The sequence below is a fragment of the Uloborus diversus genome, chromosome 8 (genome assembly GCF_026930045.1).
Source record: "Uloborus diversus isolate 005 chromosome 8, Udiv.v.3.1, whole genome shotgun sequence".
Classification (NCBI taxonomy): Eukaryota; Metazoa; Arthropoda; class Arachnida; order Araneae; family Uloboridae; genus Uloborus; species Uloborus diversus.
The window spans coordinates 152265008-152337096 of record NC_072738.1 but is presented as its reverse complement, the minus strand read 5'-3'; the positions used below and the strand labels follow the sequence as shown (position 1 = coordinate 152337096).

Here is a 72089-nt window from a genome sequence, read left to right as displayed (position 1 = left end):
GATATTTCTAGGCAACCGGAAACAGCGATGGACGCCCAGCAGTGAATCTCCAACCAGAATGAAAGGAGCTCAAGTTTCAGCCAATCAGAAACAAGGACGAACGTTCATCAGCCAATCCTGGCCCAGGACGAAGGGAAAGCTAGCTCTTCCCACATAAATAGTGACAACACTTCGATATCTGCATCAGTTGCTAGGAAGTCGCTTCCGTGAAGCTTCGACCGCGCTAACACTGAAAATGGCCGCCTCAGATGCGGCCGATACGTTTGGAAGAACAACACTCAGACCAGGGTACAATATTCCGAAATCTTACAATATTATCTTACAACATTATTAAACAGATTACAAGTTTCAGCAATAACAAACCAGCGAAAATGATAGAATTACGGCTTTTAAAATATATCCAGCAATGAGAAACCAGGAGCACTCATAAATGAAAGCAACACAAATAAAACACAAACGTGCGAGAAAATCCCAAATAAGGTAAACACAACTTACAAAGTTAGGTGACAAATAAAATAACGAAAAACATTACGGTTTTGAATTAGAGACAAACTAGGTGGCCAACAACTCAACTGTATTAAGTCTTTCTTAAAAATTTTCCTTGAACTAGAGTAAATATTACAAAAGAATAAAATATGCTCAACATTTTCAACATCCTGACAACAAGAACACAAATCATCACTTACCAAATTAAAGTTAAACAAATAACTTTTAATATTTTCATGTCCTGTGAGAATTTGTGTTAGCTTAAAACCAGTTAAGAATTCTTTACACTTTAACCACCGAAAGATACATGGGAAGAACTACATGGAAAGGCACATGGGAAGAACTACATGGAAAGACACATGGGAAGAACTACATGGAAAGACACATGGGTAGACCAAAAAATCTACAAAAATTTTTGTGCTGCCAAAAACTCTGCATTCCAGCTTTGAGAAGTTCGAACCCTGGCTTCATGCTTAAAATGAGACAACGGGACCGCCATTGATGCAACAACAGGGTGTCCTGAAACAGACTGACTGTTTTAAAAAATTTATAACAGGAAAACAGTTAATGATTAAAAGTAAATTCTGGCAAAAAATTATGCGGTGGGCCGTAATTTTTTTCTCGCAGAGTTCCAAATTTTAGTTCAAAATATTTTCAATAGATGGCGCTTCAGATAGTAAACCTGTAAGTCAAACACGAAACATTGAAATTCACCGATTTTTGCTTTGATTGCGACATGTGATTGCAGTCGACGCACACTTTGAAAAATGGGGTGGTTTCCTTCAGTCAAAAGTACTAATTTTAGTCTTTGAAATGGATAGAATGAGCAAAAAAAAAAAAAAAATACATGGACCCAGAAAATACTTTCATTTGCCCAACAGTTCTTTTTTAATTAATTTTTTTAAATGTCCAATTTTTCAAACAAGGCGTGGCCTTTACGACGTCACAAATGATGCGATTTGGCGCATCTTTCTACTTCGTTCCCACGTTATGATAATCAAGCAGCGAATTAAAATTGCGCTCTACGCTTGCTATCAACCATATCGTTGCCAATAACACGTGAGTAAAGATGCGAATTAAATATTTTGAACCGTGAATGGCATTTCATCATTTGTGATGCCAACAAGACAAAAGCGTAAACAATAAAAGCACGCCGATTTAAGTATTTTTTTTAAAAATATTAAACTTAAATGAATTATTTAAAAAATGGTCAGATCCTATGTTTTTAAGCATGCTCTTTCAGAAAAAAAATACTTTTAAAATTTTGGAAACGACCCCATTGTTACGTAATTTTGATCATTAAAAACATTTTTCGAACTAAAATTTGCTACTTTGGAGGGAAAAAATTTACGGCCCGCAACATGAATATTCTGCAAGCATTATATTTTTATCATTAACAGCTTTTTTTGGGGGGATTTTTCTTTTTGTGGACACCCTGCAAGCACCATTGTACGTGCATTTTGTGCAACCGTATAGTAATATTTCTACTCTTAACTAATGACCGTCGATCGGATTTGTCTTCCACGTCGCTTGTGCGTAGGGGTAATTGCAGACTCTTCTGACAAAGTTCAGAAGCAAAGTAACGAGAATGTGTTGGAAACTTTGACATTATCAGCTGACATGTATCCTTTCAGTAAAAAAAAACAGTAAAAGTAAAGTTAAAAAGGAACCATATTCGGTATCTTCTATGTTTAAAAAAGATTTTCCAAAGGATATGTCGGGTCTGACTGGACAAAACGCGTTAAAAGTAGTATTGAAGAATTTTATTCGCATTCGTGGTAAATGGGTTTATCACATCGTCTAGAACTGGAACATATACAGTCGGACCTCCATATATCGAAGTAGCAAATTGCCAGAAAAAAAAATCAATATATAGAAATTTCGATACATAGAAACGATCTTATTTTATCCTACAAATCTTCTAAAATATTAAAATTAAAGCTAATTTTCGTGTATGAAACCCAATTTCTAATTTATACGAGCATCAGATTAAATGAAAGTTAATAATCAAAAAAATAACAAATTACATTTTTGTGCCTTCATACATCTTCATTCTTTGCCAGTTCAACTTGATCCGTAACATTAGAGGATTTTCGTTTTGACAATGTAATCGAGAGAAAAGTAAAAAAACAATCTACGTAACTTGAATGATTTGTACTGAAGCTAAAAAGACTAGGAATGATAATCAACAGATAAAAGGGATAACTTGAAACTGATTTTACAGTGTTACTGGTTACAACAAATATTTGAAATAAACTTGAGGGAATTACGGAACTCCAGAACGAAACAACGACCTATATACACACCCCTCAACCTCAGATTCCTAACGAGTTTCCTTTAATGAACATAATTTTCTTCCTTAACCTTCATTTTTCATGAGACAAACAGTCTGATGAGGAAAAATTCTACGAATGTCTCAAAAAAAATTTCGATACATAGAGATTTTTTCGATATATAGAAACAATTTTTCTATGAAATGAATATAGAAATTTCCTGCGATTTCTATGTATAGAAAATTTTGATACCTGGAAGTTCGATATATGAAGGTTCGACTGTATTTTACATGGAACTAATTTTAGCTTGTTGTAAAAACAATTTCTTTTAATCATGTTAGCTCACTAGAAATAACAGTTAAATTTTTAACGTCATAAATATGTGTCAAGAATAATATTCATGATCTGAACCATTCCGGTTTAAGCATTTCCATACAAAATAACTCAATACCATTACATAATTTTGATTTCTGTTTTATTTGCAGCTGCATCGCAGTTTGAGTCGGACATCTCTGATATCAGTAAACAGCAGAATATCCGGGCGTTGTAACTGGCCCTCACCTTTAGCTTATATCGTGTACCAGAACAACTGCTTTTGAAATCTCATATTAACACATTCATTGTATTCTACTCTGTATTTCAATCAATGAAAATAAAGTTCTCAAAGATACTGTTACTTCTCACTAAAACCTGCATCAGTACCTAATATTTAACTTTATACCTACAGTTTTGTGAATTTTCATGGTGTTTTTCAGCAAGAATTTTTAAGCTTTACAGAAGTTAATTCAGAACTAACCTAGCCTAGTTTCTCGTATGTGATTTTTTTTTCTATCAGCTGTCATATATCTCTTGCTGGATGTTCTTCGCCTCCGAATTAATTCCACTATACCTTTGATTTTTCATCATCATCATCATCATTCGCTCGACAACTCACTATGGATCCTAGTTTTTCCCATAAGTATTTTCCAGTTGGATCTATTTTTCGCTTGACTTCTCCAATTTTGGGATTTAATAGTTTTGAAGTCTCTTTCCAAGCAATCCAGCCATCGAATTTTTGGTCTTCCTCTCGGACGTTTGCCAGTTGCTCTTGCATTTTGGATCTTAAGTTTAATGAATTCAGGGGACATGCGGATACATGTCCTGCTCCTCTCATTCTTTATAATTTAATGTATTTTACGACGTCCGTACCTTTATAGCATTTGTAGTGCTTCTCCAATTTTGGGATTCAATAGTTTTGAAGTCTCTTTCCAAGCAATCCAGCCATCGAATTTTTGGTCTTCCTCACGGACGTTTGCCAGTTGCTCTTGCATTTTGGATCTTAAGTTTAATGAATTCAGGGGACATGCGGATATATGTCCTGCTCCTCTCATTCTTTATAATTTAATGTATTTTACGACGTCCGTACCTTTATAGCATTTGTAGTGCTTCTCCAATTTTGGGATTCAATAGTTTTGAAGTCTCTATCCAAGCAATCCAGCCATCGAATCCTCTCGGACGTTTGCCAGTTGCTCTTGCATTTTGGATCTTAAGTTTAATGAATTCAGGGGACATGCGGATACATGTCCTGCTCCTCTCATTCTTTATAATTTAATGTATTTTACGACGTCCGTACCTTTGTAGCATTTGTAGAGCTCGAAGTCATATTTTTTTCTCCATACTCCATTTACTTCCACTCCTCCAAAAATGCTGAGTGGAATTTTTCTTTCATAGACTGGCAAAAGAGACTTGTGCTTATGGTTCATTGCCCATGCCTCTGAACCATTAGGCAGAATTGGCCTAGTGAAGGTTTTATAAAGTATGATCTTTTTTTTAAACCTTTTATTTCAGTAAATAAAAAAATTCTTATTATGCAGGGTGAATCTGAAAATGTGGCCCTAACTTTAAGGGGTGATAGAGCACATCTAGACGGTTCGGAATCATATAGTATTGCACTGTCGCAGTCTTATTCCAAGGCATCAAGGTGTACTTTATCATTGTTTAAAGTATTGGTCACTTTCTCAGATTCATTTTATAAGATAAAACCACCAGGAGTTGGCACTTAAAGGATTTTTTTAAAATGTTTATTAGCATAGCTTGGAGTGAATTCGCCCATGGAGAAACTTTTAATAAATGATAGCTGCAATAACTAGTCCTCTATTATAATGCGACTAGAATTAGACTAATAAAATGAATGTGAAAATTTTATGTGTTTTTATATAAAGAGAGACCTTGAGTAAGTAGTTAACACCTGCGCGTAATGGTGTTATAATATGCTGAAATATCTTTTTTTTTTTTTTTTTTCACGCTTGAGGGTCCGCACAATGTTTTCGATTGGAAACAGTGGAAGTTAATTCCAAAGTGAAGAAAGAGGCAAATTGGTTAACAGAAGATTGCACTTATAATATTGCACCATTTCACAAGAGTTATTTTCAAGTCACACATTTCTGATCGGTGAGAAAATGGGATGAATGCAGTTGCAAGTCCCAGAAACGCATTTGACTTAAATCGTATGTAAAAATGCATTGGCATTATAAAAGAGGCACAGTCAGCTCCTAGCAATGCGAAATGCAAATAAACTTAGGGCAGTTGCTTCTGTTTGTTTTTTTTTTTTTTTTTTTTTTGAAAAAACTAAACAGATGACGTATAGATACAACACTGAAGAGACCTCTAGATTTTTTGCTGAGATAGTTACTAGAAGTCACCATCATTTACCACTGTTCATCACCACTATTCATCATCATTTACCACTACATGTCGCCACTACAAGTCACCACTACAGGTCACATTTATTTTATTAGTTCTGTTTTTTGAAAAAACTAAAGAGATGACCTAGATACGACACTGAAGAGACCTCTAGATTTCTTGCTGAGATAGTTGCTAGAAGTCACAGACCGTAGAGGCAGTGATGCAGATTAGGGGGATAAAACTTCCTCAAAAAGCATTGGTTTTAACATACTTGCCGATCCTAGTACAATAGTTTATATGCATATAAGGCCGTTTTAAACTCCCTCCAGAATATTTATCCTGGCTGTGCTAGAACGTGGGGGTAATTATACTTTCAAGTTCTAAGCAAAGTGCTAGAAGATTGAATTTTTTTTAAAAATCTGTAACCGCAACTTTGTTTTTCCAAGTTGGGTAAAAATAGATATATCTTTAACAAACCCCGACAATTATCAATTAGTCCTGAAAGTTAATGCATTATAGTGAGTAGCAGCAGTTAATTCCTCTGAAAAAATCAATTACAATTTAATAAACTCGATTGCATTAGTAAGTATACTTTGACCTTGAAAGTACCATTTTTGAATACGGTGGTGGTCCCTGAATCGTTTTTCGCTGATAACTTTGGATTTACTCTTCAGAGTGCAATGAAATAATGTACCCTAAATGATTTTTGTCCGAGGAACTCTTTTTGTCGTGTAAAACAGGGGTTCTTATTTAAAAATTCAGAGTTTGTGTTCATTTTAATTTACGTATGGTCCCTTATTACAATTTAATATACAGTAGAGAACCAATTATCCGGGAAGTTCGGGACCATAGCTATCAAGGATATCTGAATTTCCCGGTTTTCTGGATCGCTGAAAAGAGCTTTTGGCCGAGTGTTTATAAAACTTAAATTAAATTACTATAATAAATAGTAATACTATTAAAATAAGAAGAAAACAGTTCAGAAATGCTTATCAATATCGAAACATTAAAAACAACTAGTGAGAGAATAATTTAAACACCAAAAACCTTAAGTTATTTAATAAGACCTGAGACCCTCATATTCATTTTGAAAAGGAAAGAAAAACACCACTTTTCGCTGTTTTAAAATGAAAGAGCATGAAGGGAAAGGCAAGAAACATGTTCTAGAATGTAAATGTGCGATTCTTCTACTATAGTGTATGAGAGAATTTGTTTTCATTAACGCGTTCTCCCTCCCCCCCCCCACTTTTTATAAAGGTTTGTTGTTAGATAACTATTGCTTTTGCCATTAGGTTAATACCAATTGAAATTTAATTTATGAGTTCCTACAGCCTTATTACAGTCTTGCGTTTAACGATTTCTAGATTCCACCATAACTTCCGGAAAACTCGAGAATCGCGGTGTTTCACGCGCTTTTGTGACGTCGCTTCCGCTCTAAATGGTTTTAATTAAAGGCCATTCAATAAAATATTGCATTATAATGTGACAATATTTATTTCTTTAGTTTTCAGTTGGAATAAAACACAAAAATTTCAGACTTACGTGTGTACTTTTTAGTTCAAGAAAATATTCTGGAAATTTTTCCCTGGCGTTAAAGACAACCCTTTGAAGTTCATTTTTGTGAACATTTTCCCGAGTTATAAATGAGTAATATGGTATTTATTAAGAAACCGCTCATTTTCTTTTAGGTATTTCAAAAAAAAAAAAAAAAAAAAAGGCGGGAAAATCCAAAAGGTTGCCGGTTTTCTGAGTTCCCGGTTTTTTGGTTCCCGGATAAAAGGTTCTGCACTGTACGATGTTTTAAAGAGGACTTTAATCCATGCCGGGTGACACCTTTCTTCCTTTCCTCGCACGTATAGTAGCTGAAATACTCCTTAAAAAAATATATTGTTCCCTCACCTCTTCCACACCTTGCTCCAAGTCAATTCCTTCCTGTCATATTGCTTATAGCTGGTAAAAGAGCTTTGCTCTGGCGAATATTATTTATTTCTTTCTGTGCAAAGATTTGTGCCTCCATGTATTTGATTTCAGATGCAGCTTTTTCAGAATTTTTAAAATTTATTCCCCATTGACATCAATCGTTATACTTTGGTGAAATATGTAACAAAGAACCGCCTGCTGACTGAAACTTAAATTTGGCAAAAAGTGTAGATAGTTTTCCACTCGTTAAATTTTATTTACTTTGTATTTGCTGAAAAATTTCAACTAATGTTATCTACCAGTATTATTCGCACATCAATAGCAATAAATATTTAAAACCTTTGAACCTCACAGGTAATTTTAATATGACATTTTATTCATACTCATTACTTGAACGCAAGCTCTTAAACAGGAAGAGCAAGCGATTAATATTAAACTAGTTTTTCACAGAATGTGACTCTATGATCCCATGTGTAGTACAAGCAAAGATATTTCACACGCAAAAATGTCCCATTTCGGTAGAAACGTATGTAACCTTCCTTTCGACCCCTGACGGAATAGTGGTTCGACCAAAATGCCGACATCCAGGAACAGGTTGGCGAGACAAGTTTGGGAAAAAGCGTGCTTGAATGATCGAAAAGGCACTAAATCGCCAATGCTGATGTCGCTGCTTTTGCAATGCGAATCCGGAGGTGAAGATGTTTTCTCTATTCTCTCCCCTCTGCGAAAGCGCCGAAAGGGAGGTAATTAAGCCTCATTTGTCCGATGGTTCATTGCTAAAGGGTAGTAAAAAAGTCATTGTAGAATCGTCAAGCGTAAGTTATTACGTTAGCGACAAGTGATCTAAAAGAAATGGGGCGAAATTAGAATGGCGCAAAAGTATGAAACGAGTAAACATTTTGAATCCTTAAAACAAATTAATTTTGGATGAAAAAAGAAAACAAGCGTTGTTTTTCACTTCGAATTTTTCTTTTTTCTTTTGTCCTTTTTTAAATCACAATTTGCTTAACACTAGGGCCTGTCATCAGTCGGTGGACCCTGGTATCAGATATTATAAAGAAACCGCTTGTGACCCCCCCCTTTCACTTATTAATTTTTACGCGACATTTTTACCTCTTACATATCCCCCCCCCCCTCTCTTAATTCTAAAATGAGAGTACTAGTGGGTTGGTAAGATAACTTTATATAAAAAGTACTAAATAAACGATCAGCAAACTTCAACATATTAATTAATTAGCATACTAATTTACATCAGAACTAAACATCCGAAATGTAAATATTTTATTTTAGTTACTGGAAAAACCGAAGAAGACTTTTTCATTGTGTTCGTGCGTTTTTCACTGTGGATTTTTGCAGTCACCATGTTCTAGACTTTTGATAAACGCTAAACACGTCTGTTATTTGTTATCAAACGTGCTAAATACCCCTTATGTTGTTGTAAAACAATTGTTAGAAGATCTTCGAAAAAAAAAATCATCATTTATTGAATTACCTTCTCAAATCAATTTGGCCAGCCTGAAAAATTGAGACGGATGGACATTCTCCCTATCCAATTCTAAGTTCCGCAGTAATTCTAAAAGCACGTGAATCAATTATATCACTGATATAGTAGAGATAGGCAATTTGCAATTATTCAAGTACATATGCATTTTCTTAAAATCTGAGCTCCCGTTATGTGTGTGTGTGTGTGTGTATCTGTCTGTCGCACTCTAGCGTCAAAATGGATGGACAGCTTTATTAAAAAAAAAAAAAAAAAAATTCGAAAGGAGAGTTGATCGAGAGTGTTTTTAGCTAGGTTGCGTCTTTGGATGACATTAATTAACGAAGATATTAATTAAAAACCTCTAAAAAGGTTTTCCGATTTTTGCAGTGAGAACATAGTTAAAAACTTTAAAATTTAATACCAAAATAAAGAGAATTTTTTTCCGCGTCTGATAAAATGTGTTTGGAGCTTCTATCTTTCATAAAATTCGAATTATGACGTTTTTTAAAGCAGATTTTAATAACGGCTAAGCCTTTATTCACGCGATTGAAAACCGAATGGGGTTGCTTCCTTCAGTCAAAAGTAGTACTTTTGGTCACTAAAATTGATAGAATAAGCACAAAATAAATAAATAAATAAATAAATAACATAACCCAGAAAATTCTTTCATTTTCACAACAGTTATTTTTTAATTAATTTTTTAATATTTCCGATTTTTCAAACAAGGCGTGGTCTTGGTGACGTCCCAAATGATGCTCTTGACGCATCTTTGTACCGCGTTTCCACGTTATGATAATCAAGAAGCGAATTAAAATTGCGCTCTACGCTTGCTATTAACCCTATCGTTGCCAATACATGTGAGTAAAGATGCGAATTAAATATTTTGCTCTGTGAATGGCAACACAGAATGGCATTTCATCATTTGTGATGTCATAGGCAGGAAATGTAAACAATGATAGCGCGCAGATTTTAGCTTTTTTTTTTTTTTTTTAAATATTAAACTTAAACAAATTATTTAAAAAATGTTCAGATCCTGCGTTTTTAAGCATGCTCTTTCAGAAAAAAATACTTTTAAAATTTTGGAAACGATCCCGTTCATTGTTGGCCAACAAGGAAATTAAAAACAGTGATTTAAAGTTTTTATCTGTTGCCAGTTTCTATTTAATAGCCAAAAAAAAAAAAAAAAAAACTTGACTTTGATTTTTAATAATATAAGACTTTTAAAAGGATTTTCAATTTTCCCTCTTGATTCTGCAGTTGCGACTCAATCGGGGTTTTTTAAAATTTTTAATTTTATCGTTCCTTGTCAATATACGCATTTGCGTTTTATTCCGCAATTTTAACTTTAGGACAATAAAAGTCTTCAGGTTTCAAGCGATAAATATTCGCATTGTATCCTTATCAACTAGAAATCAGTCCACAGACCTTTTCCACGACACATATATAGTGACCTTTATAACTTTTTCCTAAAAATCACCTTTTCGGATAGCGTTTTTATATGAAGAAGGTTTTTCCAAAAAGTACAGAGATAAATACAGAACGTCATGTAACACTTTTCAGAGCTCTTTTTTTTTTTTTTTTTTGAACTACTAAAGCTTAACAAAGAGTAAATATTAGGTTTATTTTGCATTCAATATTATAATGCTTCTTGAGAACACAAAAAGCGTTTCCACAATAAGAAAAATACTAGTCGACCCGTGCGGAACTCCGCACTGTGCTTCAAATCGTTTCATAAGGCATTTCGCTCTTTAAGAATTTCAAAGGAAGAACATTATGACGAAGAACCGAAAAAAAAGTAAGCGCAGAAGAGAAGGCATGCAATTTAAAGACATCAGTAACAAAACCTCGTTAAATACAACGTTGTGATAATTTGATCATAGCTCCCCTTTTAATCGTACATATTTTCAATGCAAACATAAATGTCATTAAAAGTGTGGCTGAGTGGTGACTCGTGAAAAAGCAATAATTGTGCTTGTGAAAAAACAGGTTGTGGCAAATACAGTCCTGCACATGTCAGCATCTGACGGGAAAAAAAGAAACATTAAAGAGATATTTATTGGCACGTATTCGAATTGGCGCCATTCTGACTAACAGCCCGACACCCCAACAAACCTAGCAATTGCGCCTTCCTTTTCGAAAGCTATTCATTGAAGGAATGCGTAGTAAAAAACAGCAAAAAAGCTTTTTGCCAAATAATAATAATAATAATAAGATCATGCATCTGTGTTTTGTCATTAACCAGCATGATACGATTTAAAATTATTCGCAAAGCATGGAATTTGATTAAAGAATGACGAAGATCTCACGTAGCGATTGAAACAAACATTCTAGAGAAGTAATAAATTTGATTGAAAATAAGTGTTTTTATCTTTGAATTATTGAACTATTTCACATAGAAGGTTGCTTTAAGCGTTACGGCTTAAATGCCCTCACATGTTTCTCTTTTAATCGAACACTTAAAATTCAAAACCAAAACCAGTTGAACTGAGTCCGTTCTTAAGTGGAATTTTTCGAACGTAGACAAAATGTTTTTTTTTTCAGCAGAAAGCAGAGGAGTAGAAAATAATTTCTTGCTAATGAAGTTGATAATACATTTAATGCTTTATATCGTATTCGCGCGAATAAAAAATTAAAGGTTTACTGAGTGAAACTCGTAGTTTTAATTTGGCCGTAGTATTTTTTCATTTGTACAAAAAGTTGAACACTTTTATTAGAAACATCTACATTTCAGCATACAATGAAACTGTTTTTCTGCACAAAAAGAACTTCCTTTAGGTAAATCTAATATTTTTTTATGCTTACATTATGCTGAGTGGTCTGGATGTAGTCAAAGCTTAACAAAAAAGGAAGAACACCCTTCGATTAGCAGTCAACTTATCCGAATTATAACTGTAGCCCGCATAAAGGAGTCGAAACACCAAGTAGCATTCCCATTGCATTTATTTTATTACGTGTGTATGTTATGAGTACATGTAATGCGTAATACTAATTTACATTTGATATTATGTCGGGCAGCCCAAGCTTGCCCGAAGTTCAGATTGTTTATAGACGAAAGCTCTACCGAAAAAAACTTATCAATTTAACCAAACAACTAATTCCAGTGCTTTTAAGCTTTATTAAAATATGAACACACACACAAGCAGGCTTTTTTTTTTTTTTTGTCGAAAGCGATGTAAAAAATTGGAAAACTGAATTAGAACTTTGCTTTAAAAAAAATGCATAAGAACTACAGGCTGCATCAAGGTTTTGAAACAGCAAAGGGCGTTTTCGAAAACTTGATTTTTCGACAGTAAGTCTATTTTTCGTCCTTAGCCAGCCTGATAAGTTTTAAAATAAGAGGGGAATAATATATAAGATAAGATATTAAAAAGAAATGTTTTACTTTTTGAAAATTTTTAAAATTTGTTACCGCAGGCTGCTTGAACCGTTATGACTTAGATGGCAGCACGTGTTCATCATTTAACAGCACGGTTAAAATACAAAATAAATTGAACTATGCTCTTTTTTAAGCGTACCTTCGTAGTAAAAATGTGATAAGCTATTTGTTTTTTAGCAAAAAGAAGAAAAAATATATATTTTACCCGTCAAATTGAGGTAGTATTTTATTTATTTGTACAAAGAGTCAAAAACTCATTAGAAGAATATATATTTCAATATACGATTTATTTATTTTTTTTTCTGAACAAAAAACAATTCTATTGTAGTCTGAAATCTTAAACCTGTTACTTCTATTTTCGCTTACATTATGCTTTAATTTTCTTTCCAGAGCCAAAGCTTCAAAAAAAAAAAAAAAAAAAAAACACGTGCAATTTCGAAGTAATTTAGCACAAAATCACTGAATGTTTTCATATCAGCAAGAAGCATTTCCTTCTCATTTATTTTAGTCCCTCATAGTTGTTATTCATTTAATTCAGTGTTCATGTAATGCGCGATATTTCTCTACTTTTTTTTGTTGCAGATTGTCCGGACGTGGGCCCGAACACGTAATCTCCTGGTTACGAAGAGAACGCTCTGCCGATCAAGCTACTCAGCTCTGTCGGTCATAGCGGAAATTAAAGTTATAAATTTGACCGAAAACCTTATTCTGGTTCTTTAAAACAGATTTTTCGGCTAAAAGAAACAATTTTTAGACCTTGGGTCTATTTTTCGTCAGTAGCCAGCACCATAAGCTATAAAATTAGCCGTAAATCAAAGAAATCGATCAAGAATTGAGGGAAATTTGGCGTAGAAACCAAAAATAGGCTACAGAAATAATATATAAGGATGCATGTTTGAAGTCATGATTGAAAGCTAGATAATGATATGAAATTCTCTTCATGATTTGAGCGCCCTTTTCTTCGTTTGTGGTGTCATTTTCTTGGAATTTTCGAAAACTACAGGAATGCTTAAATTGTTCTTTCTGACCCAGAAAGGTTATTTTGTCCTTTTGAGTGCGTTATGAGAAGTGCTTAGTATTTTTTTTTTTTTTTAAATTCTGTTATTTAAGCACTTTTATTATACTTGGCCTGATTGTCTCGGAGAAATCTAAGGCCTGGTTATGCTTATATCTCTTCTATTAGACCACTTAGAGACTTCGGGATTTCACTAAACGATTTGCTTAATCTTAAGGTACAACTTAGCGCTGAAAAAATAAAATTCTAAAATAAAATAATTATTTCAGTTAAGATGGAAAACAGGAAGTTTCATGTAATTTCTCCATTAAATGTTTAAATATAAAACCCATTGTTACAAATTTTGTTGCCTTTCAACACTAATGTTAAAAGCAATCATAATGAAAATTTTGAATTAAGGCTCCTCTGCAGCAAGCATGAAATTAGCAAACATAAATCCTACAGAGGAACAAGGATTAAAGTTTAGTGTAAAGTTTTAGATGCGTACATAGGTTTTTTCCCTTTTAGTGGGGAGCATTTATATTAAAAACGTGAGGGTAAAATTATTCTATTTCTAAAATACATTTACACTAAAAAGAATAAAAGAACAGAATGTTTTTAAAAATACCAAGCACTTTTCATAATGCACTCAAAAGGACAAAATAACTTTTCCAGATAAAAAAAGGGCAATTTAAGAATTCTTATATTTTTCGAAAATTCTAAGAAAATGACACCACAAACGAAGAAAAGTGCGGTTCTAGTCATTTCAAATCAAACTTTCCCAATAAGAAAAATATGCATGTTTCAACACTCAAAGTTATGATTGAAAGCTAGATAATAATAAATCCGCTTCATGACGTGAGCTGCACTTTTCTTCGTTTGTGGTGTCATTTTCGAAAACTACAGGAATTCTTAAATTGTCCTTTGTGACCCAGAAAAATTATTTTGTACTTTTGAGTTCATTATGAAAAGTTCTTGGTATTTTTTAAAAAATTCTGTTATTTGTTTGTTTACAAAATAAGTCAATTTTTGTTCTGCGCACTTGGTTTGTAATGGAAACACAATGTTGTCAGCCCCGCTTAATCTTGTAACGGATAAACGAAAACCCCGCTTATACGAATAAAATCTCCAGGAACCGAATATTTCCCCAATGTTAGACATTTCGCAATGTTAGGGATCCCGCTCAATCGAACAATTTCCCCAGTTAATCGAATAACAGTGATTAGCTTTCGCATATGTTTTAACTGAGAAAATTTTTGAATACATTAAAAAATAATTAAGAGCAATTACTGACGCAAAAATTAAAAATTGTATTTTTCGGCAAACAACCGGGGGGGGGGGAAACATTCATAATCCAACAAAGCATATCCACTATTCTATTTATTTTCTTTTATCGTTGCCATTACCAACAGACAGTTGATAATTAAATTAAAAAACACAACGACATATAAACATTGCAGAACATAAGAAATTGATCGATATAATTGCGTAAAACACGGTAATTGAAGTTAGGAAGGTGTTCTCAAAATACCTTGAGCAAGGAATTCACTAATATGGACTGTCTCCAAAAAATATTAACTGAAAAAAGGTGTCGAAACAAAGATTCACTACCCACAGTTGTAAGTGACATATAATTTTCATACGTACTTTTATTTACTTAGCTTATTTAAAACGCTTTTTAATAAAAAAAAACATGTTTCTTCTATTACTTAGATATTGATTTATTATAAAGTTTTAAGACAAACGTTGTCAATCAGGAAAAATAAATGAAATTTCCCCGCTTAATCGAATAATATTTCTTGGAACTCATGGTATTCGTTTAAGCGGGACCGACTACCAGTTTTCCATTCAGTAGGGGAAATTCATCACAGACCGCCAACGATCAAGAAAAACCATCGTTCAGCTCACCTTAAACCTTATTATAGTATTGCACATTGATATCCTTAGACCTCATTAACAAAATCACTGATGATCTCCGGGGGTAGCTCACAGGAGTATTCATGAAAATTGTCAATAACAAAGTAGTAGAGCTTTAAATTTCCTTCAATTTGATATGCTGTTTTGTTATATTTTATTCAACTAATCAAAATTTACAGAATTTCAAACACGCACTTTCATGGCAAAAAAAAAATGGAACACTTGCCATTCACGAATTTCAAACTGACTCGAAAGGATCGCGCACTTCCTCTTTCCTCAATGAATTCAATAACCCTGATAGACAATAAAGAAGTATTTGTGGGTTACTACAACACAAATGATGTTTTTTTTTTGGGGGGGGGTATGAAATTTTGACTTTGAGACAAAGGGGAAGGAAAGAATAAGAATTGTGACATATCAAGCATTTTTTAATACAAATTAATTTATGAAAAGTAGCTTGTAAAACGAACTTCGTGACAAAGGGGGGGGGGGGGGGGGGGGGGGGGTAGGTTCTTAAAAATGTTGAAAAAAAGTGTGACATTGTTTATGTGGACAGTCCTTTACCAAGGAATCGGACGAAGATTTGCAAAATAACGTATTTGTAGTAGGAATTACAGAGTTACATGTAGTACAATTACATGAAGTAGGGTTAGTGGACTGAGGACGCACCGAAAGCCAGCACTATACATACTGTTTAATGAAATTAATGACGACATTGGTTTAATTTTATTTGAATTTGTCGTTACTGAAGATACCTAGTCTGTAAAACTATTAGGCAAAAAGAGGCGACCGTATAAACCATATGCACATCAATGTCAGTTAGAAAATTAACAAGAAGGTTTCTGTCCAACTTTCATAACATCAGTCAGCTGACAAATCCACGAATGATGAAGCTGTTGAAAAACGAGACAAATACGCTCCGAGCTTCAGGTGATGCTGATATTGCGAAGACGGCTATCATCAGATGGCAAAATTCTTCGGTAGCTATCATTGGAGAGGAAGCCCTCCTGACTGTTCTCTTGATAGCCAAATCCCCAACTGATCACCACATTCTACTATCAAAATGTATTAGAAATCTAAAATCATACAACATGTATCTTAGGTATTTATCAACAGTTCTTCTTCTCCTGAATCCATTGAGGCTGCTGGGGTCGTACTCATGGGGTGCTTTAGCAGAGTTGTAGTTTTGGCTGAACAAAACCTATTTTGGCCATCCCACTGGCAAAAACCGATCAAAACTGGATTTAATAACCATAGAGCTGACCAAAACTGTATTGTATAAAAGCACAATAATATGTACACACATACAGTTTGCATGCATAAAGTTGCCTATTTTAATGCATAATTAAAATAAATAGGATGTCAGTTTATCATGATTGAAATAATTTTTCAAACTAGTTTATTGATTTAAATGCAATTTTTCTTATCTGTCGCTGTTGGGCATTGTTCAAGCCTGACTGTTAAACACGCCTCCCTTGACATGACTTTTATTTCCATGGTAGACCGTGGAAAGCCGGGCGATGCAGCTAGTATTAACATTGAAAATTGCTCACAGCACAGAAACTCGTTTATTAAGAATACAAAAACAGCCTGCAATAAACTAATATCTATTCTTCACAAAACTTGCAACATATACTCAATGAATTAGAAAATAAGTAATATACTTTGATTTAATTTGAAACTCATTTTGTGCACTTAAAACTGTAAAAAATCTATATATTATGCTATTTACACTTTTCAAAATATATTTTTTAAAAATTATGACATATTTCCCCTATGATGTGACTAACCTTCTTAAACATGCCGCCATTTATGACTTGCCTAGGGTGTAAAATTGACTGTTTACTTAAATAATGAATAATCACTGATTAAAGGATTGATGTTTCATGTCTTTTAATTATGTACTCATTTATATTGATTTAAAATTCTAATATTTCCTACATCCCTATCCAATGGCCAAAACTGGACAAAACTGATTTTATCCATGCCGGTTTTAACCGGTTTTATCCGTGGTTAAAGCCACCACTGGTCGAAACTCTTACAAACCTGCACTGTAAAAAAAAATCCCAAACGTTACTGAGTGTTTCCGCGTTACGTTTCGGGATTTTAATGGTTTTTATTCACTTCCTGGAAAAATCAAGTTTCATTGTCAAAAAGTTTCCTGAATGGCTACAAGTTGCACGAATGCAGACTTTTTACTGGTATGAAAAATATTTTTAGCTCCCAGATTAAATATTAACTGAGTGTATTTATAAAATGAGTCGTCTTCAGGGCTATTACGGCCCGTCCACGCTAAATAAGTTCCCAAACGGAGCAGATAAGTATGGATCACGTAGCTGTGCATTGCTTGCAGGTGAGCTGCAATTCTGGCTTAGCTTTGGCTATGCATGCAGTAATGCTTTTGGAACTTCCCTGATAAATCGGGAAGATGCCAAGCTATTGTATCATACTTTCCTAAGTTTACTCTAATTTTCCAAAGACGCGATTGGCTACTAACAAGACGATTTCTGAATTTTTTAGGAAGATTCCAGGATAATATCAGGAAGGTTACTGAGTTTTAGCGGAAAACGTTCATGGACTTTGCAAGATATGTTACTGGCAGAAATTGGGCACATCTGCTGCCCATTATTTTCCAGGAACGTTTCTGAATCGTTTTTACAGTGAAAGCTCTAGCCACAGAAAAGTCCCTCGACGAGTTCCGTTACAGATCATTTATCAAAGTAGCTGCAAACGTCAAGACTGATCTCTAACTCTGCCGTAATGCCAAGTACGCCTGTGGCTAGTAAATTAATGGTGAAGTACCGGATTGGGGGATTAGGAAAGGAGGAATGACCAACTCGTGCCGAAACTCTCGGAATCGGATGCTGCTCCTGATGGAGTAAGGGCAGTTTGCTACAACGGAATCAAAACATTTATCCATGACGAAGGGGACGACGATGACATCAGTACATTACCAATTTCTTATAACAACTTCTCAACTGCTAGTGACATGACCCTTCCGCCTCAGAATAAAACCAAGATGATATTTTCATTTTTTTTATTTCTGTCAGTCCAAGCAACATTTACCTTATTACTATTATTAAAATTTTCAATTAAGATTATCAAAATTGAGTACATGCTAGAACTTTATAGTTATTGATTGCTTGTCAGCTGGGTGTCACGGTGATTGGGCATACGCTTCGTATTTCTTTGGTATCAGGATTGAATTTGCAGTTCAAGTGTTCAGTCGGTGGATTTTCAAGACAGTCGGGGTCCTTGTCTCATGATTGCTGCAAAAGATCCCTTGAGCGCCTGCTTGGCATAGACACTTTGAGACAGAAAGAGATAACTTTTTTTTCCTTTTTTTTTTCGAAATGTATTGATTTTCAAGAACGCATACCTAAAAACCCACTGGAAATGTGACGTTAAAAAATTTCACAATAAATTTAGTAAACATTCACTTTTATTCAGACCACATTTTTCCTGCCGTTTCCGACATAGAATGGATAACCACAAAATTTGGCTGCCCCTTCCCACTTTTAACTGCCTACCCCATAGGGTCGGTGACTCTCAGTATGTTTACTTATTACTTCTTTTTACCTATTACTTACTAATTACTTCTAACAAATTTCTTACTGAGGAAGTGCTGGCTTTCTGCACTTTCTCAGTTCACTTTCGTCAAACAATGCCATGGGTATGGAGCTTAATTAGTAATTCATACTGCATACACGTAGTTCTGCAAATCTCCGTCCGATTTCTTGGTAAGTGGTTGTCCATAAATGATGTTACACTCTTTTTCAACATTTTTCGCCCCCTCCTTATTTGTCACAAAGTACTTGTCATAAACTGAGTCTTATAAACATATTCGTATTAAAAAAGGCTTGTTGTTGTTAACTTCTTACTCTTTCCTTCCCCTTGTCAAGAAGACAAAATTTCACTCCCCCCCCCCCCCCAAAAAAAAAAGTCATTTGTGTTGTAGTAATCCACAAATACTTCTTTAGTGTCCCTCAGGATTAGCAAATTCATTGAGGAAAGAGGAAGTGCGCGATCCTTTTGAGTCAGTTTGAAATTTGTGAATGTCAAGTGTTCCGTTTTCTTGCCATGAAAGTGCGTGTTTGGAATTCTGTAACTTTTGATTGGTTGAATTAAATATAACAAAATAGCATATCAAATTGAAGGAAAAGAGAAAATTCTTCCGAAAATCGTCGATTTTTCATAACATATACCCGGGAAATTATTGGAAATTTGGCAAACTTGTGTAGAAACAGTTTCGTATTAAATTTATTTAGCTTGAATTTTTATTTTAAACGCATTTTCTTGAAATACCCAAAATTTTCTTCCCCTCTCTCCCACCTTCAGCTCATCCCTAGGGGGCTGGAACTTTTAGTATGTTTACTTGTGTCGTGTAGTTGCAAAACCGACCAACTCCTCAATTTTGAGAAACATGTTTTTTCAGTGTTTTGGGTGCTAAGATCCATGTTCCACCTATTGGATACCTAAAGTCACGGCAAAACCGACAAAATCCTCAATTAATATGCATTTGAAAATCCTGATGTGCTGCAAACCCGGCCTAATCCTGTCGTATGTGAGTTTCAAAACCGGCCATGTCCATATCCGCTAGATGGCGCTGCCGATCCAGATCTGGAATGTACCTTTTCAGCTTCTCTTTCTGTTTACCTTTCCCTGTGCTTCATAGTCGTCGTGTTTAATATTGGTCAGTGGTGCACGTTGCTTTGTCGATCATGGAAAAGTTTGTGGGTTACAGAATACCGATTTCAGTGGAGTCACTGTCCTCAAATGGGTAGCTGACGGCTGTGGTGGCCAAAACAAAAACATAACAATGATGTTCATGCTTCAATATTGGATGACTCGTTACGCCCCAACCCATCTGAAAAAAAGTGGAAGTCATTTTCCCCATTCCCCGTCATTCATTCATTCCTCCATATCGTGTTTTCGCCCAAATTGAGAAGTTGAAAAAAAATTGAGACCTTTGTTCAGCCTTCAGAATTTGACGACATTCTCTTGGAAAGTGGAACAGATACAAGCAAGGAAGAGACTACTACACTGATCTTGATTGGATGAGAACCATCAGTACCATCCTCAAAACCCACATCACAATGGCATTTCAAATTTGCACCAAGGAAGAGATTTTTTATAACCAAGCAGAATAAATAATAAGGTGTTGGTTCAAGGAGAGGTTTTCTATAGATCTGAGGTAGGAGCAAAAAAGTCTGTTGTGAAGACTAAGAGGGACATTGCAACCAGTAAGGTTACGAGTGTATTTCCAGGTTTACTGGTGAAGCCTCAGAAAGTGTGCGATGTCCAAAACTTACTGACCAAACATTTTGGGTCAAACTGGGAGAGGGATGTGCGCTTGATTTTTTACAAAAATATCTTGATGGCATCATCTGCTCAAGGTGATGGAATCATAGGCGAAGAGGAAGAAAACAGTAGTTATGAAGAACATCAGGAAGAAATGTGTGAGCCTACTGAAGACGATAATGCTGCAGTAGTATGAGATTCTAGTTCTTGAATGTTGATATTATTTTATTTTTCTATATTATTTTATTATGCTTAAAAATAATTCTGGTCAGCTGTTCTGATCTGTTTGATTTTTCAAATTATATCGTCTTATTCTTGAGAGTTATGTTTATCGTACCCTAAAATCCCAATATCTAAATTTAGTATAGCAATTTTTACGTTCAAATTAGTAGCAAAACCGACCAACTCCAAAATGAGTTGCAAAAGCGGCCAAATCCAAAATGAAAATATAAGTAAATACCCCCTCCACATACCACCACCATTTACATAAACGTTTTCCAACACCCTTCCCTAATATCACTAAAAACCAATGAGATTTAGTTTTGACCTCGATTATGCTTGATGTAACAGTAAAATGGCTTTCCCCAAAAATTTAGTTTTTTGGAGATGGCCAGTTTTGTAACTGCACGACACACTTACTAGCTAACCCTAAGAACATTCCATGCTCGCTGCACCTCTTTTTTGTGCACTTAGTGCCTGGACCCGTTTTAGCTTCACAGTTTTTTGAGATGGAATCGTCTGTGAAATCCTCAACTTCCTATGTATAATAAATAACGTGTTGAAAACAAGTGGTGGAAAAGATTTTTTTTTCTTTTCTTATTCTGTGAAACATTGACAAAAGGAGACACCGTTGGATAGCACTGTTAGTTAAGTTATACGTTTGATCTCATCGATCACTGAAAATTGCTTCCCATAGCAAGATATAGTTCAAAAACGTAGGCGGTATAAAAACTTTAGCTCTTATCTTCAGATAGAACGACTTTTCAAGAATGATTTTACCATAGTACATACTGGATTTTGTTTTCAGATTGCATTGAGGACCAGACGAATATTTAGAATTTCTGCCGACGCACAGTGGGGCCAAATCCCGAAAAGCTGGCCAAAACCTCAAAAATGAAAATTTGATTCGGGAAATTTTGACTTGGGGGATGGATGGGGGGATAACTGCTGCGTCAAATTTCAAAAGGAAAAGTGTCTATCCTCATACCTACGCTTGTGCCCTTCAGTTGAAAGTTAGCTTTCGTGCAGAGCGCACGCGTGTCGATAGAATTTAGATAGATGCCTAACCTAAAAATAACCAATAGAAACATTCAAACATTTGTTTTGACACCCAAAACTAAAATTTCTGTGTTTTACGTAATACGCTGCAAAGAATACATAAGCTACTAAATAAATAATTTTTTGTGGTATTTTTAAAAAAAATATTTTCACTGTACTATCCAAGGGTCTGGACCAGCTACGACAACACTTCCCTCTTCCTTCAACCGAGACTTCAAGAACAGGACCTTTTCTACCTACCCTTGCTTGCTATTGCCTCTCTTTCTCATATTATCTCTTGTATCGGTGCCTCCGTGGGGCAACTGTCGGATGAGAATGGGAATGTTTTTGACATTTAGTGCCACACGATCTCTTGGACTTGGTCTAGGGGTTTGGACCAAGGGGATCAGCTACGACAACACTTCCCTCTTCCTTCAACCGAGACTTCAAGAACAGGACCTTTTCTACCTGCCCTTGCTTGCTATTGCCTCTCTTTCTCATATTATCTCTTGTATCGGTGCCTCCGTGGGGCAACTGTCGGATGAGAGTTGGGAATGTTTTTGACATTTAGTGCCACACGATCTCTTGGACTTGGTCTAGGGGTTTGGACCAAGGGGATCAGCTACGACAACACTTCCCTCTTCCTTCAACCGAGACTTCAAGAACAGGACCTTTTCTACCTACCCTTGCATGCTATTGCCTCTCTTTCTCATATTATCTCTTGTATCGGTGCCTCCGTGGGGCAACTGTCGGATGAGAATGGGAATGTTTTTGACATTTAGTGCCACACGATCTCTTGGACTTGGTCTAGGGGTTTGGACCAAGGGGATCAGCTACGACAACACTTCCCTCTTCCTTCAACCGAGACTTCAAGAACAGGACCTTTTCTACCTGCCCTTGCTTGCTATTGCCTCTCTTTCTCATATTATCTCTTGTATCGGTGCCTCCGTGGGGCAACTGTCGGATGAGAATGGGAATGTTTTTGACATTTAGTGCCACACGATCTCTTGGACTTGGTCTAGGGGTTTGGACCAAGGGGATCAGCTACGACAACACTTCCCTCTTCCTTCAACCGAGACTTCAAGAACAGGACCTTTTCTACCTGCCCTTGCTTGCTATTGCCTCTCTTTCTCATATTATCTCTTGTATCGGTGCCTCCGTGGGGCAACTGTCGGATGAGAGTGGGAATGTTTTTGACATTTAGTGCCACACGATCTCTTGGTCTAGGGGTTTGGACCAAGGGGATCAGCTACGACAACACTTCCCTCTTCCTTCAACCGAGACTTCAAGAACAGGACCTTTTCTACCTGCCCTTGCTTGCTATTGCCTCTCTTTCTCATATTATCTCTTGTATCGGTGCCTCCGTGGGGCAACTGTCGGATGAGAATGGGAATGTTTTTGACATTTAGTGCCACACGATCTCTTGGACTTGGTCTAGGGGTTTGGACCAAGGGGATCAGCTACGACAACACTTCCCTCTTCCTTCAACCGAGACTTCAAGAACAGGACCTTTTCTACCTGCCCTTGCTTGCTATTGCCTCTCTTTCTCATATTATCTCTTGTATCGGTGCCTCCGTGGGGCAACTGTCGGATGAGAGTGGGAATGTTTTTGACATTTAGTGCCACACGATCTCTTGGTCTAGGGGTTTGGACCAAGGGGATCAGCTACGACAACACTTCCCTCTTCCTTCAACCGAGACTTCAAGAACAGGAATTTTTCTACCTGCCCTTGCTTGCTATTGCCTCTCTTTCTCATATTATCTCTTGTATCGGTGCCTCCGTGGGGCAACTGTCGGATGAGAGTTGGGAATGTTTTTGACATTTAGCGCGACACGATCTCTTGGACTTGGTCTAGGGGTTTGGACCAATGGGATCAGCAACGACAATACTTCTCTTTTCCTTCAACCGAGACTTCAAGAGCAGGACTGTGGAGTTAGTCGAGGGAAAATTACCGACTCCAAGTTCGACTCGACTCTTTTTTTTTTTAAATCCTTTTGGAAAGAAGGAAAAACTCTAGGCAGCAATTGTAATATTGATTCTTTTTGTAAAAGTTTCGACCGAATTTTGTTGTAAACAAAAGATACATTCGTTAGTTAAATTTAAAAATCAAATTTTCCAATAGTTGTATTCAACTCAACATATCCAAGTATTTCTTTTGTCACAGTCACTGTTTTCCCTGTTGACACTAACCACGAACAAATTGCTTGTAAACCCTCGAACAACATTTTCGAGATTAATAAAAGTTTAAGGTACTTGAATCACCCTGACTGTCATCTATCGGCCGCTTTTGGAGCTGCTGTCGAGTCCCGACTTACACGAGGGATGCGTTCCAAGACTCCTCGCGTAAGTTGAAATTTCGCGTTGTGGAAAAATATATGCATAGAAATTTTTTAAAGCATACCAAATACTTTTAGGCACTTATAAACACCCCTCAAACTGCTCTAAAGCATTCCTTAACCATTACAGTTTCTTCCAGGAAGAACTAAACTTTTACTGTGTTTAAAAAATAAAAAAATGTTATTCAACATGAAATACTTAAGATGCACAAAATGAATGACCAATGGGAATAAAATATATAAAATAAAACAACACGGTACGCACAGTATGCAGTAAAATTAAAATGATGCACAAAATAGTACTGTACAGTAAATATAGTAGCAATATTTACGAGTTAAAAAACAAAGATACTAGTGATGATTTATGCTCCAAGATCAGATCGTTATTCTTATCTAATACATTTTTAAATACGCTTCAACTTTTATTTAAAACGTTTCAATTTGTGGCTACATTTCCTCTACCTGATCTTTTTATTAACCCACAATGCAAGAGCGCGCGTAGCTTCCATTTTCCTAATTTTTACTTTGCTAGACTGCTCTGCAAGCTTCAATATTGAAACTTACTAGTTAGTTCTAAAATTTAACGGACATCTTTTTGTTTTGACTTTTAATTGTACTTATGGAAGATTCACTCATACTTATTGTCGCGCTATCTTTGACGTTTTGTAATTGTTCAAGCATATCGAGAATCTTAGACTTTTTAAATTTTTTTATCAGAAACTTTCTTTTTCTTCACATTTTCAAACTTTAGATGAAGGTGACACTAAGGTGCCATTATGGTTATTTGATGCACTAGACTAGTTTGGCGTGGGAACTTTGGCTGTGAGTGATGCTCAAAGGGATGTAATAACATTCACGAAATCAATATTTAGTAGCCAATAACGAAACTGATACTTCCTTCTAAAAAATTCATGTTGTGGGTGAAAAATTCGCGTTAGCTCTAGAATTCGTTCCTTGTAAAAAATTCGCTTTATAGCCATTTCGCGTAGGTCGGATCGCGTTGAAGCGGGAGTCGACTGTATTGAATCATCGTAGGCTACGTTTCATCCTATGACAAATTCCCATATAATCACGACTGCTATGGTGAAGTATCCGAATATGCAATAATTATTTCTTGAATTCTTTAACTATTTCTATTATTTTACTTATGTAATGGGGTCGTTTCCAAAATTTTGAAAGTATTTTTTCCGGAATGAGCATGTTTAAAAACATAGAATCTGACCATTTTTTAAATTATTTCTTTAAAGTTTAATATTTTTAAAAAATTACTTAAATCGGTGCTCTTTCATCGTTTAACGCTTCTGCCGATGACATCACAATAGTGAAATGCCATTCAGTGTTGCCATTCACGGTCCAAAATATTTAATTCGCATCTTTGCTCGCAAGTATTGGCAACGATATGGTTGATAGCAAGAATGGAGCGCAAGAGCGCAATTTTAATTCGCTGCTCGATTATTATAACGTGGAAATGTACAAGAAATATGCGGCAAAGTGCATCATCTGACGTCATAAAGACCACGCCTTGTTTGAAAAATCGGACACTTAAAAAAATTAATTTAGAAAAAACTGTTGGGAAAATGAAAATTTTTTTTGGGGTCTTGGTTTTTTTTTTTTTTGCTCATTCTATCCATTTCAATGACTAAAAGTGGTACTTATGACTGAAGGAAACCACCCCATTCTTTCGTCCCTTGTTTTGTTTTCATGAAATTGACACGGATTAAGAAGTTCAGTTTAAACATCAAATTTCTCAAAAGTTGTATCCAACTCAAAACACCCGTTCTTGCAAGTGTTTCGCTTGTCACAATCGCTATTTTCCCTGTTAACACAAATAAACTCTTCGTAAAACGCTCTGAACGTATTATTTTTCTTGCGAACAACTTCCCCGTAATTAACGAATTCTTTCAGTAAGCATTTCCCGTCTAGCGCCATCTACCGGTAGATTTTAGAAATTTCTTTCTTTCACAAACAAATTCCCACATCCTCACGACTGCTCTGGTGAAATATTACAGATAGAAAAAAAATTTTCCTTTTGTGAAAGTTTCATCCGCAGTTTATTGTAAACATAAAATGCATTTAGCCTTAGAGGTTCAATTTAAAAATCAAATTTTCCAATAACTGCATCCAACTCAAAATACCCATTTTTTAGAGTGTTTCTCATGTCACATTTCCTTTTTTCTGCTTTAACACGAACAAATTAATACAAAGCCCTTGGAATCCAATGAATATTTCTTGCAAACGAGGTCTCCGTGTTTAAAGAATTCTTTTAGTATGCATTTCACTTTTTCTCCACATAAGTTGCTTTGACTGCGCCACCTATCAGCGGATTCTGGAACTTTATTTCCTTCATAAATAAAATTCTCATAGCCTCACGACTGCTGAGCTGAAATCTCACAGAATGAAATATGAATACCTCTCCTGTAAGTTTTGTTTGTATTCCATTGTAAGCATAAAATGCACTTGAATTTGAAAATTACATTCTTCAGTAGTTGTATGCGGGGAAAGTTTCTCAAAGCGGATACGCTAAATTTGATAGTAAAAAAAAAAAGTTTTTGTTAACACTACGCACTTTTTTGGCATTCATAATTTTTTGGTTGCCATTGTTTGTATTTGAAAGAACAATTTCAAACTAATACGTTTCAATATAAAAATTATCAGTAAACCCTTCCAAAAACCCGCTTTGCCCACATGAGGTTAGCTCAAAGCGGGTAGTCAAATTAATTAAACAAATTAGTCAAGTTAAACTAACTTGGACGGTGACGTAGCTCACAGCTTTGTTGGCCAAGCTATTCAATTCAGCGAACCCATGCTCAATTGTAGGGAAGCTCAGTGTTCCTGCAGTTGCATCAGGATCAGTTACCATCTGCCCAAAGCGGGTAGGCTTTTACATTTGTGTCAGTTAGACTTGGCAATATGAAATCGAAACTTCACGGCACCAAAGGTGTTTTCTTTGGTATTTACAGACCACTTACGAAATAAGCTGAACTGATAAGTCTTCTGCTAATTTGCACGAATAAAGGTGTACCCGCTTTGCACAAGGGCATGAATTCATTTCATCCAACTATAACCTCAAATCCAAACACATTTTATCAGACGCAGAAAAAAATACTCTTTATTTTGTTACTAAATTTAAAATTTTTCAAACATGTTTTCACTGCTAAAGTCGTGAAAAACTTTCAGAGGTTTTTAATTAATGTCTTCTTTGATTAGGGTCATCCGAAGATGCAACTAGCTAAGAACACTCTCGAACAACTCTCCTTTCGAACAAAATTTTTCAAAATCGGTCCACCCGTTTAGGCGCTAGAGTGCCACAGACAGACACACACACACACACACAGACATGTCAAACTTAAAACCCCCTTCCTTTGTGTCTCGGGACTTGAAAATAATTCAAGAGACAAAAAATCATGTTTATTTGACTAGTTACTTGTGTTTCTAAGGATAAAAACCAATTGTGTGGTTTTTAGTTATTGCTTTAGGGTTTAGATAAAATTAAAACTTATCCTCTAAAGGTCATCTAAAAACCCTCAGATTTTCCCATGGTAATAGGACTTTCCCAATTTGCACCAAATGTCATACTGAAGAGGTCACTGCACAACATCTGATTTTTTGTGTGGGTTTGGTACGCGAGGATCTACTGAAGAGACCTGCTTCTGTCTTGAAGTTGATTAAGGCGAACAACCTCATGGATCTGATCTGATTCAGAACAGAGAGATGAACAAGAAGAAGGAGAATTAAAATTTTGAGAAGTCGCCAAATTCTTAGTCTAAAAGAGCAATGCCGAAAAGTTTGAGGAACTCTGCTCTAGAATTTCGGAAAGCTTCCGATCTTCCGAATAACGGAGAGGAGGGCACTGTTAACTACTCCTAATGCACACGATTATAGAACTTCCCGCCAATTCTAACTTTCATTTAGCAAACCCCCGAAAGGGTTCCCAAAAATTGCCTATGCCGACGATATTTCACGTCGCCATGGCGGGGTATTGGGGAAAGTTTTCAACTAGCAATAGTTACGCCTCGGTAGAACCTCATTGGCTATGACACTGCCTCTGCGCAAAGCTGACGAAAAATCGCGTTTCCTATTCTTATACAAGTTGCTTAGGAGAAAAAACTGGCAAGCTAATGAAATTTAGTTCAATTTGTTATTTCAATACATACGTTGAAAAATTTCTACGTCTTTCACCAATAATGTAATTGCTCTTAAGTAGAATTTTATAGAAGACCTGGTAAATTATGCGATTTGTAACTGGTAAATTATGCTAGCAATGTAAAATTTTATTCTTCTATTTCTTAGAATATAATCTATGTTCAATTTTACTACTTTTATTTTCTCAATTTGTTATGAACGAAAATGCTGTTTCATATAGAATGCAGTAAAGTTCAAATAATGTGCACAAAATACAATTCCTGTACTTAGAATATATTGCGTCGTATTTCTTGTTCTGCCCTAGAGAAAGGGTTGCAATTAAATGTTACAAAAGATCAAGACAAGAAATTTCAAAACATCAAAAATACCTATCTACAGAATGATAGAGTAATGCTATATCATTCAAAAATATTTCAGAAAACTGCAACTTATTTTTCTTTTTAAATGGGTTTCATCAAGATTGCAGAAAAAAAAAAATGAACGTCTTTCTTAAAGTAAGTTTGTTTAGTTCACAATTGTTTGATTTTTTTTTTTTTTTGTCACAAAGAAAAAAAAATTCTTCTTCTAATTATGACAATTTTTTTTCAGACCAAGAACGTGGGGTACTTTGGTCCACCTCTTTGCGGGGGTACGTTGGACTGAACCAACATACCTCAAGTAATTAAAAAGCTTTTTTTTTCTCTTAAATCTGAATATGACAATATTCTATCTTTCATTTTATGTTACACATGTTTGGAAATAATAATAACTTAGGGTAAAGAAAGCAAAAGTATGTTTTGTAATTGTTTAACATAATACTGAATTAATTTTACCAAAATATTTATTTCATGTCCGCATTTTCTTACTATTTATACAGTTCATTCTCCATTTAACAACTTTCAAGGGACCACGAAATATCGTCAATAAATAGAGTGGTTCTAAAACTACAGTGAAGTATCCAGGACCATGAAAAGTAGAGAAAGTCATTATATAGAGCGTCTTTAATACAAATTTTTCCTTCAAATTTTGAATACCTGATGCTTTTTTAAAAAGATCAATGTTCGTTAAATTTAAAAGTGCCATGCTCTATATAGAACATGTTTTAAATGTCAGAAAAATATGATTTTTAGAATGCGCATATGTGGTGAGTACGCGCATCTTTTTGAATTGTTAACAAGACATTGAAACAAACTGAAAATGATATGTGTGTTTTTAGGGAGACAGTAAGGAGAATTTTTTCTTTCTCAGAGAAGAGACAGAGGTAGAACAATAGCTTATGCGCGTGGGGACCGGTTCCCCGAAGATTTTCGGACGGCCGACGGCAACTTGCTAAGCAAGCGACAAGGCGCGGTATTGACTTAATCATGGATAATCCTGGGTCTCACTGGAAGTTTTTGGCAAGGGAGAAAACTATCGCAGACTGGAACACGGAGTATCTTGCCTCCTCAAATGCACGGTGGACAAGGAGGTTCTTCCCTACTGTTTTTCATCGTCAGCAGTGCAGCTATTTTTAAACAAATTTTAAACTGTCTCAATTTCTCACTGGCCATGGAAATTTTAAAAGTTACTTGTTTAGATTTGGCATTTTGCCAAATTTGCTTTTTGACTGTGGAGTTGGCGAGCAGAGCGCTGAACATGTTCTTCTGCACTGCAGTTTACAAGATGGCCCTAGGACTGTCTTCAGAAAAGGTTTGGTAAATTTTTCCTTATGCTGGCCGCCTGTTTTCTCGGATCTTGTTAAAAGATCCGAGACTTTTGTCATCTTTTCTGATTTTGTTAACAGTCTAAACTTTTAAAGTTTCAACTTTTTATGTTTTTTATACTTACTCTTGTAAGCCTCGTGGCATACTGTGTGGAACACGAGGAGTTTTTAAATTGTATTAAATAAAATAAAAAATATATGTCAGCGCTGCGCCTTTCACCGGGCTCCCGGAGGAGAGTGAGGGAAAAGATGGACGCCGAGCTTAACCTAAAGAACGAGGTGAATGACTACCAGACAAACTGGGCGAAAGAGACTGCGAATGAATCTGAGATGGATGAAGATGAAAATGTACCGACGGAGACGACCCAGCCGCTGGACTTGGACAAGTAGTACCAGATGGTAAGTGGTATTTCCATTACACTAAACCAGGTCCTAGCCAAAAACAAATATGATCACAATATCACCACTAAACTAATTAAGAAATGCAGGAAAATTAAAGACTTAGATGAACTGAACAAAGTAATTCTTAAATTAAGATTAGTTATTACCGCCATCCACGATCAAGTGGAAATAGATAAATTTGAATATGATAAAAGATACTTAGGCACGTTAATTAATACATTGTTTGATGCTGAAGAGCAAAAAGCTAAAATTTATGAGGGTAAATTAAAAACTCAGGAAACCCAGATAAATGAACTTGAAGTAGCAAATGAGGATTTGAATAAGGAATTAAGAGTTTATATGGAAAATCTCGATGACTTAAAATTTGAAATGGAATTATTGAAAAAATCTAATAATGACAGGCTAAATAAATTAGAGCAAGATCTGAATGATAGGAAATCGTCGAAGAAAAGAGGTATTTCGGATCAGGATTTGCCGAAGCTAGCCCTCGCGGTAACGGTAAGGGAACCAAAATTGCACAAACAAATGAGGAAAACGATAGTCATAAAAACATGATGGATAGCTCGGATAGCGAAGGTATAACTAACGTAAACAAAAGCTTTCAAATACAAACAAAAATAAGAAAAGTAAAAGAAATAACATACCGAAAATACATTTGGTTAAAATCACAGACCCTAAACCCATTTTAAAGAAAATACAAGAAAAAATCCAAGACAACGTTACATGCAAATTAACTGCTGGAGGCGAAATAGCTATCGAGCCAAAAACCTCAGAACAACATAAGAACATTAGAAATTTCACAGAGGAACACAATATCCAATCCTTCACTAACCAGCTAGATGAGGAAAGGTAACTCAGAATGGTTATTAGAGGCCTACCCATTGATTATGCAATTGACGATTTAGTTGATGATATAAAAGAACAAGGATACAATCCCATTAAGGTTATACGAATGACCAAAGGTAAAGAAAAAATCCCAATTCCCCTCATTTTTGTTAACTTCGAAAAAAATGACAAAAACAAAACATTCTACAACTTGGACAAAGTATCATATTTTAGAATTAGAATTGAAACTTTTAGAAGGAAAGGCCAAGTTACACAATGCTATAGATGCAAGAGATGGGGACATTCCCAGCATTTGTGTACCTTAGATCCCAGATGTTTAAAATGCGGCGATAAACACCACGGCAGAGACTAAAAAAGACGTAAACACCCCCCCCCCCCCCCCAAATGCTGCAATTGCGGCGACTCCCACCTTGCAAGCTCGTACGATTGCATCAAAAGACCCAAACCAAACTCCAAGGAAAACAACGTTAGGGAAAATGTCTGGAGAAGAACTGAGAGCAACGTCCAAAAACCAAAGCAAAGTATGAGTGTGCGACCAGACCTCACTTTCGCCGATTTGGCTAGTAAACATTCCACCTCAAATAATCAGGGTGCCATTGCTAACACTCTCAATAGTATAATTAATGCGATGCCTCGCCGAGCAAATAAATTGTTCCACTTCCCTGCATTAAGAAATTTTATACAAAAATCTATGGCCACCCAAACCCCACTATCAACTCCCAGGTAGGATACATAAACAGAAATGACAAATATCCTACCCATCGGAAACGCAACTACTTTGCTTTGACTCTCTGAGCACTACGCATAACCTCCTAACAAATTCGCAGCTTGACCCCGGGTAGGCAGCAAATTCGGGTGTTATTTTTTATTTTCTTCTAAATGTTGTGTTTGTCCTCTTATTGGTATTGTCTTGTCCAAAAAAAAAAATGTAAAAACTGAAAAAAGGCCGAAAAATAAAAAAAAAAAAAAAAAAAATTCGCAAAACTGAAACATACAAAAAAAAACGGAATTTTTTAAAAAAATTTACAAAAACATTTCTCTTCGTTGTCTTGTGTTCGTTTCATATCGCTATGACTCTGGTGTTATACTCAGCTCTCCTCGATAGATGGCGCTACATACTCAGAACTCTCCTTCATTCCACCGTGCCTCTGATTGATTCCTCTCCTATACTTTGCTCCGCCTACGGCGGAGACGATAGGCTAGCTCTTGCTCTTTTGATTTTATCGTGATGATCATTTTTTAATGGACCTTGGGTAAAATGGTATACCACAAACCGTGTAGGCAAATTTCAAATTAATGTCCAGTCTATGTGTATTTTTGAAGGGAAGCGCTCCTCCTGTAAGACACGCAACCAGTTTATTCTGAAATGAGAAGTAATATATAACTGTTTTCGCCGCTCCGTCGAGCATACTTACCTGGCACTGGGGATGCCTTGATCAACAAGGAGGCTCCCCCGAGCAGAGGCCCTTCATTGCACTTCGAAGGGTTGACGCTCGCCACATCCGCAAATTGCGGTTGCTTGGGGTGCGTAATTTTTGGTAGCTGGGACTGCGTTCGCGCTGTCCCTTGCAATTGAAGATTAAATCAAATTCGCGTTGGTAGGTGCAATATGGAGCAATCCCTCAATTACACTGCTAACTCGTTATAAAGAAGCCTGGGATAAAGATAAAGCAGAACAACACGATGTCGATAGCCGGGTAATACCATGCATTATTGTCCTTAATACGGTTTCAGACTGATTAGTTCAACGTCCTATCTGAACGTATTGATTGATATGTGGTTTGTTACAAGAAAGCCACAGTAGTTTAGTGGCGACATATGCAAGCCCGCTTTACATGGTTGTGGTGTCGAGGGCCGATTCCATATCATCATGTCAACCAAATGCAGTTGCTTTTGCGACGGTGTGCATATCGTCAGCCGAGCCAGAACACCCCCCCCCCCCCCTTGACGTGTTTAGTTAATTTCAGTGTCTTAATTTTTAGATAAGTTTATGAGTAAAAAAAACTTTTGTTAGTAGTAACTAGGTTACATTTCGGCTTGAAATTGGGAGTCGCAATTTTGAAACTGCGCTCTTATAATTTCAAAACAGGCGAACGACTGCCTACAGCTCGGTTGGCTTAATCTTTCCAAAATAACCCTTCTTTCGAAGGGTCCAAAAATTAGTTCAAGCTCATTTAAGTTGTTCCCCTCCACGGTAATCTTTAGTAAAAGGCGAAAGATTAGCACGAGGTTTGAAGGGAAACCAGAGCATAACCACGGAATGAGCCATTTAATATATATAACTCTTGACGTCTGAAAATAAAGTGGTTGTTAAAGAAAATTCTGAAAAGTTACGCTACAATCGTTTTATTTGTACTTTCAAGTGATTTAATTTATCTTTCAGTACTAAAAGTTTATTTTCTGTTTATTTCAAAAGGCGTCTGATTTTCATCATCCAATTTGAATTATTATATCTTAAAATTTTCATGCTCTTATTTCTTAGCATTTGAACTGACACATAAGTGCTGTTTCTCCCGAATTTAAGGTTTCCCGAGTTTAAATATTTTCTCGTTAAGCCCGAATTCAACGCTGTTACGTGGTTTTCTCTATCCATCCATGGCCCCATTAGATGGCGCTGGCGCTTACGTATTCAGGCATATATGCAGTATTCAGTGGCCATGCTCTAAGCTTTACGCCCTTCTAAATGATTAAATTTCACCAGTCACTGCGCATGCACCTTGGCGCGTGCTTGGCAAACTAAAGAGCGATAAACATACAAAAATGTCTCAGTAATTAAACGACGTTATAGATCGCAAAACTGCAAATCGGATATAGTAGGCTCTAATTCCTTAAATACTTTTAATAAAAAAAAATTTTATTTAAAAAAATAAAACGAAAATAATTTTGATATTAACCGCAGTTTTCTACAAATGTATGCCATTAACGTCATTTTATATTTATTTTACGAAGCATGGCTCGTTCCAACTATCTCTGTTGCTTCCCTGCAACCGTTAGTAATGGCGTTCACAGTTGTTTCTTTGTAGTTCAAAATTTTAAGATTAACTTTGATCTTAGCATTACGCATTAAATACATTCTGCCATTGTAGAATTTCGATTGAAAAAACCTTGATTCGAGTTATCCGAAAGGATGAATAAATTGTCTGGAATTCTACATAGGAACAATTTAGACAAATTACCAGATCCAAGCCGACTGAAAAGTTGATGTCCAAAACCAAGCTGAGAACGAAAAGTGCATTGAACTTTAATTTGTTCTATATCTTTATTTACTGATCAAAAGAAGTAAGTTTTCCTTTCACATTGTATTTTATACAGTGAGTTTTTAATCTATAGTAGATTGGCGAGATAGATCTTGGGATAATCCTACATAACGTGGAAATTGGTGGAGGAGGGAGGAGAGAATCAAATAGATGAAAATGTACTGTTAAAAATTACCTTAAGCAATACAGGAATTATTACACTTTATTAAATTAAGTTCGTGAAATTTACTTAAAAAAAGGGTTTTACATATCATTTGGAGGAATGTTTAAGAAATTCAATCATCTTTTTTCTCCTGAAGACTGGGAGTTTGAATATTTGTCGTGCACAACTGTGCCATTTTTATTATAGCATCATATTAAAGTAAGAAGTTAAGCCTGTTACTCCACGTTGTATAATCAGGTAGCTAATCAGTGCCGCATAGTATAATCTGTGTTTTTTTTTTGTTTTTTTTTAGAGGGGACCACTTGTCTTTCATCCGAAAGAAGGCATTATCGCTTATGATTGATTTGTGTGCGAATAAAAAGCAGAGTTGCCAATAGCGGTGTAAATTGCCAAAGTAAATTGTATCAAATCCTGCCAAAGCTTTCATTCTTATTTGAAATCAACTATAAGTGTCCTCAATTTGTTCATTGAAAAGCAAAATGCAGTAAACTCGGGTTTATCTGCAGAATTGGGTGGCACAAGTGCTGCGGATAGTAAAAATTCCGGGTCCTCAAAAAGACAAAAATGAAGGACTAATAAAATAAAAATTGTTCTTCCTGAAAAGAAAAAGGGCAGTATTTCTAACAGTGAAAATATATACTGTACAGTAAAAAGATTTTCAATTTTTGCACCACGCAATATAGCATTAATAAAGGACAACTGAAAGTATGATGAAGTAAGCACAATAAATGAATAAAACAGAAGTAACTGAATTTATTTACAACTTTTCAACGCAAAAAAAAACAAAAAAAACAGCCATCTTGGTCAATGCTTTTTGCTGCAAAAACACATGTTCCTTATTATCGATTAACTTGCGGATAATCCACCCTGCGGATGGTCTGCTTGCAGATCATCCGCAGAGGAGTTTACTGTGTAGTAAACTCCTGATTATCGACAGTCGTATTATCTGCAGGTCCTTTCACGAGTTTTTTTTTTTCCTTTTTTTTTTTTTTTAAAGTGATGATTATAGAAAAATGCACCCATTAACTTTGCTAGTTCAAAATCTAATTTTGGACATTCTTCTTTTTTTCTTCTCCTTCTTTCCAAAGTCACTGCACCTGCAATCTTTAAGCAAATTAGATCAATGGTTCAAATAAAATCCCCTTCTCAATTTTTGGCCCAACCTAATTTAGTCCAGGAATCTAAGTCCTAGAATTCTAGCCCTAATCCAGGAAAACAATTCGTAGCATTCTGCCTCGGATTGATGTCATATCGAATCCCTTATATCTGTTTAAAAAGTTTCTATGCGTCGCGATTTTCAAAGAGAAGTCCCGGCGTCAATCCGAAGTGCACTGCTATCGATTTTTGTCAGAGAAAGACGTCTTAATCGTTAATTTATGATTGCATTATTGTTTGTTTTTAGCTTATAACGTATAACAATATTTGCGACATTGTGTATATAAAAATCAACATTACGTAAGATCAGAAAGAAAAAATATGAAAATTGTTCTTTTAAAAAGGTTATGCTTAAAAATATAACTTTTACCTTTATTCGATAATTATTCATATTATGTTGGTTTTATAGTTTTTTTCTTGGATCTTCATTATATTTTATCTTAACCCGCATCACAACCACTTCTTGAAGTATTTCGTATCATAAAGGGTCTATATATACATGCATACTAATATGTTAATCAAGTCAAACATTTCAATCAATATTTCCCAGCAGAAAGCTATTTTAATTATTTAATTTAGTTACAAGATTTTGTTCTTATCTCTTTAATTAATCAAGAAATTAGGTATAATGTGACTATTGAATAACTGTTAATTACATGGAACCTTAATTACCTTCCGAAAATTAATTTTTTCTCGCAAATAGTATTTAAACCAAAAAGAACCCGGTTTAAACCAAAAAAACCTGGTTTAAACAAAAAAAAAATGTTTTTTTTGAAAAAAAAAAAAAAAACTGGTTTTTTTACCAACCCTGGTCAGCTGGTGATTCTTGTTCATTTGAATTCAATAAGGTTTCATATCGAAAAATAAAGAACTTTTATACATTTTGAAGAGAAAAGAGGAATTCTGTCCATTACTTATCCTTTCTTCATCCTAGCTGCTATTGGGTGTCATCAGAATTGTCGGTGTCTGTTACTAGGGGGCCGGACCTTTTATTGAAATGGAGCAAATAAAAATGGAACTAACTTATTCAGAGGATCCAGAAGCGGCCAAACGTTGGATGAGATGTAGTTGCATGAGAGAAAAATAGTTTTAAAAGTCTAAACACATTAAAACGCTCATAAAATTGAGTTAATCTGCGAGCAATGTCTAAAGTATATCTTACTGATGCTGTTACCCAATATATTAGAAAATAAGATTTAAATTTATCAAAAATTTTTTTTGTGGGATCGGGGTCAGGTGGACTTTGTGAAACTCTGCATATATAAGATTATCCCCTTCAAATGGGGATTCAATGGGGAACAATTTTCAGCATCTGCAAACATATGCAGTAGTCTTCCTACTTTACGACTTTCAAGGGACCACAAAAAGTCGTCCTTGAGTAGAATGCCTCCTTAAACAGATTGCTTTTAAAATTAGTGGAGCATAAGGGACCGTGAAAAGTCATCTTTAAGTAGAGAAAGTTGTTAAATAGAGCGTCACTAAACACACAGAGAACCAACTGTATTTTAATATGGTAGCCGCAGATAATCCAATGGGTAAAAAACTATACTAATGTATACAATCGCTAAAAGATATGAGTAACACTCACACATGCATTTAAATTATAGATAAAAATGATAACACCGAACATATATATAAAAAATAAAAGTAAAGCAAAATGTATAACAGTACATGATTGAACAGTCAAAAAATCGATTGCTGTTGTACTGACAAAGTTTTTAAAAAAAGTGCTGCTCTATATTCTACTCCGTTCTTATTTTGGAAAGACTTGGAAAAGATATCGACTATTGCTAAAACAAAGAACCAAATCAAAAATACAAAAATTTTTGTAACATGGCTTAAATTGCAGCTTATTTACTGGCATACATGTTGCATCCAGCATTGAAGTTTAAAAAATATTAAATGCAAACTCTTTAGAACAAATAAATGTGTAGCAAATTCTATTTCAAGAAATTTTTTTTGCCAAAAACGTTATATACGTGAAGTATAAACTTTTTTTTAAATTTGATTCAAAAAATATTATTTGTGTTCACCTGCAGAACAAACCTTAATTTTTAGGTGCAAACAATTAAGTTAGACTGTTGATTACCTTACAAGTCAAAGTTAAAGTTCCAGGAAAGTGCAAATAAATGGGCAAAAATGTCACACCACTGCAACAGGAATGAGCAATATAATGGATTGCATCTACAATAAAAGATTCAATCCTTAGTAAATCTTAACTAATCATGCAAATTAAGCATAATGATGGAAGTTGACTGAAATCTGCTTTATGGCACATATATGAAATAAAAGATATATTAATATTTTTTTTCGATTAAAGCTTGTAATTTTGAAGAAGCAACTTTGCAATTTTAATATATATCTCTGCAACTTAGCTAGGAACTTAGCATAAATGGAATTTTACATTTTTCAATATGTGTGGGGAAATCAATGTAAACCTGTAAAATATATTTTTATTTTTGGCTTTTTTTTTAAAAAAAACCATTTAAAAAAAAAAACGCATGGTTTAAAAAAAAAACCAATTGGTTTAAACCATGGTTTAAACCAACGTGGTTTAAACCAAACAACCCTGCAGCTGACCTCGTGATGGCTGTTTGTAACCTTCCACCACTGCCATGTATAAATACCAACTAGCTCATATAGCTCTGATAACACTAGATGGTTGCACCATATTCTTGGGTCGCGGCAACATCAGTTTTTACCCGCTTAACATTCTTATTATTTAAACCCAAACGTATTACTGGTGCCGTTACCCTATTATGTATTGTTCTTTACAATTCTTCATTTTTCTATAATATATTCTTTGGAACTACCTTCCAGTTTTTCTTACTCTGCATTATTTTCAGCTGTGGTAGTAAAAACTAATTCACAAACGAGTACATAGATGAAATTTTAACAAATTAGGAACGAGGTTATTCGAGTGGGTGAACAAAACAGTCTTAGCTTTACGTGAAATACACCACCAGCTCAGTCATTTCCAGCCGAGGACTGCAGTTTCGTGCTTATTAGCACTCTTGGCTTCCTTGTGAGGTTTTCCATCTCCAGCTCAGTCACTTTCCTATGCCGGGCTGATGAGTGCTAATAAGCACGAAACTGCAGTCCTCAGCTGGAAATGACTGAGCTGGCGGTGTATTTCACGCATTTCTGCTTTAGCCCTGGCTAATGGGCGGTAATTTACTGAATATAGTCTTAGCTTTGTTTAATCCTTTCTTCAAGCTTCAAGAACCAAACGTTTCCCTCACTCTCAATAACCAGGAACCTTGGTATAAACCATTTCGAAGGCATTGAGCCGGAAAAAAAACATTTTTCGCTGATGTCCCTTCTACTTAAATGGAATTTTTTCTGACACACCTCTTAAGAAATCCTGTTTTTACCGTGAAACAAAATGACTTGTTATTTTCCTAATCTTTTATGCTTACGTTTCACGTTGGATTGTCATTAATAATCTTTTTTTTTCTCTAGTCTTTTTTGATACTAAAGTTTTTGGTTGCACACGTTGATTTTACAGTGAATTCTTTGAGTATTTTATTTATTTATATCAGTGGCGCTTGACTTATGGCCCAAAGGTCGTATGTCACCCGAGTAGTTCATCCATGTAGCCCATTGTAATGGGCAATTTTATTCAAAAAATATTATTTACGTATTTCTCACTTCACTCTCATTAGCTCAACTTCAACTGCTTTAGCGTCTGACATTCGTAGATACGCTGAGAACACAAGCCACATGTTCAACCTAAAATATTATTGTCTATGTCACGAGAGATGTTTGTCCACCCCCTAAGGGCAAAGGCGGACCCCCCCCCTCAGTAGTTCGGAGACCCCCACCCAAAAAAAGCAAGAGCCTCCCCCCTAATGGTTTTAATAGCGCAGTCTGCGCCATACCCCCCCCCCCCCCCCGCCCCAGGTGGGCACCCCTGCAAGAGACACAAAGTTCCTCATTCGGTTTCAAGACTACATAGCACTATATTTTTGTAAGTTAACAAGAAACAAGCCGTAAAATTGCTTCCCACTTGCACCCCCACAATGAAACACATGTTTCATTGTAAAACAAAATCTGGTGTTGACACAATTGATCAAATGCTTTGAAAATATACAAGAAATGATAAACAATAGTTGTGGTACCCCCCTGAAATACTTATTGAGATTAATGTAATAGTATAAGCATACTTAATTTCATTTTTTGGTCTTAATTATATCTGTGAGTGAAACTTAAGTAACTAAAATATGAGAGGACGTTTATTTTTATGTCTACGATCTGCTGCGTGACACGTATGCAATGTGGTATGTTTTCAAGCATTAATTAATTAATTTATTTATTTTTAAGATTAAAAATGTTTTCTGACATGGGACATATAGAAGTGGGTCCATTTTTCTGGTTTTACGCCAGAAAATAAGTGAAAAATTATAAAAAAAATTCCTACAGAAAGATATCTTTGGTAATGTTTTTTTAGATATTTTATCTAAATAAACATCAACCAAAAAATACCGCCTTGAGTGTCCCAACTTGCTGTGAATGGTCTTGCTTGCTTTTGAGCTTTTTACATCAATAGCACCTCAGAATTATGTTAATGGTAAATACAGTGTGCTTCCCTTTCTCGTCCCATGTAACAGTAAAAAACTAAATATAAATTATGGGGTGGAACGGGGGGGGGGGGATGGTGATCATATTAGGATTTAGGGGGGTTATTTTGCATAAGAATCATCAAGAAGTGTATCAGGAGCATTTTTAAGTGGTTTTTTTACCACACGTTGAGCTGGTGTTAACCGGGTAACTGATGGTTATTGAATAATGGTATAAGAGTTTTTAATGCTAAAAAAAAGCCAAATTTTTTCTGAAAGTACAGTTACAACTTTATTTAGTTCAGATTCATGTTAATTATGAGGATTAAAAGCAAGTTTGCCAAGACTTCATTAGAAATTAAAAAAATTACAATAAAAAGTGAAAAAAATTACCTGGTCATTAGGTAGTACCCGAGCTTGACCCAAGATTTTTAAACTGAGAGGTGAAACATTTGTAGAGACGTAGGGGTAAAGAATATGCAGGGGGACCCGTAAAAGTCATTTATGACTTGCCCCATAATTTCGGTGCATGCCCCTGAGCCCCAAAGCAGAATATTACTAAAATTGTGACGTACGTCGCAGAACAGATGCCTGAGCTGCAGAACAATTCTGTTCAAATGTGAGAGTAAAACTCAAATTTTCTGCAGAAAATTAAGATTTTCTGCAAATATGTTCCATAACTCAAGATAACATTTTGACCAAATTTTGCAGTTAAATTAGAAAAAAATCTGAATTTCTCAGAAGTTACGATAATTTGGCGGAAAGTTTGCGAAAAATGTTGAATTTGATAAGTCATATGCAATGCAAGAACTGTAGATTATACTTTGAGCTGAAAAAAATCTGTAAAATTTGTGCAAAGTTCTATCTTGAGTTGGAAGATATTTGTCGAAAACTCCTTCATGCCATGTAAAATTAACAAAAAAAAAACGTGGTTTGAAACCTAGGTTTGGATTTTTATAAAATTTTGTATCTTTGCTCTTTCTATGCATTTTAGAAAGCATATGAAATTTTTTTTGGAGAATCTCAATCAGTTTAGGTTGCACAGAAATGAACAGTGAAGTTAAAAAAAACCTCCTGTATGAAACGATTTTGATTTAGGGATCCCGATTTGTGGAAAAGATCACGTTGGTTGCTTGTGTATACAATGCTTGAAGTACTACTTGCAGAACAATTTTGGTCAAGTGATTTTGCGTTGCAGAACATGGTCAAATATTCTGCTTTGGGGCCCTTGAGTATGATACTATACTTTTCATTCATTGCATATGCTTGTTTATCAAGTGAAAATTAAAATTTGAGTGATATTCAGTGCCCGAATTTTAAAGTACTTCACCAGACAGAATAGGTGCTGATGTCTCTCGTATCACACAGTTAATTCGTTCCGTGTAGAATCGAAACCGTGTTGTATGAGACTTTTTTAAAAAATAACATTTTTACTTATTTTTAATATTATGTTTGTGCATGAGAAAAATTAGGTACATATTTATGTATACACCATTATGTACATCATATATATCTATTAGGGCTCGACCGGTGGCATTTTTTGGCCGATGGGCCGATGCCGATTGTTGGCCGATTGTTCAAAGATGGCCGATGGCCGATTGTTTTCCTCAGTATGGCCGATTGCCGATGGCCGATGGCCGATGTTGTTGGCCGATGGCAAAAAAAAAAAAAAAAAAAATCTAACAGAAATAAATTGATAAGATTGTCAGGTTTAAAGAATCATTGATTCATTTCATTTTACTTTCTTTCGACGAATAAGGAATTGTAATCACAAAATATATATATCAGATTTCGACCTAAATTTATATTTTACGATCACCCAATTTAAACTTCACAAGTTTTTTCGGCACATCTGTACATGCATATGTACCTAAGAACATATAGATGACCGAAATTTCTATTTTGAACTCATCCTTTGTTAATTATGGCAAACTCACTTGTGATGTGATGTCTTCATCCGCGTAAACTTGCGTCACTCAAAAACGTTATGAAATAGTAAGTTGAAAACTCATACGTACGTAGTATGATCTAAAAGTTTGAGGCAAGCTGTATAAAACCTTATACTGAATAATTCACATTACCGAAGCACATTTATCTACAAAATTGTCACTTTGAACGACTATGCACTTCTGCCAACTTTCGTATAGCTTTTAGAAGCATTGGCAGCCTGTTTCGCAACTTCCTGTAAGGCTTTAACTTCATCGTGAGGAAGAAGGCGACTTTCATGCTGAGGACGCACGGTTTGTTTTGTCAATACTCTGATATGACAAACAAATAACATAACGTTTCGTCGGACTTAGCTCCGTATGACTTTTACCTGTTCCCTGCAAAAAAGATTTGCATGGACGCCGCTTTCTTCCGTCAGGAAAAGATAAAGCTTCATCACAGAAGGTAGCGAAAAATGGCTTCCATGAGTGTTTCCAAAAGTTATATGAACGCTGGAAGAAGTATCATAGTCCCTCATGGCGACCTTTTGAAGGTGGATGTGCTTTGGTTATGTGAATTATTCTGGGTAAGGTTTTATACAGCTTGTCCCCCGAACTTTTGGATCGTAGTACGTACAATCTGTATAGGGTGTAGTTATGTTTTTCCTTTTTTGACTGCTGTATGATGGAAGACAAAGAACAACCAAAAAAAAAAGAAAAGAAAAGAATAAAATAAAGAAAGAAAGAAAAAAAGGAAGAAAAACAAAGAGACTGTTTAATAACCAATTGATTTTTTAAATTGAACATATAACTAAGATTTCAGTAATATTGTCAAAATGTATGGATTTAGGTACATTAAACATAGTTAAAAAACATTAAATTATGTTTTATCATCAAAATGAAAATTAAGAATAAAACTATAATACCGTCAACAAATAACGCAATTAAAGTGGAAAAATTGCACGTAGACATTTTTTAGTCATCAAATTAAACAAAAAAGGTAACAGATAAATTTCAATATTAAATCATATTAGGAATATTTTTATATTTATTTAAAAGTTATGAATAGAAAAGTTTGCATTTTTCATAAAAGCTATAAGAGTGACATAAATTTTGCTGAAAAAAGAAATAGCCATGAAAAGAGCAAGGTTCTTAAAACGCAACTACAATAAACAAACTCAATATTTACACCAAGTTAATAACTGAATACATATACTACTTGATCTGATGTTTGCACACGTAATATTGAATAATTTGATTGTTTAATCTTTTATGAAGCACTACGAACAAGTTCAAATTAAATTTTTCAATGTAACAATAATTTTCTGAAATTTAAAAAATTGCATAATAGAAAATCCTTCAAACTTTTCTATAACATATTATTAAAAATATGATGAAAACGAAAATAACTTATTCATTGATTTTATATAAATACATAAAAATAGTTACTTATAACAGAAAAAAAAATCGATCGCTATTCATGATGCAAAAAAGATTTCGCATTACGAAATATAGGTGAAACAAATATAAGAAATACGCAAAATGACATTTCATGACCAAAATAAATAATCGTTAAATATGTAAGAAATGCTTGACACGACGAGGGTGGGTTAGGAGGGTCACCCTTTGATTTTGGGGTAACTCACAACATTAAACTTTTTGGCCTCATTTTTTTAGTACAGAACCGCTACCACCAACGCCTCGGAAGAGTTTCTGAATCTACTTCAGCACTTACGAAGAAAAAATTCAAAAGTCCCTTTGATTTCCGAATTATGTCACTATTCAAAACGTCTTTAATCAATTTTGTTAGATTAATTCTCTAAATTTTTCCTAAACAAAAAATAAAGCTTGAAAAAAAAAAAAAAAAAAAAAAAAAAACTCTAATTTTATGAATGGTGTTACTTTTAAACAACTCAAAAGTACAACTACAGTTTAATTTCAGAAATTGAGGGGGTGGGAGGAGGGGCACGCTAGTGTTCTCGGAAATACAAAAAATAGTCGTAAAAAATAGAGTTCAAAGTAATCATAAACATTGAGCAAAAAAACTTTTAAAACTTGCACCCGAGTTTGTTTTGACGCGCAGGCGCGATTTAAAATATAGCAAATATTGCAATTGCACGAGAGGCCCCATAACCGTAGGGGCCCGAGTTGCAAAAATGCTTATGATAGATGTTTTACATTTTCTATGATAGAGAAATAGGGCATCAAAATGTATTTAGACGGGCCCCAAACTTGTAGCTCCGCAGAAGCGATACAAAAAAGACTGCATTACTGTGATTCATATTACAAATATCGAAAAATTAAAAATTACCGTCGATTCAACGAGAATCTAACAAAATGAAACAAAACCGGTTTCGCCATCTCATATTTGTTTCCATGGTCTCCAATTCGGCAATATATCACCAAATGATCGTCAGTCTGAGGCGCTGTATTAGTTTTGCCTTGAAATAAGTAATTAATAGCCACAAAAAATGAGTAAATAGGCTTTTTAGAACATCCGATTGAAAACAAAAAGTGAAGTGCACAACTGGAACGTACGCACACCCCATACATGCGAAAATTTAGCCTTCTACAGTTTACCATTTTTGAGTTATGAATTATGAGAGATACATACGTACATCCAGCCGCAAGAAACAACGCAACAATTAACTTATTTGGTACCTGAATGCTGTATAAAAAACTCTTTCAGGGGTGACTAAAATAGAAATTCATACTGAAATTTAAGTAAACAATTTTATATGAAAACAATAACTCCCTTTACTTTGTATTAAAAAGTAAAACAACAAATGTCCTTTTTTTCCCAAAAACATCGGCCAATTCCATCGGCTTTTCGATGTTTTTTAAGGCCGATGGGCCGATGTTTCCTGCAAGTTAGCATCGGCCGCCGATGCCGATGCCGATGGCTAAATTGTTGAACCATCGGCGCCGAGGCATCGGCCAGGCCGATGCATCGGTCGAGTCCTAATATCTATACACAATACATAATTATGTATCGTGTTATATTGAAACCGTGTTCCGTGTTACATCGAAACCGTGTTATACGAGACTTGGAAATAATGTACACTGGTGTGCAAAAATTAAGGACGAGACGGTTTTTTCAATATAACTTTGTACAAAAGCTTTCCAAATCAACACATTTAATACCGTAAGATCCCCAATACGTAAGGACATGTGTAATGTAAGCAACACTTACTAAAAGAGAAATCAGAGGGATAAAAAGAAGCTTTATTGAAAAAGTAGCATAGAGCGCAATGCGACTGAAGGCCGAAACATCCCTGTGATGGGTGTCCAGCAAGAAACATCCGGTCTTTAGTAGGGGATATGATCTCTTCCGACTGCTAGGCAGGTTTCACAGCGTCTGCCCATGCTGAGAATGAGGGTGTCAATGAGTTGTTGAGGCATTGCTGCCCATTCGTCTTGCAGCGCCAATCGAAGCTCCCGAATCGTTACTGGTGGTAAGGTACAAGCTGCCAAGCGTCTGCCTAGAAAATCCCATACATGCTCGATGGGACTGAGATCCGGAGATCGTGCCGGCCAATCCATACGTTCAATATCCTCACTCTCCGAGAGCTACTGTGCGATGACTTGTTGCATTGTCGTCCATGAAAAGGAACTGCGGACCCATAGCGCCTCTAAAAAGACGCTCATATGGAAGAAGAATCTCGTTACAATAACGGGTCCCGTTGACTGAACCTGCGTCGAAGATGTGAAGGTGTGTACGACTACCAAGCATGATGCCTCCCCAAACGAGAACACCGCGACCTCCATACCTGTCCCTTTCAATGATGTTCGAGGGATGATTGCAGCTTCCCTGCTCTCTCCAGATGAGTATGCGATGAGAATCGCTACTCAGACTAAATCTGCTCTCATCTGTAATGAGTAGGGGAACCTGGGGAGCCTTGACCACGTTTTCAGATAAACATTTTTGTAAATTTTATTTTTAAAATTTAAATATCGTATGATAGCACATGTTGAAGGACATTCTATTAGCAACAGGAATATATTTGCGATAATGTAAATAATACATTTTTTCTTTTCTAAAATTAATATTTTTTAAAATTTTGGTTATTGGGTCAAGCCTTCCTTACTAAGGGAGGCTTGATCCATGGTATGGGAGGCTTGACCCGGGTAGTGATATATAATTGTAAAATTAGAAATAGAAAATATTTTTTATTAATTATGTAAATATTAAGTATACATGTTTTATCATGATAATTGATTGTTCAGAAATTATTTTTAAGATCATGTGTACATTAATATTTAGAATTGAATTTATGAATCATTGTTTTCTGGATAAATAAAACTAAATGATTGTTCACATAGTCGTAAGAAGGTGACTTCATACTCATCATTTAGTACCTATACTCGTGTAACTCGCCCAACAAAATAACACAAATCTCTTTTTTGTTGCAAATTTTACAACAGCAAAGTCTTCAAAATCGAATTTATTATTTTCTAACGATAAAATCTTCTATTTCTTCTTCAGTGCAGCTAAAAGGTGTGTCAATATTGTATTTCTCTGTGTTAGTAGTAATAATTTATTCATAAAAAATAAATGTTTATAAAAAAATAATTATAACAGAGAAACTTTTTGAAAAAAAAAAAAACTTAAATTTGCAAATTTTCCTCAAAAACCAGATTTTTTTTTTTTTTGGAATAAATCTAGAGAATTGCCATATACAGTAGGCAGCATTGAACAGGGCCGTATCCAGAGGGGGGGGGGCTGACGGGCCCGCCCCCCCCGAAAACCAAAATGTTTCGTACCGTAAAACAGAAGGTTTTTATTTTTATTTATTTATTTATTTTTTTTAATTCCTAATGTCAGAAAAGGAAAATAACAAAGTTTTTTTTATTCTTAATTTTGCTACTATTCAAAATTTATAATATTTTGAAGAAATACAGAAAAAGCAGTTCTAGTTCTCATTAAGCCGCAAGGCACACTTGAAATTTAGACCTTTAATTAGGACTTCCTGCTCTCTTTCCCAATTCAATTCAGGGCAGTTCAGGGTTAAGGCAGGCCCTTTGTCAGTTCGTTGTTTTTCAAGTCTACCAAACTGACTTCTGTGCACTTCCTCCTCCAGGGGCGTGCACAGAAATTTTGGGGCTGTCACAAATGTCTTTTTTTGGGCCCTCTCCATATTGTTTACCCATATTTTCAACCGTAGGTTTAAAAATATTGGGCCCAATTTAAGTTCGGGCCCAGGCCAACAGGTGTCCTTTCTCCCCTCTGTGTACGACCCTGTCCTCCTCCCCCTATAACTCTTATAAAACTTACACTGTACTGATTTCGAGCCGGGGACTCCCCAAAGGCTGGGCCCCTATTTTCCGATTAGGCAAGTATTTTGTTACCAAGATGTGCCAAATTCAGCTCCTTAATACATTCTGAGTAAAAAATGCAAAAATCACGATTCTCGCGTTTTTGTAGCATAATTTTCCAGATCATTTTTGTGACTGATATGTTTCATGTCTTGCATTTATTTAATGCCGAATTCAGTATCACGGAAGTTCTTTTGTTATTGCTTGTTTTTTTTTTTTTTCTTACTTCTACTGCATACTGTTAATACCTTAAGTATGAGAAAAAAAAATAACACTTACTCTACTCTCTTTCATTTTCTGCACTACTGGTGATTTAAAAAAAAAAGTTTATTTCGAGAAATATTTCGTTGCATTTATTTTTTTAACTTAAAACGGGTGTGTCTTACAAAGTTATAATCATTTTGCAAGACCGTACAATCAACTTCTGAAAAGTGTAAATAAAGAGCTTCAAATAGTTTCACCTGTTCGAGAGTCTTTGAAAATTATTTAAGTTTTTGAAATTTCTTGAAAAGTTCTTCAATTTTGTATCTTATCAAGAAAATAAAGTATGAATTGTCCAAATGGCCAGAATATTACTCTTCTGTTCTTATTTTCTGAATGTCACCATTTCTTTTAAACTATTTTGTAGAATCTTCATACTGTAGGGCATTAAATGAAAAAAAAAAAAAAAAAAAAGAGTAGGGTTAGTGATCAAACACAAACTTCACTAAAAGCCGATATGAGCAGATGACTGGGTGCTTCTCTTTTCTCCTCTCTCGTTTTTCCTCTCTGGCCATTAATTTCCATGATTTGTCGAGCAAGCAATTTTTATTTTGTTTCTCAGGGGAAAAACTCACGGACCCCATGAAATTATGGATGTTCTACATCCGACTTAAAGGGACACTCTCTTGTTATCCTTACCACTACAAGATGAATAAGAAAAATAATAAGAAATTAAAATAAAATAACAACAGCCCAAACAGTGGAATCATTAATCGAGACAAAAAATCTTCTGTGTTAATTTTTATGAGTTTGGTGTGTCTTTGTATACTATATGTGTGTGTGTGTTAGGGCAATGTGCTAATCCGGGCCCCTCCCGAAAAAAATTTCTGGATACGGCCTTGGCGCTTAATGTGATCACTTTGGGACAGATACAATATGATAACAATAACCGAAAAGAATCCAGGAGACACAAAATAATGATTTTTTTTTTCAATTAAGGTGCATTTATTTTGGCAACCTCAAATTAAAATCACAATGACTCAACTGAACGCAGTTTTAAATTATAAACAGAATGGAAATATCTGAATTATAAAAAGTTAAAGCTAAATTATGCAATTTTTAATCACATAGTAATAGGTGAAGTAAAATATGACCGTTTTCCCTGACATTCGTAAACCAGTTTCAAAGCGCATTCAGCTTTTCTATATTTTCCAGCATGGTTTTGCTTGTTGTTTAAATTTTAACTTAACTTCGCTTTGTTTTCAATCTCTACAGAATTCTTTAATAGTTTACAAAGTAATGGCAACAATGGAGGTCCTACATCAATGCCTAGAACATGTCCAGCGACTGAATTTTTTTAGGTGCAAAAGAAAGTTTTCTTAGTCTGTGGTCACTGGGGGCAAACTTTCTGTAGCTTCATTCCTAGAAAAAACTTGAACTGCTATTGAAAACCATAAAATGCTACACAGAAAGTTAGTGTCGTCAGGATTTGCCCATGTATTTCTGTTAATTGAGGAACAAAAACGGGGAAAAAAAATGAAAGTTTATGAAAAAGTGATAACAATAAACGAAGACGCTGATTATATTATCCGACTTTTTTAATGTGCTGTAACATACAAGTGTTCCGGGACTTCGTGATTCTGATAACATTAAGCGAATGATAACATTGAGCGGCGCCTACTACATGAATTAATCATAATTTAGTTTTTGTTAGGAATTATTGCTACAAAAATTCCATTGTAAACAATAACTGAAAAGTTAATATTTGTTAACTATCAATGTCTTGGTTTTATTATAAACATACAAAATATATAATAACCATGTATATTATCCCCATAAAGTAACTATTGTAATTATAAATTGTTTTTGATAAATAGTATTTCTAGAATTCGTAAAGTATTTAAGTAAGGGAGCCTTGACCCAGTGGGTCAAACATCCCTTACATAGAGTGGGTCAAGCCTCCTCACCTACCCATTTTGTACAGAATAGCACATGATGAGGTTAAGCCTAATTCAAGGAACAAACTTTATAATTATAATAAAAGCTTAATATTATAGTATTTAGAAAATCCCATTTGCAAAAGTATAAACTAATTACATTTGCTGAAAAGGTCTTACAAATTATGCTTAAAATTCTTATTTTTTAGGTTGAAAAACATTTTTTTCTAAATATCTCCACACATCTGATAGCTAGATGGATAAAACTAAGATGGGTGCTTGATCACATCACTAGCTTTGACTGCCATATAGTGAGAAACAGCTAAAATATTTTTAAATACAAAAATTGAAGGGTGGGTCAAGCCTCCCTTATGGTCAAGGCTCCCTAGTTACCCCTACTCGTCCCCATTCATTGTCTCTGCAATTCTGGTGTTCCCTGCACCACAGAGAACGCCTTCTCCGATGGGCAGGCGTTAGAGGTACACACCGTACAGGGCGTCGTACAAACAGACCACCAACGTGCAGTCTTCTGGTCACGGTAAAACGCGATATCGGTCGCCTGTGTCGTGTGTCTAGCGATTTCTCCCGCTGTCTGCCGCCTGTTTCTTCTCGCCTGTAAGACAATATACCGGTCATCTGCGGGTGTGGTTCCTCGTGGACGACCACTGCTGAACCCCCGGATAGCTGTTCCTGTAGTTTGAAATTGTCTCCAAAGTCGTGAAACGATGCTGTGAGCACATGAACTCTGCAGCCACACTTGTCACACTGCAGCCTTTCTCTAACTTCCCAATGATTCGACCTAGGGTAAAAGCATCCATATGTCGTGTTACAGATTGATTATTCGCCATTTCTCGCTGAGGCAGCAACTCGGTGTGATTTTAACTGCTATACGGCGTACAATCTCTTTGCCAGAAATACTGATCTTACACCGACAACATGCTTTATACTACTCAGACACTCCCCATTACGTCTGTCTGCATATCTGCGCATGTGCTACCGTACATCACCTTACTTAATCTCCTGATTGGTCTTTCTGTCCGCTCTGCCTCTTCGTTCAGCTGATATGCTAATTTTTCGACTTCGTCCTTAATTTTTGCACACCAGTGTAAATCGAGGGATGCATACCGTGTTATATTGAAAACAAGTTTCATAAAAACAAAGTGAAAACTTATTTGATTTATTACACATTAACAGAATTCCATCTTTTTTAAAGATTACGTTTGTGTTGTATCAAAACCACGAAGTATTAAATTCAAGTTTCGTACCGTGTTATAATAACCGTAAATTTGGTACCCTGTAATATCGAAACCATGTTGTAGAAGTGCCGTGTTATACAAGGGACGCTTGTACTTGGTTAGAGGCAGTCCATAAATGATGCTATGGTTTGAGGGGGGAAGGGGAGTAACAAGAGAACAAGGAAGGAGGGGGTGGTCAACATTTTTGAAAGAAAGTGTGACATCCTTTTTGGACAACCTCTTAGTGTATCAAATAGGCAGTATGCTGAATACTAACCGAATATTTATTGCTACCCTTGTAATTAACGTTAAAAGAGAGTATGTCTGATTGTATGTGTACCTAATGCAGTGACGTCAATACCGGGGGGGGGGGGGGTGTCACCCTAAGTGGAATTGCAAGTATTTGAAAAATAAGAAGAAAAATGCATTTTTAAGACTACAAATTTGAAATTTTTACCGAGGGCAACTCCCCCCCCCACTTTTATTTAGTTTCGGGGCTGGCAAGATTCTGCCGGGGCGGTTAAAACCACTGGTAGAAACCGGTTAAAACCGGCATGGCAGAAACCACTTTCTGCCACATTTTCGGCAGAAACTGGCAAAAACTCTCAAAATGAAAAAAAAAAAAAAAAAAAACTATTGACAGACAGTAGAAAATGCAGGGAAAAAAATAATTAATTGTTAATGAAAGCAGAGTTTAATTTACAATATTGTCACAATTCAGAATCAAATGTTACATTGTTTGGACCCTGCAGTTGCTTCTTGGAAAAGGTGGTTCCAAAAATCTGAATAGTTTCTCAATTTACTATGCACCAATGAGAAACTTTAGAATAGTATTCTTGCAACAGAAGAGCTAGCAGGCAATGCATCAAAGAACAAGCAATATTCATAAAACTTTCAAATTATATATATTTTTAAACTGGTCCATCATGTAGTAACTAGGGTAGTGGTAAAAATTCGACTAGAAAAACGAGTTTCGAGAAGTGGGGCCAATTTGTTTTGCAAAGTTGTGATATTAAGCACGAAATCTAGATTAATATTGGCAAGTAAAATTTGACACTTTCTTTTTGAAGCACATGATAATTTCAATCACAAGCAGTTTCAATGAAGCTTATTTGCCAGCAAATAACAAACAGTAATGCCAGTTTAACTCTGTATGTCACTCCTCTATCCTAAGAACCCATATGATTTTCGTCCTTTTTTAGATTAATCCAAATATTATGAGCATCAGCAATTGAAAAGTTTCCTTTCTGAACGAAATCAAGGGTACTAGCATAACATTTTATTTTTTACAATGATGAAATGAAGTTTAATTTTTTTTAGTTTACCTAAACAAATATCATTTAATAATTACTTTAATTTTTTAAGACGATTTTAAGTTTTTGCCAGTATCTGCCGGTTTCAACCGGTTAAAACCAGTTTCTGCCGGCAGAAAGCCAACCGTGTTCAGTTTTTGTATAACAGTCCACTTAGAATTTTGTTATAACACAGATGTAGTTTGCATGAATTTCATGTTTACATATTTTTTTCTGTTCTTTTGCGTCTGCAGGGGTTGGGGAAGAGGGTGACACCACAAATAACACTGAGCAAAGGTCTGGGACAAAACGAGATTCTTTCAGATAATATTATTGTCATGAATAACTTTAATTGGTGGCAAAACTTGTTTTACCTAAGGGCCGAAATCAAATGCTGTAAATAAAACACATACTGTAAGCATAGCTAGATAATGTAGACCAGGGATGTTTGTGATCCGAAATTTCAGAAAATTTTGGGTTGACAACACATTTTAAAACTGAAAATTAAAAAAAGAAAAAACGTTCAGAATGTTTTTTTTTTTTTTTTTGAATGATGTCAATGAGTTTTGTATGCATGTTTGGAGAGTTTTTACGGGGGGGGGGGGGGAGTCAAGCTTCTTCAGTATTTCCGAAAACTTCACAGTTTCTCATCGTCTAGGTGTACTCTATCTCAGGGATGAAAATCTTCCGCGGATTTGCGATTTTCCGCTTTTTTTTTTTTCATTTCCTGGTTGAGAGATTTCAAGCAATCGATCGCGATCTTCCCGTCAAAATTTTTGCTGACTCACGTGTTCGTTCTAAGGTAGAAAGAATAGAGTAACATCTTTCCGTGAGTGGGAAGTGGGAAAGACTCGAGAGTGAGGTAGCAAGCGTCGGCGTTTACCATAGTCGGATTTAGGACTGAGTTCCTAGGGGGGCAGGATTTTATTATTTTTTTTTTGAACAAGATTTTTAATTGCCCTCCCCCTCCGATGTTTTTGCCTGTTTTCTGTGATGCGTAAGGCCATTCTTTACTTTTTTATGTGTCGTTTTCATTACTGTGTGTAATCATGCTGTCCTTTTTAAATTGACCTTAAAAGAGAGGGGGCTGGTATTAAGAGAGTGACGCAGTGCTCCCTTTTAAGTGGGATATAGAATATCTCCAGTTTTAGGGGGGCCCGGGGGTTACTCCCCCGGAGGAAATTGTCTAAAATGGATATAAAATTCTGCATTTTGAAGTCTTATAAGGGTTAATTGGAAATAATAGGCAAATATTTTTTTTTTTAAGTATTACGCTTTAAAAGTGCTTCGTGATGCAAGTTAATACTTTAAAGAAATGGTGCACAATTAAGAGAATAGGTATCAAGAGAGTAACATACTACCCATTTGAACAATTCTTAATTTATACACTTGATAAGAAATAAAATTGAAGCACTCTTTGCTTAGGAGTTTCAAAGACTTGTCTAATAATTTTCAAGGTTTGGTTGGTTAGATTGGGGTTTTGGCTCAAGAGCCCTTGTAGGCTTTACTGCGCCAATTCTTTTCAGGGATTTTAGAACCTATCAATAATTTGCACTTTCCAGTCTCTGAAAATTTCCTATTCAAAAAAGAAAAAAAATCATGATATTTTTTTGTTATAAGATTTTGGAAGATAAGTTGTTACTATATAAACTCCTCGCGAAATTGGGGGGCATTGTCCCCTTTGTCCCCCCCCCCTATAAATCCACCCATGCTCTTCTGAACTATTCAAAAACGAAAAAATAATGATTTTTTTTTAAAATTTTTGGAAGATGTGTTGTTGCTACATAAAGTCCACCCAAAACTGGGGGGGCATTGCCCCCCTCTGACCCCCCATAAATCCGCCCATGGCGTTTACGCATTTTCAAAATCCGATTGCATCCACTTACATAACACTCGCTCATTTCTGTCTACTATGTCATCCTACCACTTAGACCTTTATAACTTTTTGTAGACTATTATTTTCAACCCTTCTTCTTCTTCTTCTTTTTTTTTGTTGAAGACTTGTACGCTCTTTTTTTGCTACGCCCATGCCCATTTCACAGTCACTTTCAAGCGGTGATTGTGCCAATTCCACCTCACCTCCCTTCTGCCCCGATCTTCCCATCGGGATTTTTGCTGAGGCAAACGTTCTTTCTTGGGTAGAAAAAAGGAAGTAACTTGCTGTTAGTGGGGAGGGAAAATACAGCAGAGTGACGGGCAATCGTTAGATATAGCTTTTGAAATCCGATTGCATCCGCTTCTTTAACACGCTCTCATTTTTGTCTGCTATGCCATTCTACTGCTTAGACACTAACACCTTTTTTAGACTTATTTTCAACCCTTCTGACATACATATTTTTTTCCCTGAAGACTGCCACGCCCATTCAAGCGAACACCATTCATCAAATTTAGTTTTCATGCTTACCAAGCTTATCAGAGACATAGCTCTTGGAGATTTTAATGAATTCTAATTTATTTTAATTATATTGTGCTATTTTATTATGTATGTATAGGAATGTAAGTATAGGAAATTAAAGATGCTTATATAATCTCCAAGCATGACAATGTTCAAAGCTATTTTATTGATTTTAAAATCAGTTTTATGCTAGTGCTTAAAATAACCATCAAAGCTCAGAAACTTTTAGATTGGTTTTAGTTTTTTTTAATTGATTTTTGTACAATATACCCAGTTACTCCACAAAATTTCAAAATGCTTCTCAAAATCACCACAGATGCTCCTCAAATTGTTTCCCTAAAGTTGGCAGCACTGATATCATTTTATAACTATGGTTGTCTAATGATTCAGCGGAGTGTTTAATTATACGGAAGTTTTATAGCATTAGACGTCACATTTCAAAATTTTAATTTCCTCTAATTTGTGGGCTGTGGGAAATTGAAAGTAGTAAATAGAATTGTAATATCTGTTAAAATCTTAAATAAAAGCAAGCTTATTTTATTTATTAATACGCTAGCATTTCTACTAGTAAAAAAGAATAAAACAAATTTTTTCTATTAATATCTAAAAGACAGCATAGAATCTATATATATATATATATATATATATATATATATATATATATATATATATATATATATATATATATATTTATATATATATATATATATACATTATTTCGCGTAATATTAAAAAAAAAAGAAAATGCACGTTTTAAGCCACGCAATTTTTCCTTCTTTTTGACTTGAGGCTATTTTCATCCCTGACTTATCTGCCCTGAAAGTCTAAACGCTATACTGATACACCCTGTTTTATGATTTATGCGTCCCATACAGTGACAAAAAACTTTTTGTACGAATCAAACATTTTTTTAATTGTTTCATCAAATTAGAGCAATTATACATGAACATGACGTGAAACAAAATTTAAATGAAATATGTTTTTAAACTGCGGGCGTGAAAGTGCATAGCCGTGCCGAATTGGCAAATGCAAGCATTTAATTACTTGTGGTTAGCATAGGAATTTAATTTAATAAATAATTGGTAAATTATGATAGTAAAATAGCACTCTACAATAAGATTCGAATAGCTAAGCTATCAATAATTAATTTACAAAAGTGAATGTCTTGTTGTTACATAATTTTATTACAATAGCATATAACGCTTATTTAGTACGCTTTTAACGGGCCGTTTGACATTTTTAACGGGCCGGTTTTTAACTGTGCAAATAAACCACGGTCAAAATCGGATACAGCTGTCACATGTCAAACAACTAACAGCCCCGCTTCTATACTTTTTATCTTTAATGCACTCTTGGATAACGGCACCAGTAACCGGCATGCTTAAGACATCGCTTTCTGGTTAACTCAATTTTCTAAGAATTTAAAGTATTTAAGCTTTTAAAACTATTTTTATATGTCGCGCAACTACATCTTATCTAACGTTTGGCTGCTTCTGAATCCTCTGAATCAGATAATTCCATTTTTATTCGCTCAGTTTCGAAGAAAGGTCCAACGCTCGGTAACAGACACCGAAAAATATGATGAAACCCAGTAACAGATAGGATAAGGAAAGGATAAGTAATGGACAAAATTCCTTTTTTCTCTTTAAAATGTGCAAAAGTTCAAATTCAAACAAACATGAAACATCAGCTGACCACGCGGCGGCTGTTCATTACCTTCCACCACTGCCTTGTTAATACCAACTGTTTGAAACAATTCACTCTGATAACACTAGATGATTGCGCCTTATTTATGGGCCACAGCAACATCAATTTCACCCGTCTAAAAGCCTTATTGTCTGTTTCTACACCCTTGTCTGATACTGGTGCCGTTGCTCTAATTCTTTCAATTTCTTTTCAGGATTGCATGTCGTTGGAATTCAAGTATGAGACCGGACTTTGACACGAGTGAAACCAATACTCACCTTTGTTTCTGCTTTCGTCGAAGAAATCTTTTCAAAATGATCGTTTGGGAAAACGCAACGATGGCAAAATTTCTCTAAATTTTGGATCCAAGACTTTGAAAGAGTTGTATACATTCCTTAACCTAATTGAGGCAACAGCAAACAAAAGACCAATGTACATATCGTATGCAGTGCAGGCTGCTTCATGTCTGGATTCACTTTTCGTGACTTTGCCAGTAAATGTCTCAAATTCTGCTCATTCAGGCAGTAGTACTTCTTGCTTAGGTAAAGAGCTATTTATCCTAATATCATCATTGAATAAGAACTATTCAGTATGAGCTTATCAGTTATGAAAGAAATTTAGTGTTACTTCCAAAATCTTTTCACAACTGTCAGTTACTTTTGTGGCATTTCATTTTGTGTTTCACTGATCGCCCAACTTATATTATACGGAAGAAATTAGTTCCAAAGTACTCTTTTAACTCTGAAACTAACAAAAGATCGTTTAAATGAACAAAGGTTTTGCTATTCATCTGTGAACTATAATTAAAGAGCTTAAAATAAAGAGAAGGCAACTTTGCTGTTTGACGAAATGCTTCTCACTTAATCTCTGTAACATATTTGACCGTGTTTTGTGTCATCATCAGTACCACGAGTCGAATACTTGTGTATCATTGTCTGTATTTATTTTCACTTTATTTGAGCGATCGTCTGAAAAGTTAAATGTACTGAAAGCTGACGCACGCAAGTTGGGCTTTATTGAACTTTTAAAAAGTATTCAGTTGCCAGTTTTGCAACTGGAAATAATTTCAGTAGAAAGGAAAACTATTCTAGACATCATATTGGTCCCTTCGATTTTAGAAACAAAAAAAAAAAAAAACACTGTGAAAAACGATACAAAAGCACTTGTGTATAGAGGAGATTTTATTCAGAACCAACTATACACACGTTTACCTATTAAATCTCTTTAAAAAAGTAACAGTGTCATTTTTGTAACAAAATCTTTTTACAGTTTAAATATCAAATCAAAGTATGATGAACGGCGCTCCGGGAAACTGAAACAAAAAGAGAGAGAGTGAAAGAGAAAAGCTGACTCTCATTTGAAAAAACTATGACAAATATCCAATAAGAACTAGTGTAAAAAGCTTGTTTTGTTTTATATTCTTCAACCTTCGATGCCTATTTTGACCATCTCTTTGATTTGCCTGAATAGACTCGAGTTAGTCTATAGACTCTAACATAGAGTAGGTGTGATCCTGCCACCAAGAGGGTTAAAGTTTAATTTACGAATAAAAGTTACAAGAACAAGGCCTATTCTTTCGGTTACAGTTTCTTCACCAACAAATATCAAAGCTCCTTTTTAAAAAGAGCAACCCTTGTAATTTCGGACAATTGTAAACGTGTTATGACTGAAAGAGCTCTTCAGAACCCATCATTGTACACAAATCCATCATCTTCCGAATTTTAATGAAAGAAAACTTCCACATTCTTCGCAATGGCACATCATTCTGAGAACTATCAGCGCTCTAAAAAACATTATTTGTGCGAACAATGTTCAAAGGCGTTTTCCGATGCATCAAATTTCAAGAAACATCTGAGAATCCATTCGGGTGAAAAACCATATTGCTGTGCAATTTGCTCCAGGGAATTTTCCCAACTATCAAACATGAAAACGCACTTGAAAACTCACACTGGAGAAAAGCCACATTCCTGTGAAGTGTGTTCTAAGAAATTTTCGCAACTTTGGCACATGAAAGCACACTTGAAAATCCATTCTGGCGAAAAGAGCTTTTCCTGTGAAAGTTGTTCGAAGAAATTTGCTCGACTATCACACCTGAAAGATCACCTGGGAACACATACGAATGAAAAGCCATTTCCTTGTGAAGTGTGTTCTAAATCATTTTCCTATCTGGGAGGCCTGAAAGTGCACTTGAGAACACACACCGGAGAAAAGCCATTTCCCTGTGAAGTGTGTTCAAAGAAATTTTCTCTGCGAAGAAACCTGAAAGACCACCAGAAAACCCATACTGGCGAAAAGCCATATTCCTGTGAAGTTTGTTCTGCGAAATTTTCTCACCTGTCAGTTCTGAAAGACCATCTAAGAACCCATACTGGAGAAAAGCCATTTAACTGTGAAGTGTGTTCAAAGAAATTTTCTGTGCGAAGAAACCTGAAAGAACACCGGAGAACCCATACTGGCGAAAAGCCATATTCCTGTGAAATTTGTTCTGCAAAATTTTGTTACCTATCAGTCCTGAAAAGTCACCAGAGAACCCATACTGGAGAAAAGCCATTTCCCTGTGAAGTGTGTTCAAGGAAATTTTCTTTGCGAAGAAACCTGAAAGACCACCTGAGAACCCATACTGGCGAAAAGCCATATTCCTGTGAAATTTGTTCTGCGAAATTTTCTTACCTGTCAATCCTGAAAAGTCACCAGAGAACCCATACTGGAGAAAAGCCATTTTCCTCTGAAGCGTGTTCTAAGTAGGGATTGCAATAATGAATACCGGTATTTTGAGCTGTTTTAAAATTTCATTAAACCGGTATTTGCTGAGGTAAATTAAGGGAGAGTGTTGTACCTTGGGACATTGCTAATTTCTAAAAATCTAATTTTAGCAGCCATGTTTTTGAAACCTCTAATAGTGATCTTCACCGTTTAATGGTGCCATACTAAAAATCAGCATCAAATGAGTAAAATTGACAGTTTTGTGAGAGAAAGAAAATTTTATGACTCCAAAGTAAATCCTTTTTTCATTTTAATTTCATTTTCAGTCTTTGTATTGGTAAAACTAACCAACTGAATTTTATTTTGTTATGAATGAGACGTGTTTTGAATATTTTGGTTATGAGAAAATAATGATTGTACATCGAAATTGACCACCATTTTGGTTTTTCTTAAACGGAGGGATAGTACCTTGAGACAGTCAAACATATTATACCTTAGGTCACATTCCAATGCACAACATGTGCATTGTTCTTAATTATTAAGGTACGTTTCGGACCATGGAAAAATTTTCTTCTCTTATGTAGTCTTTTAAACACATTTAATGATACATTATTATTCATGATTTAAATCATTACAATGATTTTTTTTTCTTCTTGGTGCAACATTGGTTTAAGTATATGGCAGTTTCCTGAATCATGAAGGCTTTCCCGTAGTACAACAGGATGTGTCCCAGGGTATAATTGGATGTTGTACCTTGGGACGGCTTGGAACTCTTACTTTAAATGGCTGGCAATATTTTATTTTCAAATTGCCTGAATTTAAAAAAAAAATCTTTTGGTTTCTAATGTGCCATGTGGATTTTGAATTTGATTTAAAAAATTGACGTTAAAAATTAAAATATGAAAAGTATCCCGAGGTACAACACTCTCCCCTACCGGTATTTTAGGTATTAGCTGAAAATAGTTTAACCATTAAAAATCTTGATTTAACTTATTGGACATCTACTTTTATTTTAAACGTGCAGTTCTTTTTCCAGGATACAGCAGCAAACGCAATCAATTCATGTGAAAATTTGACTTCAACTGTACAAACTCATGCGGGGCTCTCCAACCAACGGCCCTCGGGCCGGATCCGGCCCGCAAACAGATTTTGTCCGGCCCGTGGGAAGCTTACAAACTTTTTTTTCCGGTAGACACTCTCGTTGGAAATATAATAAATATAATTGAGATATAATTTTTAATCACAAATAACTACTTAAAATCTTTTTACCGTTAATTTAAATCGTTTTTTAATCAATTTTTACCGTTAACTACATTTGCAGCACCCATCTCTCCTTTTCGCTCTTTCCGAGAACAAATTTAATTTGTTATCGGAAAGAACAAATTATCTGTTGCATAACAAATTAATTTGAAGGAAAATTTATAAACTTAAATTAACTCAATGTATGCAAAGTATAAACTATAGGTAATAGCTTTTGAGTCAGAGGAAATCTTGTATGTTTATTAATGAGGTCAGTAATGATCATTTATTATTCACCATTTTGTTTGTTTCATTTCCTCTCATTCTGTGTAGTTTTAAAAATATGTTTTCGAATAAATAATTCTTAATATTCAGATGAAAAATTGATGTTTATTTCCTCATTTTGTGACTTTTTTCTTACAGTTTACATATTTAATAAGTAATGAAGTTTTTTATTTCATTACTTTTAACAATTTTATTACATTTTTAAGACATTGTATTTTGAACTTAGTTTTAAATGAACCTGGAGTTTTATTAAAAATAACCTAGAAAAGTCGGGGAATTTTTTTTTGATCACAAGTGTATGAACCCTGCAAATAACTTTTCTCCGCGCCACGTTCTCCCGCTAGTGCCCTGATATTGGGTTTTTCCCTTGGCCCCATGGAAAACATGAGCTCTATTTTTGCAGTTCTCTACAAGAAAAACACTTTCTAAAAAATTCATGCTAGAGCTATGTTTTCTCTATTTGCATCCACTTACAAGTGTGAACAGACATTTTCAAAATTATGTTGAATCTAAGTATAGATTTTCTTTATCAGACGAACATTTAAAATCACTCTTAATAATCGGAACTACGAAGTTTGTCCCTGAATGGACTAAATTTTTAGCGGTAAACAAATGCAATCTTCTTATTATTTTTTTACCTTTTTAATTTTTTTAAAAAGCTTTACACGCGTTGTGTTTTTAATTTTTTTTCCAAATTTTTAATCTTCTTTAATTCAAGAAAATAAATTTGTAGTAGATTGCAATCATTTTGTCTTGTATCACTATCTAGAAAGAAACACAGGACACAATACTTGGAAAGATCCGGACCTTTAATATTCTTGTCAAGTTTGTGCAACGATTTTGGGTCTTTCAATCGAATGTACAAAGACAAAAGATAATCCGTACACTTCTTGTATGGTGACAAGAGCCTTACCCAGACAAGGACAAGGGGAATTCAGCTCAAATAGCTACCCCTTATCAAACTTTCAGCACTTACATAAATAGTAAGACTTGGAGAGAGGGCCCCTTCCCACAAGGCCCGCGCTGGGCATTCTCTCTCTTTTTAAAATAGCTTACCTAACCTAATACCACCCCCCTTTCACTAGTCAACCCCAAGAGCTGAGTACTCCTGAGGGGGCAAATTGGGGGTGTCGTGACGAAATGGACACATAGGATCATGAGGGTGAGTCCCTCACCTCGAGACGGTATGCAACTCTGGGGGTTAAAAAAAAAAATGCAAAATACAAAATTAACCAAAAATATAAATGTTGTAATGTATTGTCTTTGTTAAATGTTGTAATGTGATGTCCTGCTAAATGTTATAATATATTGTTCAATGTAAAAAATAAAAACCCCAGAGCATTGCAAGGTACAACAAGCTTCCAGACGATGAAGGAGTCTCGAGATCATGAAGGAAGCTACGTTCCACCCCCACTGACCCCCCCTCGAATACCCCACCTAATTATTCTAATTTCCATTTGCAGATATCATGTGATTACTCATTTTAAGCCGAGACATGCAAATGATCGGTGAGTATCGCAACTACGGCAGCAGATAACATTATTTCCTTACAGCAACTAATCTCTATTTCTATTCACAGAGAGGACACCCAAGAAATCGAAACAGATTTATATCTGCTTTCAACATGGACGGGGTGTCCTAGTTTATGTTTATGCCGTAGTACATAAAATGCACTAGTTTATACACATGCAGTAGTTTATGTTTATGCCTAACCCCATTCCCTTTCAGGGGGTCATGGCACACTAACGAGGTACGGGGAGATATACCGTACCTCACGGTGAGCAAGACCCACACATTAAGGGGTAAACACCCAGCTGAGCGGAAGCTCAGTATGGTGACCTTCCCCGGCGCAATAAGCACCAAGCCCGTCCGTAGCACAGACGACTATCGAGCGCCGCACTCAGTCCCGCGGGGGACTGAGTGCGGACCCCCCGTGAGATGGAACTTAAGGCCTACGGCTAAGAGGTGGGGTGTGTGCGGAGAAAAGTACACTTCTTGTAACTTTTCTTCGAAAGTAGTTCCGTACTTTAAAACTGGCAAAAGATGAATAATGACATCCAGATAGAGAGAGTTAGATACATCTGTGATGTTCGAAAAATTCTTGTGCTTCAAATCTAAGACAACCGTTAAGTATTGGGATTCTTTTTCTGCCGTATATGTTATAGCGAACCGGTAATGCTCAACACCGGTTTTAGGAAATTTAATTTGTCTCAAATTAAAACGAGATCTTCAACACAGACTATCAAAGAAAAAACTACTTATGTAAATTCAAATAAAATGTATTTCATACTTAAAAAAATTTGGCTTTCGTGATAAAATTTAAGAACAATTGCTTGTGTGAAGAATTTGTAGTGTTTAATATTCTGAAAATTTTGTTTTACAGTGTACTGTGCAAACAAATGTATTAGCTTTTAGGGAAAAAATTCTACTATGATTTTTTTCCCACTCTAAATTAAATCTTCTTTAATCCCGAGATGAATGGGAGAACTTTTAAGAATAAATTTTTGTGTAAACCCATTCACCTTGTGAGTTTTCTAAAAAAACCTTTTTGTATTGCTCCGCAATGGAATTTAGGTCTGAGATAAAACGTGGATCTAAAAACGTATATGAGTACTGGACGATGCTTGTCCGTTCAATTTAGGTAACGTTTAAACTGATACAGAGAACATCTAATTTAAAATAATTCTTTTTTTATTTACATTATGTACAAATGCCGCTTCTTGGCTAGTAAACAACTGAAGAGAATATAATTGAAGCTTTGATTGCATTAAATTAAGATTGTTAATACAAAATCATAGTCCTTGGACGTTATAGAGAGTAAATGAAAAAGTTACTTTCCGGTGGTTCCAGTCCATGGTATGAAGAATACTGTTGAGGTTGACTTTTTCCGAATTAAAATAGAAGGGCCGGTTCTCATCCAGCGACCTTTGGATTATGCGCAAAAAGCGGCTTATAGGAAGTACCTCGAAACAGTCCACTCGACTACTGCCTGGTCTATGAACGAACTGAAGACGACCACACATAGCGCAACTCGCGCTTTTATCTAGTTCACGGCGTATGACGTTGAACCAAATCATTTGCATTTCGGGGCGGGGACTCTCCACCACCCTTTAACCAACCACCCAACCCCGTACACCCAACCATCCATCCACCCACCCAGCCTACCAAAACCTAGGCAGTCATCCTGCTATCCAACCCACCCACACACCAACAAACCAACCAAATAAGCAAACAATCCATCCAACCAACCAAACCCTACCACCCAGCTAGCCAGACAGCCAATCAGCCAGAGAGAGAGAGCCAACCAACTGACCAGCCAACCAACCAAAACCCAGCCAGCCAGTTAACGAAACAGTCAACCAACCCACCCGCCCATCCACCCACCCATACACCAATCTACCAACCTAACTACCCACCCATTTACCAGCCACCCAACCAACCAAACCTTACACCCAACCACCCACTCACACAGCCAACCACCACCCAGTCAGTCAGACAGCTATCCAACCCACACATCTACCCACCCACCCACCCAAAAGCACAACTTGCGCTTTTATCTAGTTCACAGCGTATGACGTTTAACCTCCTCATTTGCATTTCGGGGCGGAGACTCTCCATGCTCCCCCGCGTTGGATGACAATCCAAAATTAAATTCTTCATATGGCAAGGCCACTATTTTTGTAGGTGATCGTTTGTAGACCGCAGATGAGGTTTTTACTTCGACGACTCTCACTAAACCATCATCTCCAGGGTAGACTTTAGTTATCCGGGCGAGGCACCAATGCAGAGGCGGCCGGTTGTCCTCCCTCAGCAGCACCAGTTGACCCACTTTGACGTTTGAAGTCGCCTTACTCCACTTCCCTCCCTCTTGCATCTCTGTTAGGAACTCTTGAGACCATCTGTTTCAGAACCTGTTATGGATACATTGCACTACTTTCCATCCACAAGAAAAAGCAGTTTTAGTTTCGGCAGAATATTGTGTAGGAAAAGACAGAAGGGATGCACAACCTATTAAAAAGTGTCCTGGTGTAAGAGGCTGCAAGTCCATCGGGTCAGCAGACAAAGGGGTTAAAGGCCTGCTATTTAAACATGCTTCTATTTGAATCAATAAAGTTGAAAGTTCTTTGAAATTAAGAATAGCAGAATTGGACGCCTTGATTAAATGCTTTTTCATAGTCTTTATATTAGACTCCCATAATCCCCCAAAGTGAGGAGTAATAGGAGGGATGAAATGCCAGTTTATGTTTTCTTCTGTGGCATAGTTTTGTACTTTTTCTGAACAACAAATAAGAGATTGAGCATGTAAATAATTTCTTGCGCCTTTGAAATTTGTCGCGTTGTCACTCAAAATATCAGAAGGCTTTCCTCTTCTGCCAATGAATCTGCGAAGGCAAGCCAAAAAGGCTCCCGTGTTTAAATCCGATACAACTTCTAGATGTATTGCTTTAGTTGTAAAGCACACGAATAATGCGTTATAGCTTTTCAAAGATACTTTTGACCGCTTAAGATTAGGTTTTGTAATTACTGGACCAGCGAAATCTAATCCACATTTTGAGAAAGCTCGAGCAGGAATTACCCTTTCGTTGGGTAAGTTTCCCATTAGCTGCTTTGAATTTGAAGAATTAGCTTTTAAGCATACGATACACTTTCGAATAATATTTCGAACAGCATTCCGACCTGATATAATCCAAAAATTTTCTCGAATCAAGAATCGAGTTGTTTGAACACCAGCATGCATAGCTTTTTGATGAAAGTACTCGATTAAAAATTTTGAAAAATGATGATTTCTTGGAAGCAAAATTTGATGTTTTTGATCTTCACGCAAATTTGAATGTTTCAGTCTGCCCCCAACTCTTAGAATTAAATTTTCATCAAGAAAAGGACTGAGTGGTAAAAGTTTGTGTGTTGAAGGTAGTGATTGGTTGTTTTTCAATTTACGTATTTTTAGTTTGAATTAATTTTAATCACCCCAGAAATAGCTTCCGATTTTTCTTCAGATGTTAAAAACCCAAACTTGTGCTCTTCTGCAATAGTTTTACAATTCTTTATGAACCTCCAACACCAAGCCGTAATTCTAATTAGTTTAACATAACTTGAATAATTTTGAATGAATGGACTTAACTCTACTTTCAAACAACTGAGTACGCTATCCGATTCTTTAACGGGGTAAAACAACGCGCTTGAATTAATGCTAAAATTTGGGTCCGAAAGCCAAACTGGACCTTTTCACCAAAGTTTATGTTCTTTTAACTTAGATGGAAGAATCCCTCTGCTGGCACGATCCCCTGGGTTGTCTTCACTACTTAAGTGAAACCAATTTTCAACCGGGGTTAGTTTTTGAATTTCTGATACTCGATTTGCGACAAATACTTTCCATCTGCGCGATTCCGATTTTATCCAGTCTAAAACGATTTGCGAGTCTGTATAAAAGTAATCGAAATCTGTTACAATCAAAAGTCGATTCTTAATGCTTTTATACAAGCGACTCAATAATACTGCAGAACAAAGTTCTAATCTCGGTAAAGTAATTTTCTTTAAGGGGTCTAAGGACCTTTAACCTTCAAAATTTTCAATTTTCTGGAAAAAACATAGTTACGGATAAAGTTTTACGGAAATATATGAGAAACTTTCTAAGATATGCGCGCAAAACGAGAAAACCGAAGAAACCGGCACCTGAGAAAAAGATGCTTAAAGAGCTGCTGTTAACATAAATCTGTATGGGGAGAGGTGATGGCATTTTTACGATAACTCAAAAAGTTTTTTGTGTATAGTAATAAATAAGGTATCAAATTGTTCAGAATTAAAATATGCATAACATATATTTTTTCCAGAAAGTCGAAAATTTTGAACGTTAAAGGTCCTTAGACCCCTTAAATGAGCTACTCTAGTTTTCGCTGCTAGAAAACTGACTTTAATTTCACCGTTTTCCAAACGGAAGCGTAAATAAATTACTGCCGCCTAAGCTTTTTGAGAAGCGTTACAAAATGCCTGAATTTCAACGGATTTTGAAATTGAACATTTATCTTTCAAACTTCGCGGGATTTGAATTTCTTTCAAATGCATAGGTTCCGATTCGAATTTTTGCCATTTGCTCATAATTTGTTCTGGTAAATTTTCATACCAGCCTATTTTCTCTGACCACAGTTCTTGAATTAAAAGTTTTGCTAGTAGGTTTGTTGGAGCTAGAAATCCTAGTGGATCATAAATTTTAGCGATATTGGAAAGTAATTGTCGTTTATTATTTACTTCGCCTGGTGGCTTGATTTGTATTCTAAAGTAATCTGTGATAGGATCCCACTCAATACCCAAAAGGGTAAAACAGGAGAAAACAAATAAACACAAAAGGCAAATAAATGAACTACAGACAAAAAAAGCTTATTTAGAAGAAACCACAAAATTGGGACAAGAAAAACAACAGGCAGAAATTAAATTAATAGAGGAGGAGCACAGGAATAAATTAAAAGACGAGCAGATCAAACACATGGAGGTAGAAAATAAATTAAAGATAACACAAGCCAAACTAGAGGAAGAGATAGATTAGAACAAAATCTAGAAACAAATCTAAAACAGAAACTAGATGAGCAAATAAAAGACATAAAAACACAGCTAAGTAATCTAGAAATAAACACCAGAGACCACCAAGGGGCAGCCAACTTAAACTTAAATAGGGAGGAAGAGCTAATGGAAATAATACAAAATGGGAAAATTCTACAAGCAAACTTAGAGGGAGAGGTAGAATCACTCAACACTAAACTAACAGAGAGGACTAAATTAATGGCTCTAAGGGAGAATATGATAAATCTAAATTGGGAATCAGAATTCAAGACACTAAATAAAGAGATAGAGCAGATGCTGGAACAAATAAAGACACAAGAGAGTAATTTCGAACTAAAATTAAGAAACAAAGAACTTGAATATGACACTAAGGCTTTGAAATTACTAAATGAAATTAAATGTAAAGAGCTAGAATTAAAAGAAACTAAATCAACCCTCACTACAAGACTAAATGACATCTCAATAGAAAATCATACCCTTAAAGATAAATTACAAAAATCCTCCCACTTTTTTCATGAAACACTAGGGATGAAGGAGGTACAATTAATGGCAATAAGACAAAATATAAACCCAACACTAAACGCAACAATAGATCCAGACTTAGAACAGACCCCAGAGAAACAAAGAAAGGAGCACACACCACTACCACAACGGGGAAAAACAACAGAAAACAAAGGGGGTGAAAACAAAAAGACCACACATATTCAGCCTAAGAACCACACTTACAGTACAATAATAAAAAAGAACATTCATGCACAAAAAACTACCGAAACACAACACGAAAAGGGACTAGGGATCACCCTTACAAGTACACACAAGAACTGGTCACAATTAGATATTAGAAGGGCATTATTAACTGAAGCAAAAGTACATGGGATAAACAGGGATAACTTCAAAATACAAGACACAACTAAACGGGAAGATAAACAATACATCAAAATTAAAGACACACAGACCCTTCAACAGCTTAGGGATTTACTCAAGGCCAGTCCAGTATTAATAGAATACAGGGAGGAAACACAAGACACATCACAAGTAAACAACACACCAAAACCAAACAAACACAAAAAACGCTCCCAAAAAGAAACCTCAAATCAAAATAGCTAAAGTTCTAAATGGGATTTTTCACGAAGAAATAGTATCCAGCTTCGAAGAACAATATAAACTAGAAAAAGGGTCAATAAAAATAGTGCATAGTTTCCAATCAGAAGGGGCCATCAAACACGACATGATAGCAGAATGTAGCATGGAAGTCCGAAATAAAATCATGAACACAAACGACCCAACAATAAACATACTAGGCGTAGACCATAAACTTTCGGACAACATAACAGTACCGCGGTGCAGGCGTTGCCAAAAAATAGGCCATACAGTTAAAAACTGCATAAACACACTGCCCATTTGTGAGAATTGCTCTCAGCGGCACAAGGGCAACACCTGCTTTAACCCGGCGCACTGTGCCAATTGCTACACACTAGGGTTAAATTTAAAAGAGAACATACATTACGGGCACAACACTTCACACCCCGACTGCTACGCATATCATCATGTGTACTCGCAGCAGAGGGCCTGGCTCGGCTACCCTGACAATTAAGCCGTCCACCCATTTCAAGGCAGAGTAAGTCTCATCCATCCAGCCACCTTTCACCATCGTTTCCATCCTCTCACAATGCAAAATACACTAAAAATAGGGCAGCTCAACCTCAGAAGAGCGAGAGCAGCAACACAAAACTTTGAGAAGGTGATGAAGGAAAGAAAATTACAAATAGCCATCCTTTCAGAACCTTTTCATGACCTAAAAGTACTACCCAAAACCTGGCAAAGTTCCAGTCACTTAATGAAAAAGCAGCAATTATAATCCCAACGAACAACCTAAATCCATATATTCAAAAAATAGAAGAAGACTACGTGCTCATCTCCATAAACGCAGGAATAGACATACTAAATATTTTCTCAATATACATATCCCCAGCTAAGAACCACGACTCAATATACAAACAAATAGAAAAAGACATCTCTAAACTTAAAGGCAATATAATAATAGCTGGGGATCTAAACGCCCATCACACATTGTGGGGACACCCAACATGTGACACACGTGGAGATGATTTAATTGCACTAGCCTTACGCCACAACGCGGACTTTCTTAATAAAGACAACAGGACCCCAACTTTTGACAACGGAAGAGTCACGGGGCTCCCTGATGTTTCCCTTTATATACAAAATACAAGTCTGAACTGCCAAAACTGGGAAGTAGCAGACGAGGAGACTTTTAGTGATCACAAGCTCCTGACATATGAAATAAGTAATTTTAACGAAATTAAGACAACAACCAGGTTTAACACAAAATACTGTAAGTACAGAAAACTAAATGACAAACTCAAAGCAATAGAAACGGAAAATATCAACAAAATGGATCATATACACAATAAGTCAGACCTCATCACCTTCATAGAAGTATTCCATACATCACTACTTTCGGCATGTCACTCTGCCTTCAAGAAAAATAAATTGCAGACCACTCCTAAACAACACACACAATGGTGGACACCAACACTCCAGTCCCATAAAAACCTAATCAAAGCCCTCTTTAAAAGAGCAAATAAAACAATAGTCCCCCAAGAAAAAGAAGTACTAAGACTTCGTATAAAAAGGGAAACTGCAAAATATAAACTCCTGATAAGGCGGGAGAAAAAACAAAGCTGGCAGAATCTTTGCAATCGGACAACAGAATGTTTTTCAACAGCATATAGGGTAACATTCGATAAAATCAAAGGTAAAGATGCAATAGTAAATGATAAAGGGGAGGTAAATTCAGATCACATTAAGGAAATCAGGAAAATAATAAGAAATATTTTCCCGAAAAGTACACAATCTAAAGCACAAACTAAAGTTACATATAAAAATCTAGATGAAGAACCCCCATTTACCCACTACGAGATCTCCAATGCAATCAGGGACTTAAACAATAACAAAGCCCCAGGCCCTGACGGGATAGATGGTAAAGGTCTAAAAGATATATATAGAATTATTCCAAATTTCATAGACAAAATTCTCAACCTTTGCCTAAAATTCAATTACTTCCCGACAGAATGGAAAAATGCAGAACTAATTCTTTTCAGAAAGCCAGACAAAACAATTTATGACAGAGATGGCCATCCAAAAATAATAATAAACTACAGACCAATTTGCTTAATTCCGACCCTTGGTAAAACATTAGAAAAACTCATTGCAAAACGTCTCTTACATCACCAACATGAAAATGGCCTACTTGCAGAACAACAGTATGGCTTTGTGCCAGGGAAATCCACAGAGCTAGCCATACAAGAACTAGTAAATAACATACAAACACAAAGAAAGAACGGCAATTATGTTCTGGCCATTTTCTTCGACATACACGGAGCCTTTGACAGTATCGAATACAGACAACTTAAAGAACAACTAAATGAGCACAAGGTGAGCAAAACACTAATTAAATTAATCATGAGCTCAATAAAAAAGAGAAAGCTCACTTATCAACTAAATAATGTAAAAATAGATACTGTCCTAAGTAAAGGCTGTCCGCAAGGTTCCTGCTTGAGTCCCATACTCTGGAACACACTAGCGTATAAATTTCTAACAACACACATGCCAGAAGGAGTAAAAACACAAGCATACGCCGACGATTTTGCTGCAATAGTAGTCGGTAAAAAAAGAGACGAACTCATAGCCAGGGGTCAACAAATGATAAACAAATTCACAGAATGGCTTTCTGAAAATAATTTACATTTATCAGAAGGTAAGACAATAGCCCTCAAATTTAGCAAAACAGATACAAACTCCACCCACGGGAAGGGTCACAGGTACAGGGTACTCCACACCCCTCCAACAATTAAAATTAATGACATAAACCTTAAATACTCGGATAATGCTAAGTACCTAGGAGTATACCTTAATGAAAATATGACCTGGATCCATCACATTAACTACATTAAGACCAAAGCGTCAGCAAAATTAGGTAACATTGCAAAATTAAAAGGGGGTAAATGGGGGTATAGTTTAAAGAATTTGAAGCAAATATACGATGCAGTAATCACAAAATCACTACTGCACGGTAGCAGCATATGGGGACGTGACTTGGATGTACAAAATTCAGCAGGATTAATCACAGCACAAAGGACAATAGTCACCTGCCTAGCACGGGGTTACAAAACAATACCAACAATCTCAGCTCAAATCCTAATAGGCGCACCCCCGCTAGATTTAGTCGTAAAATACGACTGTGTATACAAAAATCTTCTACAATATGACCAAAATAAGGTCTTCAACAATAAAAGTTTTAATCATACAAAATATGAAAAAAGACCCAAGTTCCCATACTTAAAAGTAAATAGCAACTTCGAGGCTAAATTCAACAATGTTATAAAAGTAAAAGATCAATTAAACTATGAAGTATTCACCGACGGCTCGAAGACGGAATCAGGAGTAGGTAACGCATTTGCTAGCTTCAAGAACGACAGACTAATCTTTGAACAAAAGAATAGGCTTAATAATCAAAATACAGTGTTTCAGGCGGAGCTATCAGCAATCGAACAAGCAATAGACTGGATAAAAGTTAACTCGGAAAACAATAAAACCTCAATAATCTGGACTGATAGCGAATCATCAATAAAAGCAATACAAAAATATAAAAGTAATACCGTCCAAATTAAACGCACTAAAGACAAACTAAATAAACTAAGTAACATAAAATTAATTTGGCTAAAAGCCCATAATAATAATACCGGCAACGAGCTAGCAGATAAATTAGCCAAAGAAGCAACCGTCCAAGAGCAAGTCTCACTCGATTTACCCCTACCCAAATCATACCTTAAAAAGCAGCTTAAGACTCAGCTCAAGAATGCGTGGCAAGCCCAGTATGACTTAACAGAAAAGGATATCAAGCTATTTTACCCAACGGTAAGCTTTAATAGGTATATAATAGACAAAGAGCTAATACAGTTTATCACAGGTCACGACCCCTTTCAAACATATCGGAAACGTTTTCACTCTAAAGGTAATGGGAATTGCACATGCGGGGAGGTGGGAGACGTGGATCATTACGCCTATGAATGCGAGATCATACAGA

The 72089-nt window shown here is 35.6% G+C and overlaps 1 protein-coding gene and 3 non-coding genes across 4 annotated transcripts; 2 read left to right on the top strand and 2 right to left on the bottom strand.

Moving 5' to 3' along the window:
• Positions 1–27923: 27923 nt before the first annotated feature.
• On the bottom strand, positions 27924–28064 carry LOC129228804 (U4 spliceosomal RNA). The gene has a single exon (XR_008580988.1). It is a non-coding gene; the product is annotated as a U4 spliceosomal RNA (small nuclear RNA).
• Positions 28065–32486: 4422 nt separating this feature from the next.
• On the top strand, positions 32487–32647 carry LOC129228741 (U1 spliceosomal RNA). The gene has a single exon (XR_008580935.1). It is a non-coding gene; the product is annotated as a U1 spliceosomal RNA (small nuclear RNA).
• Positions 32648–33213: 566 nt separating this feature from the next.
• On the bottom strand, positions 33214–33330 carry LOC129228817 (U5 spliceosomal RNA). The gene has a single exon (XR_008581000.1). It is a non-coding gene; the product is annotated as a U5 spliceosomal RNA (small nuclear RNA).
• Positions 33331–34169: 839 nt separating this feature from the next.
• Positions 34170–60510, top strand: LOC129227467 (zinc finger protein 235-like). The gene is made up of 2 exons (XM_054862033.1): positions 34170–34358; positions 56415–60510. Exon 2 carries the CDS (start codon positions 57953–57955, stop codon positions 58943–58945), a length of 993 nt encoding a protein of 330 aa, XP_054718008.1. The 5' UTR covers positions 34170–34358; positions 56415–57952; the 3' UTR covers positions 58946–60510.
• Positions 60511–72089: the final 11579 nt, after the last annotated feature.

Excerpts from the sequence above, each read along its gene's own strand:
- LOC129227467 (XM_054862033.1), top strand. The coding sequence starts at position 57,953 with ATGGCACATCATTCTGAGAACTATCAGCGCTCTAAAAAACATTATTTG.